Genomic DNA, 72,089 nt, shown 5'->3' with positions numbered 1-72,089 from the left:
CAACCAGAGTATTTCAGTGCCTATGTGAATTTCTAAATGTCTAGGTACGTGTAAGAACAGAAAGAATTGCACTTTTTTTGTGCAAACCAAATATTTCTCCAACAAGTAAAAGACATTGAAGCTCACTCTCATCTCATTCAATTCTGTTTTTGCATCAAATTTTACGCATTTTTTTTGGAATCAAGCTCAATATGTATATAGGACTTTTTTTACACTTATTTGAAATATTCGATAAAGATGGATAAAATAAAATGTACTGGATACATTATAAATAATAATAATAAAAATAATAATAATAAGTGGCAGAAGGACCCCAGAATACTTCCTGAAATACACAGTCACAGAGAATATATGATGTAGCCTCAAAGAAAGATTCCATCCATGTCAAATTACACAAGTGTAATTTGTGCTAAGGCACACATGTTGCTAATGAGCATTATTAAAATGTTTACACCATAAGTCTGCACCCCGCAATCAGGATAGGTAGTATATGCTTACAAGAAAATATTTTAGAAGTGGTTTAGATGGAATTAAAATATTTTATAGAGAAAATTTTTGGTCTGCCTCTGCCTGTAGAGCCAAGTTCTGTAACTAGTTTTCAGTCAAAATATAGGAGGTTTAGAAAGAATTATAGGACCCTCAAAAAGTACTAAGCTTAATTTATCTAGATACAAGTTTTTGCTTCCTGGAAAGTCTTAACATGGTTTTTGTTTGTTTGTTTGTTTTTGTTTGTTGTTTTTGTTTGTTTGTTTGTTTTAAGGGCTGCAAGCACATGATCAACCCCTCTTGGAAAATCTCTTTTATATGGGCACGAAATACTGGACATCCTCCATTAAGATGACAGATACTAAAATGACTACACCGTTGGATATGTGGAAAATACACAAGAAAGAAATGAAATTCCTTCTGTGTTTTGTGTTTTTTCTTGTAGGGGAGGGAGGGATGTAGAGTTGTACCATACAGACATTACTCACACCTGCAGGGAAGAGGAAATTTTAATAAGGGGAAGTCTTGAAGTTTTTTTGACAAGTCCTGAAGGAGATGGAGCTCTGGTTAGCAGGAATGTTAGATGATCAAAGGGACACATTAAGTTATTACTTAGGCTTTTTTTGAAATGTATTTTATCTGTGAAAGAGACATTGCAGGGTTACTTTTAGCATAGACAGACACCCCTAAACACATGCTGGCTGCCGTGAGCGCAGACCACGTGTGCCATACGCCACCCCCAGGAACTGTGGCAATGCAGCCACCTGCATTGTGTAGGGCACTGGAAGCCAGGTGGTGTCTAAGTGGCACGGGGCTGGGCTATGAGCATCCTGCCCATGGGCTCTGCCAGAAGCTCCTGCTTGCTTCTGTGGGTGTTCCTCCTTGGTGTCCTGCAAGTCCTGCCTGAAACAGGGAAGCTCTCCAGAGCTGGAGCCCGAGCCTCTTTAGGGCAGACCTCGGCACTACTGTAAAAAGATGTCAGTGAGTGGACGTGAGTTATGTACTCCTGCTTTCCAAGGCTTAATGTGTTCACTGGTTGCTTCTTTTCCTAAGACTCTCCAAAGATGGTTGGCCAAACTGCAGCCTAATGGGTTAAAAACTTGATTATTCTTTATCTGAGAAATAAACAAAGCTGTTCTGAAGACCCATGCATTCCTTGTACAGCAGGGTGGGCAGCACAGGGTGACGAGGCTAGCTTTCTGAAGCTGCAGGAAGGGACCTCAGCTCCCCTATACCCATGCTGCCACGTGGAGCCCCTCATGAGCCCCATTCTTGGTGTCCTTGGGAAGAGGATGTTCAGAGACCCTGTCCCCATTCTGCGTGGGACTGCTCCCCCTTTCTGCTCCTTCTTCTGGCTCAGTGCTTCGTAAAAGGGCACAAGCAATCAGGTTTTTGTAACCTACTCCTAAAGCAGAGCAAACTCAGTGATGCAGAATGCATAACTGCAAAACGTTTTTTAATGGTTTCCATGAAAAATTGAGGGGGAGAAAAAGGGATGAAAACATTTAAATCGTGTGTGTATAAAATACCCTTCTGGTTCCTATAAAGTTAGACTGATACTATTATTTCTACTCATTATATTTAAGAAATTTGAAAATTGAAATTCATTCTGACAAACTCATTTTCATTGAATTTTCCCTGTTATTTTAGATATATTCACATTTAAATACCCACTATTAATATTAATTCATGCTAAATATTAGTTTCATAAATAACATTAACCAGATTTAAACAGTCACAGGCACAAGCAGGAAAGTATCTTTTTGCAGAGCTGACAGTCTACAGGCAGATGTCCAGGGCACAGTTAGTGCCATGACCAACTATTTTTTGTGCAAGAAAACCTGAGGAAATTCTTAGCAGCCCCCTAAAACAGTGTGGTCCTTGGCTTCCAGGTTGCAGGAATTCATGTTATACATACATTAAATATTTGTCAGATCAATTTGGGGGTGAGAGGGGAGCAATTTTTTGAAAATTTCCTTGTTGTGGAATAACCACTGGTAATGTGCAGTAACCACTGGTAATGATTGTTGAATGACTGGCAACTCGATGGTGGCCCAAGCCAAAAGACAGTATGCTTATTTATGGCCCGCCACTGTGTTTACATAAAGACAAACAACTGAACTGCACTCAGCACAAGGAGTAAGCACAGTGGAACAAAAAAAAAAAAAAAAAAAAAAAAAAAAAAATTGGATGTAGCATACCTGTGCTGTCATTCAGCACGGCATCCACTTCACTCTGTACACACACACACACACACACACACAGCCCTCGTTAATGCACTAGCACCATCCTTACCCTTGTGTAAATCCACAGAAATAAGCCAACCTTATGTCAGAGTGGTGAGAACCTGATGCTGGCCCAAGTAATCAGTATTGGAGGTGGGATTTTTAGATAAAAATCTGAATTTCTTTCATCACAGCAGGGGAAAAGAAAGAAGTGATTTTGGCATGTGGTCGCCAAACGCAAATTCAATCCTAGTCCCAAACAAGAAAATTGATAAACTACATTACTCTCTTAAATAAATGTAGCCATAAGTGAGGATTTTGTCTGAAGGAGAAGGAAAGAGATAGAGAGAATAAGTTATTTCCTTTAGGAGATCAAAACATGATGTGGAAATCAAGAAAATAAACCTAAATGGTGTTGTAATCCCCAAAGAAAAACCTTTGGCAATACCGTGCCCGCAGTAGATAGCTGGCAAACACGTAAATCGTTCTATCTGGAAATAACTGAAGATTACCAGAAACTGATTTAAATAGCCTTATTCTAGCTGACACAGGCAGGGTGTTTCGAAAGACAGAGCCGTGGCAGGGTGGGGGCACATCCTGAAGGGAGCACCTGGGGGAGCAGTGAGAGGTGCTGCAGATGCACGTGCTTTTTTGGACCCTTTACTTTCTGGTGTTTAGGATTTGGACGCTGCAGATAATTTATAAAACCATCACGCCCGACCTCCCATGTTGTATTATCAGCAGGGTTATCAATTGAAGCACGGATCCAACCTGCAAGGGGCTGGTGTGCTCTGGAGGAGGGTGGCCTACAGCAGCGCACAAGGACCAGGGAGAAAGGAAGCCAGGAGAAGCCCATTGTTACCCATGTCTAATCCCGACCAGAATAAAGAAAATATACAAAATAACCCTAGAGGCTTCCCCAGAGAGCTTGCAGTTAAAAAAAAAAAAAAAAAAAAGCAAGCGCAGAGGTAAGATGAGTAAAAAATGAGCCATTACTGCTCCGTCTGATGGGTAGCGGGCATCGTGCCAAGGCCAAATGAAATCGTCTCGGGGAGCACCTACCCACAGAGTGTCCTTCTCAGATAATGAAGATGCAGGCCTAGGAAGCTCACTGCATGTATCTGCTTTCCACAGACTTTATTTTTTTTTTTTTCCCCAGACTATGCTTGGTGCGGTTCCTAAATTTTCTTCATCACAATAACACGAGTGGGCCTTTCTCTTCATTTTCAATTTTTTTTTTTAAAATCTGTTTCTGGCTAAGATGACTTTCAGATATTACTGGCAAAAAAAAAAATAAATAAATAAATAAAAAATGAAATCCCTTTGGGACAGAGTGATGAGATGCATAGTAATTGACACAGCTAAGTTCTGCAGCAATTTCTTTCTCGTAGGTTTCTGATGCTTCCCAGCTTAAAAAAGAGGTGGCCTGGAGTCCTATGAGCCTTCAGAAGGGGCTGAATTCCGGCTCAGCATCAGCCTCAGCAAAGGAAAAGCTGAGCAGCCTGCGCCACCAATTGCAGTGTAAACATTTAATAAATATTCCCTCTTTTCATCCTTTGCCCTTTTCAGAAATGAAAGGTTGTAATTTACACGTGTGATAATTCCTAATTACGTCCCCACAATACCTGCTTGGTTTATTTATTTTCTGCCTCCTTTTGCGGAGGGGTGGAGCGGATGAAGAGAGCAGCACTCCCGCAAAAGAAGTCACTAGCTCCCTCCCCATGACAAAATACGGAGCCGCAGCCAGGATTTCCCATGCACCCGCCAGTGGTCTCATGCAATGGTTCTATCGAGCATTTCTAATTACAGAATTCTAGTGTTAATTGCAGAGTAGTTAGCTGAAGCCATGTGTGTGCCTATATGCGCGCATGCCTGCGTCCTTGGAGCAAAACCAGAGTTTGTCTGCTTTTCTGCTTTATAAATATTCTAATATGGATGTGGTTGCAAGATGCACTCAGTTTGCTTTTTTTTTTTTTTTTTTTTCTTTTCCCAGCAAAGTGAGGCTGCAGGAATGGCTGTGCTTGGGCTCCATATGCAGGTTCCAGTCACATATTCAAGCTGGACAATAAAGCAGGGCAAAAACAGCTGATACACAAAGGGGACCGTCTAGACAGTGCCCCATCAGTCTGGCTAAATTTGGTGCTGGTATTCCCAATGGGACTGTAATATAATTGTTCTGGTGTCTGTGTTCATTCCCCCTGTCAAACACCATCCCAAATATGCATCCTTTTTTTCGATACAATAGGCCCAAACTGTACCATTAGGTAGAAGCAGCTTTGAGACAACAACCTGAGCAAATATCTCCTAGTGTGCAGAAAGCCTGTTCTTTAATTGCGGGATGGGGGGAAAAAAAAAAAGTCATAAATCTTTAATCAATATGGAATTAATTCGGTTTTCAAACAAAATGTAATTATTTTAATTAAGAAGGTAAAAATAATTGGGGAGGGGGGGAATCTGAAAGTATACTTTTTTATGGGTGCAAAGCAAAGATTTCTTCTGTACGTCTGTTAACCTCTCAGAAAAAAATTAGCAGAAACTCAGAGATGTGAAAGTATAATGATTGCTATGGATCATAAGTTGTACAGGAGGATAAAGTAAAAGAAAAAAAAGGGTAGGGGTGCTGGGGGGAAGCTGTTATTTTGACTTCAAAATATGTAAAGAAACCAGAGGTTACTTCCTGAATTTCTGTGAATTAACTGAGTTATTAGTTTGGAATTTTTGATTGTTCAAAAGAAATTTGATAAATACTAGAAGCACAAAGTTATATTGATTTAGACTTATGTTATAAGTTTGGAAAAATCTGTGAAAACTCTGGAATAACCTACAAACTCTAGAATAATCTACCAACTCTGAAATAATCTACAAAAAGATGATCAAGGCAACGAAGCGCAAATAACGGAGCTCCGAAGCGGAGCAAGGGGAGTTCAGTCTGTGTCACCCTGACTGTGTCACCGACGTCCTCAGACGCAGAAGTCAAAACCAAGCAGCATGCAGAGAAGCAAACTCCCTGCTTCAGGAAGGGGGCCTGCGGGAGGAGTTTCCTCGGAGGAAACTTTTGGTTCCTGCTTTTCTTTGCCTGTACTTTCCTGGAAAAAAATCGCCCTGAAGGTTGCCAAGGGGGACACAGGGCTGCTGCCCTCCGAGAGGCAGAGGGACGGGAGAAAATATATAAATACGACCAAAAAAAAAAATGGAAAAAAGTCCTCCCGAAATACAGGATTAATGTTGCGGTCAACATTATGAAGCAGCCCAGGAGGAAGAGGAGGAGAAAGGAGAAGGGGAGAGCGCAGCAGAGAGGTGCCCCCAGCCCGAGGTGCGGGGGGGTCGATTTTGGGGTGTAGGGGTCGGTTTTGGGGTGTAGGGGGGGGCTCTGCAGCTGCCCCGCTGAATAAAAGAGAAGTTTCCTTTCGGGAGGGGGCGAGGCCCGTGAATACCTTGCCCGAGATGAGGCATATTGAAAACTATATTAAATTACCCTGATTAACAATTTAGCCACGAACAGGGGAGCTTTGGGAGATCTCTATAGGCAGGGCTGGGGGCTATTCATGCCGGCAGCTCCGAGGTCGAAAGGTTTCTGAAGTTCACAGGCTCGGAGCCTTTGTTATGCTAACAGGCAACCTCGAATCAGCTGCCCGCTGGAGTGTGAAATATAAATGATTCCTTGAGAACTTCCAATAAGTTGTCACTCTTGTTCCCCGAATACCGGGACAGGCTAATTTCTAGCAGGGCCCTTTTTTTTCTTTTTTTTTTTTTTTCTTTTTCTTTTCCCTCTTTTCCGCGGCATCGCGAGTCCTAAATGAATGCCTTTGTAGTTCAAATAATCTTTTTGAGCGAGCTGCCCTACCGTAATAGCCCAAACGCGCCTTGATTCCCGCCCCCCCCCCCCCCCCCCCTTTCTTTTTTTTCTCTTCAAGGGCGAAAACGGGGATTTCTGCGGACTTGCCCTTCCCCGAGCTGTCCCCACGGGAACCCCCTCGCCGTGCCAAATCACACCTGGGTGTAGTGGGGGGTACCTGGGGGAGACCGCTGGGGGAAAGGGCTGTAGGTCCCGGGTCCGAAGCAGAAAGGGGGATGAACGTTAGGCCGCCGCTAATGGCATTAAGAGGGGAAGAATGAGTTAATTATCTTTACACGCAAAGACATCAATCTGGGGGAGGAGGCGGTCCGCTCCGATTCGGGGCGGAAGGGTTGCGGGGGAGGAGGAGCAACCCCCCCAAACCCCCAAAAGCTGGAGATGGGTCTGGGGTCGCAGCTGGGGGGAACACAGTACACGAGCTCTTCCCCTTGTACCCACAGCAGGTAACAGGACCGCCGGCCGCCCCCTGCCCCACAGCATCCCACCACGGAGCTGGCCGGGTGCTGCCCGCGGGGCTCCAAAAATTCCCCCGGGGGAGCGAGGAAGGAAAAAGTCGGGTTTGGGCTGCCTGCCAAGAGCACACGGGCAATATACATATATATATATATATATATATATATACACACATATATATATATTACGTATACACATATGTAATACATACGTATACATATATGTATATTACATATACACACACATATATGTGTATGTATTTTTTTATTATTTTTTTTGCGTGGAAACATGAGAGTCATGAACCGCCCGTGTCCTGGGAGGTATTAACAAGGCTTCCGACACCCTTTGAGTTCACAAGGAGCTCGAGAAACACGCACTAATTAGTGTTCCTCTTTTGTCTCGCCCTATCGAGATTTCTTTTTCAGCGTGAGGAACAGTATTCCGTTCTCCTGCAACTTTTCAAAGCAATAAAAAACTGCTATATTCTAGAACTATTGACAGATCGATAGTAAATTGCCAATAGTGGCGTAACCAATAACCTCTGCAACTGCTGATCCTGACCCAGACCGCCTGCATGCTACTGACGGTGTTGCTGACGGCATTAATTTCATTGACCAATAACTTCACACCCTTATTATCACCTTTTTTTTCTTTTTATTTTTTTTTGTGTGTGTGTGTGTGTCAGAGTTTTGAACTCTAGAATTTAGGCTACCTTCTTTAAAAAAGACAAAAAGACAGAGATTGCATAATGCTAGCTGGTGCAATTATTAAGTTACAGTAAACAGATTTTCGGGGAAATTTTCTTTTTGAGACGGTAGCTTTGAGGTATACTTAAAGTATTTTAGTTGAGGATGGCATTAAACGTTTGTGATCGACACATTCAGATAGAAACGACATCAACAGGAACCAAAGCTCTTAAGCCTTTCACAGAGATAATGCGAACGATTAAGACAGTAAATGGGTCTCTCAGTAAACATCAACAGCATTAGACAGAACGAATGTCGAAAAAGGGGCATCCAGGAGTTTTCCCTTTCTGTCATTCCCGAGCCGTGCACCTGAATTTTAGTTTGCAGAAAATTAATCTCCTTCGCGTGAATAATGTTTTGCTTACATATTTGCCTTTTGTAAATACATTTCAACAGAGAGGTATACAACACAAAAATATCTTTCATTTATATGTATGAGTAAATATAAAGGAAGATGTAGTTTGCTTGTAGCCAGTAGGCAGTGATAGCAACTCTGTAGTATATGGGAAGACGAAAATACATTTTTACACATCAAGAACTATCTTCGAGGATAATTACAGTGAATGGCAATAAGAGAGCATAAAGAAAGCCTGCGAGGGAAAGAAACAAGGAGAAAAACTGCAATATGACACCCACAAGATGGCTGCCTTTTCAATCTTTCTCTATGATTATGGTTCAATTTCAATAGGAAAATTAATGGAGAAATGTTCTTTAGCAAATCAAACAGCGGAACTACAGTGCGTTCCCCTAACCCGTATGCTGGCAGTAACACAATGCATTAAAAACGCTTCAACTTGTATAAATATAATAGTCCATTATGTGTTTGTCTGAAGCAATGCCTACTGCACCTCAGTCACCATGCTACTGGCCACAAGTTTGGGTCCGTGAGAAGGACAGGAAGGTACAGACGAATATGTAAGATAAAAGATCACTTCAATATCAAAAGCAGAATTGATGTAGATGTATGTTACAACTACATTGTTTCAGCAGATGAAAAAATATATATCTGTCTATTTAAAACATATTTTTAGGGAGCCTTCTCAGATTCGGGGAAAAAAAAAAAAAAAGAGTGAAAGCCTTTATACCGTCTTCTTAACTCCTCGTTTCTTGGCCAAAATCTACAACTATTAAAAATGATGGCAATAAAATAAAGTGGCGTTCAACGTTGGATCACTAGCTTAATCATAAACAAACAAAAGATATTACAAAACATTAGATTAAATCCACCGAGTTTAGATGAAAATAAGGCTTCGTATAAACTCTAAATAGTTTGGATTTTAGCCTATTCAGCAAAATTGTTAGGTTACGAGGTTACTATGTGGGCTGAGACTACAGACGAAGAACAAAGCAAATGGTTCAGTTTCAATAGGAAATATAATAAAAACCCCTTTATCTAAAAGCCATCAGGGACAAGCACTCAATACAAGTTAACAAGCAGGAACTGATAAGATAACATTTATATGAGGTCAGAAGTCAAATGCCAGTCAAAGGCTTTTAACCTCTTGGGTCATAAACAGGAATAGTTAAAACACATAGATAGTTATTTATCGGATTTTAAAGCTATCTGATCATTGTGGGTGAACAACGCGATGATTTAACTAATTGGGATTTATAGAACAGGAACTTCACAGTCGTTAACATGAAATGCCAAGCTTTTAGCCTATAATTCTCCGTGGTTTTTTTTTTTTTTTTTTTTTTTTTTTTAAATTCGCCTTTCTGCCTCTCTCGCAAATTTATAGACGAAAGCAGAGAGGTGACCAAAACAATAAACGTTGTCTTAAAACAGGCGCGTACGCAGTCAATACGTGGATTGATCTGTTCAACCTAAGCCTTGTCTAAGGATTCAAAAGGCTAAATATTTACAGTCAACATACATAAAAGAACAATAACCTCCCTCCCTCCCCATTGTGGTGTTAATGCCACTGGAGTTTTGTTTTGTTGCCTTTCTTCGAGTCCATTAAAGGAAAAAGAAACCTCATTCCAGGGTAAAAAATAAGGGATTTCCCCTCCTAAAAACAAGCAAGCAACAACAACAAAAACACAAACCCCCAGTAGTTTCTGACATTGAAAATCCCCGGTTTAAGTGCATAAGTATTGCAGGTGGATCTAGAAAAGATTTAATTACATTTCTAACCTAGCCAAGGAATAGCATTTTCTCCGCTAGGTAGTTTTTATTTTCTCTCGCAGATCTAGTCTGCGAATTCCATAACTCGCCTATATTTATGTCCAAACGTGCATTCTGAAGGTCATTCTAGAAAAAAAATATCGAATAAAATCTATCTACCCATCGTCCCAGAGAGAAACAGGGATCGACAGAAGGCCCTTCTAGGCCCACTGTTTCTTTAAACGGAATTCACAATACACCAGACTAACATTGTGGATTTAAAATGCTTTTAAATATTTATCAGAAGTATTTTATCAGCATATTCAAATGACACCTGGAGCGCACTCACCTTTATTGACAATCTCTGCTCTGGAAGTCCATTTGCTTCCTAAAGCCCCCCAAGCAGAACAACAAGGACTAACGGTTTTCATTCTGTTAATGTTTAGTAAAAAACCAAGCAACCTTAATCAGCATGCTGATTGCATCGTCAACTAACAAATAATTTACTACTCTGAGCATTGCATTCCATTAAAAGCTCATTAAATTTTCTGTTCTCCAATGGGAGCTTTAGCTTTTGAACTGCGTGCTTTTGCTCCAAATTATCACTTATTCCATTTTTTTAAGAAAATCTTTCCTTCTTTCCTTCCTTCTTTCCTTCTTTCTCTCCACAGATGACTTTCAACACTTATATACACAGAAGCCATGAGAAAATAGATATCAGATTTTGATTGCCATCACAAATTCAAAAACCTTTTGGGTCGCGGGGGTGCAGAGGGAAACTACTTTGCAAGATTCTCACTCGGGCAGTTTAACTTCGGTGAAACACCCCCATTACACGGGAGAGGAGCGGTGGGTGATTTGTGTGTGTGTGCTTCGAACATTTTTGGGGAGTTGGGGGGATGTATAACACAGCAACATTTTGTCTTGTATGTGAAGCGATCACAAATCAGAAAAGAAGAAGGTAAAAGAAAAAAATAATGAAAAGAAAAAAGAAATCCTAAGCCTTTCTTCTCCATCCGTGTAAATAAAGAACAAAGGAACAACAACAACAAAAACCTGCCCAGCACCATCCTCTGGACTCGCGTATGGAGTACAAAACTTCTTCCCTGTCCTAAATATCAGGGACTTCAGTTTTATGGGGCTATCATGGAGGAGTGAAAAGCTCATCTTTCTCAGCCTTGCACACTAAGCTGCGCGTAACCGCTATATTTACTAAATAAAACGCAAGGAAATGTCAGCCCCTAAATTAACATGCATGTTTGGATTGCTAATTGCGCTCATTGCAGATTTGGGTCATTTTGCATGAGTGACTCTAGTGTATGGCTGAGATTGCCACGCAGCGCGGTGGACTCCTGACTCCCCATGCTAATCCTGAGCCCGGTGATTGTGTCAGGTGCAGTTCTGCATGCCCCAGCAGCTGGTTCATCCTCATCAATGCAAATGAGGCAACTCCTACAATCACAGCTCTGATTGCTGAGGGCGGGCTGCGGCGCCCAAATCACAGCCACCGACGAGACGACTGCAACGTCCCTTCGGCTCAAAGCCAGCCCTTTGCTGAGCAAAGAGAGCGGCCACCAAAAATAAAATAGCACAGTAAAAAAATAAATAAAGTAATAATAAAGTAAAATAGTAAAATAATAAAATAAAGTAATACAATAAAGTAGTAAAATAATAAGATAATAAAATAATAAAACAAAATAAAAGGAATAAAATAAAATAAAATAAAATAAAATAAAATAAAATAAAATAAAGGAACAAGACCACGGAGACATCCGCCAGTTTTTGGGTGTTCCGTGTAGTGTCCCCTGGACTCGAGCATGACTCCGCAGCCGCAATAGTGCCATTAACGCGGTGCTTAGGTTCCTGCCAGGGGGATGCCGTCCCCTTGGCCAGGGACGTTTCCCAGGGCGGTGTCCGTCCGTCCGTCGGTCCGTCTGTCCACAGCCGGAGAACCCCTGGCCCCGGAGCCCTGCTCCCGGGCAGGGTCCCCCCGCGACCCTCGTCGCAAGAATACTTGATTTTTCAGTAACCTTTGTATAAACTGATCAGAATTGCTGAAAACAGCAGCAAAAATTTTTAAAAGGATATTTGCACTGAATTTTCCACCTGTTGTGTTGTACTCTGCTCTGGTATCAGTCTCCCTCCTGCTTTTAAAAGCCTTTCATTCATTTGCAACTGATAAGCTTTGAAGAGCTGGGGGCAGGGGGAGGTCCACTTGTTTCCAAAACAATACACTAACTCGGGAGACTTAAAAATACATATTAAAATACATATTAAAAATACATACATTCATAGTGAGCTGCCGGAGCCCCACAGTTGCCAGCTGTGAAGAACACAGCATAAAATCTTTTGTTGTGCCCAGACAGAAGGAACAATGCCATGTGCAAAGATCCTTCCAGTAAGAGAGTCACCAGCCCCTGGCAGCCTCCTAAATCCATTTGGCAAGGCACACAGGCAGCTCTTCCCTCCATCATCCAGAAGCTGGTGGGATAACAGATTTCTAGGACTGCTCAACAGATTATAAATTAGTTAGTCTTCTCCTCTATAGGGGAAAGAGTAGAAGTTACGCTATGCCCATTCCTACAAGACTCTTGGTGAACTTGCTCCTTGCAGCTTGAGCTAGCCTCCCATCGTCTTCCTGAACCGAGCAGAAACAGATAGCATTTCCTCCCTACACACCCCACACCCTCTCTCCTCTCCTCTCCCCTCCCCTCCCCTCCCCTCCCCTCCCCTCCCCTCCCCTCCTCTCCCCTCCCCTCCCCTCCTCTCCTCTCCTCTCCTCTCCTCTCCTCTCCTCTCCTCTCCTCTCCTCTCCTCTCCTCTCCTCTCCTCTCCTCTCCTCTCCTCTCCTCTCCTCTCCTCTCCTCTCCTCTCCTCTCCTCTCCTCTCCTCTCCTCTCCTCTCCTCTCCTCTCCTCTCCTCTCCTCTCCCCTCCCCTCCCCTCCCCTCCCCTCCCCTCCCCTCCCCTCCCCTCCCTTTTTCCCTTTTTCCCCTTTTCCCTTTTCCCTTTTCCTTCTCCCTCTCTTTTCCTCTCTATTTCCCTCTCCTACTCCTTTTCTCTTTTTCCTCTCTCCCTCTTTTTTTTAATGTCAGCTAAGGACCTCTGATAGGAAGGTCCCTCCATGTGAAGGACCATGTATTTGTTCTTCACTGAGGTAAAAAATTGTTGAGCGAGGTTCCATTATAAGTGCAGAGAAATACTTCAAGAGGCTGCTCCTGATCAGTGACCCCTTGAAAAGGAATTTGTGCTGCTCCTATAGGAATCATGCTTCTCTTAAAGCTAAATCTCTGTGGACAGAAACTGTACCAAACTTATTTCTCCTTGCAGGTTGAGCCCAGAGAAGGATATATACCGAAGTAGACATCAGAAAAGCTTGGCAAGCCGCAGGTTGCAAGACAGTAGGGAAAAGACAAGATGATCTGTGATAACAAAGCCCAGGCCAGGAACCTCCCAGCACTGCCGACAGGGATGGATGTGCAGAAGCCGGGGTAACACTCGGTGCCAATCACTGCCTAAAAGCCCATGTGTACCCATCCATCCTTTGCCTAGTCACAAAAAGTCAGTCCCATACAAGACAAGAGGGAATAAAGAGATGCCAGCACATCAGATCATTTTAGGTACATGCTGTAATCTTCAGCATCTATAGTTTTATCTTTCTTCTGAGTATCAGCCTTGTCTTGAGTGCACAGCCATGCGCTTACACTGTCACAGTCATTCACACGACCACCATGTTGTTCTAGGACAGGTTCTACAGAGTCTTTAGCTTTTGCTGTTTGTACACCAAATGCCTTAGTCAAAATTTATACAAGAGCTGGAAAATGATCGTAACATTTTTTAAAATGCCAACTCTGACCATTATGGCAATATCCAGGACACTGCTAATAAGCAAAGACAAATGATTCTCGCTATGAAGGAGCAGTGTGGCAAACCAGAGCTATCAAAGACATTTCATTTTCCATTATTTCCTGATTTTTTGCTCTTTCATTGCAGACAAATGGCTAGTACGAAAGCAACATGGGAGCTGGTTGTAGCATATTTACTCAAGTAAGTATTTGGGTGTAATAATGAGCTTATTTTAAAATATTAATATTATATAAACGTTAGTTGAAGTTGACAGTAAATATTGAATAGACATATCAAAAGGACAGCATGTCATCTTTACTTCTCCTACATGAAGCCTAACATTCAGGCTGCTGTTTGTTTTGTTTGTATCTATTTTCTTACAGAAAATTATTATTATTTTTTTAAACTAAAACAGAATGATGAATGTTTATGACAGAAGAAGAGAGAAGGAGGAAGCTTAAAGGTCTGGCTGCCCACAAGAGATTATGACCAAGTTCCCACAACTACTGTCTAATATGTTACAATAATTAATTATGAGGTCTCTTTTTCAAGACATTACAATGAAACATGGAGGAGCAAGGTCTAAAGTTTTTGTAACTTTTTCAGCACAATGCAAGCAGTTATGCTCCTAAAATTATGTTCCTAAAAAACAACAACAAAAACAGCAACATTTTCAACATTTTTCTCTAAGTGATGCACAACTGGTAAGAGTTACAGAAACTTACAGAAATTTACAGAAGTTTTACAAATATAGCAAATATCGAAATCATTCAGGAGGTGGGCAAAGGAAGAAAATAGGACTAAAAGTGGTGTAAGAGAATGCCCTCAGCTACATGTTCCCAGCCATGCCAGAGGCAAGATGTTCTAATTCCCTTCTGTGCACTGCAATACGGTTTCTAAATATATTACTTAACAAGAAAGCCAACACTTTACTTTTCTAAGCTATGGTCTGTTTCAAAAATCCTCCCACATCCAAGAGGCCTTTGTCTAAGTATCTGCAGCACTTTCTTAGGTTATGAAAGATGCAATATACATGTTTCTTCAATGGAATCTACTGGTCTCAGAACACTGCTTTGTATGATTTGAGGAGAGATTTAAAGAGGTAAGAGATAGCACAATCACTGTTTCCTCCCAATTTAATATTGACACAATTGTTCCTGGTACTAGCGTGTTGGCGGTGGTGGAGTTCATGTGTCTTCTGCAGTATTTCGGAATTTATACGGGTAGATTGTATTATGCACGTGTAAATGCATATGTATTCACAATTACATCTGCTTACTTTCATGACGAAAGTATTTTCTGTTTGTCTTCTGGGCTTATTAGCATTTCTGTATAACTGAAGTTGCTATTTGCAAACCACTTCTAAACTAATATCCCATTACGAATGCCTCCTTGTTAAGTAGTTAGGCTGAGTTCAAGTATTTTTGTAGGGAACTTTTTTTTTTTTTTTTTTTTTTCCCCCTTCCATAGACAACCAAAGCGAAATGCTTTGAAAAATTTATAAAAATTTTATAAAACACTCACAAAGGGGAAAAAGCCTCAAATTGGTGCAGATAACAGTGAAGCATTTTGAAACCCAAGGGGTATTTAAGCATTGTCTTAGTTTTTCTTTTTCTCCTCATAGTCAGCAAAGACTTTCTGCAGAAACACCCTATCAGAATCCTTCAGTGTTAAGACGCCATGTGCAGTTTTGTTAGAGAATTACTATTAACCTATTGTTTCCCAACAGATTTACTCCAAGAGAGGGCATAGGTGTATATACGTGCTGGGAAATCTAGACACATGAAAAATGAAGATATTTTTCTTGAGAGGCTTCTGCCACTAGCAGGTTCATGATTTTGAAGTCTCACAGACTCATTTTATTTTTCATTTGACATGTCTGGACATAGTCTTTGGGTTGTAACTGAGAAAACACACCTTTCTTCGGCAAGCACTCTCATGCCAAAGGCATGCTGGACTTCCCTCACCTTGTGTAGAGGTCCACTCCTCTATTTACGCGGAACTGAGGTGGTGAAAGGGGAGGAAACAAAAGCACTTGCTTGATATGGTCCTTTTGTCTGAGAATCAGTATTTGCGCAAGAGCTATAACGTGAACTTATTTGATAAAATTTTTTTGTCATCTAAGTGGTCTGGTTTTCAAAGATTCACTCTTGTCTAAGTACAAAGTCCTTAAATTTAGACACCTGTTCTCAAAAACTTAATTAAGAAGGCAGTGAGCGCATTCTGTCTAGTTTTATGTTAATATAATCAAATGCAGTAGAGACACACGCAAATATATATACATATTTTCACACACAGGTGTACACATTTCAGCTATCTGCCCATCTCTCTGTTTCTGAGTAACCGCAAGGTCAGTTGCAGACTTGCCTTCAATATTTGCAAAGAACTGTTAAAATACTATTGCATACAAGACATTGCATAAATTATAAGAAAGATTTTTATACAGGAAAGTTTATTTTCCAGGGCATTACTGAATGACAGACAGATTTACTTGATTACAAATATCACATCTGCAGCAGAGTGAATGCAGCCTGATCTCCTTTGTATTAGTGTCTTGTGCTCGGATTTGCTAATGCCTGAGTAAGATGAGCTGGCTTTAGATTTTCAGGGACCTTGCAGAAACTTACATTTTTCAGATAGGTTTGGGTGGAAACTGGCCAAGAAGCTGTAAAGTATGGGGTGAAATGACTATGAAACACTATCATGTGCATGCTCACACACAAACATTGGGTGATTAAGGACAATTTAATTTATCAGGAAAACAGGCTGAAATGTTTAAGACTGAGAAACGCGTTTGCTTCCAATATGCTTGTGTTTTCCCGTGCTCCATAATATTGCAGGCTGTTAGGGGATTGTTTCAGATGAGGCACCTCAATACCAGAAAGTATGCCAGCAGGACTATTTTTTTTTTTTTTGTAAACCTTTTTCAATTTTTATTTCCTTTTAATCTCAGAGAACTAAAAGGGCTTGGTTGAAAACATTCAGCTTTTTCAAACATGTCCCCAAATTCCAGGGTCCCGGTATTCGGAGCTGTGTATTCCCAGTTAACACTGAAACACCGACTGCTTTAGCATCATTTACTCGGAGCCAGACTACAAAACTCATTGATCTCCTCTTTGCATAGTGGAGAGCTAATGTTAACTCTGCCTCTGTGACGCTTGGTGTTACAGAAGGATGGCAGAGTTCTCCATGTTTGTACCTCGGGGATGCTTTGCAATCACAACAAGGCACACAAGGGCAGAGTTGAAAGCACTCAACAGATGTGTTGTTCTACTCCACTTTTTAATTTGAGCCTCATATCTTGACTACATTCATTTTCAGACAGTTTATTGACCCAGATTCATCTGTAGTGTAGCTGTACTGAAATAAATGGGTTTACATTGGGGATTAATTTGGCCCATTATACTAACATCTACATTTCTTCATAATCTCATAATTTCATAATTTATAATTTCATAAATATAAATTCAATTTATAATTTCATAAATATAAAGATGTTTTCAAGGTTTCTTTTATTTTAAACTGAGTACAAAATTGCTCCTATACATAACTATTGCTCCTATACATAACACGCTGATGGACTGAGAGAGAGAGGAGAGGGAGAAAAACACAGAGACAATAAGTGGAGGCAACAAAAATTCTTCAACAGCTTTTATTCTGTGATCACTGAACATCAGTTCCAGCTAATGGCTCTGAAGCAGCACAGGACTTTACTATTGGGTATAAACAACACATAATGAGCATCTGTGGGACACTGGACAACTCCCGCCTGTGAGGGAAGGTCTTTGTAACTCATGTGGTGTTTTGTTGTTTCATTTTATTAACTCCCACTCATTAGACGGTGATGGTGCTTTCAGCTAACTTCTTCAGCCCCCGTGGCGTAAAGCGCTTCCTGCTGCTGGCCTTCAAGAGGTTTTGCTGAAGGGAAGAACGCACATGTGGTTTGCATGGGTGTTCTCACAGAAAGGTAGCTGAGGCAGACAGAAAAAAAAAGCACAAAGAGCTGCTTGGTTTTCCATGTGCAGCCCTTGTTGTTCCCTGCATCGCTCACCAAGCCAGTCCTGCCTCCTTCTCAGGCAGACAGGGAAGTAGAAAATTCACCACTGACCTTGATCTCCTCTTCTGGCAGAGGGTCCGGGACGGGAGAAGACTTGTCTCCTGACCCTAGCCTTCCCTTTGACAGCTTGGGACTAGAACAAGAAAAAGTCATTGCCCGATCCCCACCCACTCACAGCCATTCATCCTGGGGCCCCTTTCATGGAATGAGCTCTACAAGTCATCGTTCTGGTGAGGAATGCAGGGGCATGCGCTCAGATTATAAATAGGGGGTGGAGGACTCCTAACCATTACAAACACCGCTTGTTCGGTCTGATTCATAAAAATAGAGGTTAAGAATATTATTGGAGTGTAAAATGTGGTGTTTTTTGTTGTTGGCTTTTATTTTATTTTTTGTTTTGTACAAAGAGTATCAGTTGAAAGCACATAGTAACACTTACAGGTGCTTGGAGTACCTTTCTGGATGCCCAAGGACCACAGACACCGAGTGGAGAGGCCTACGGCAATTTCCGAAAGCTTTTGAAGAATCCTGCTGCCAAGTTGTTTGCTTGCTCCCAAGCCTCTAAACATGCCAGAGTTACTTTGTTCATTACACTGCTTCCCTGTGAAGCAGCGGGTTGATTTAAACATTCTCCTTCTGACCCATAAGACCTTCAGTGGTCCGGTGCCTGCAAACCTGCACAAGATATTTTCTACCGAAGTTCCAAGTAACTTCAAATTATTATTTATTATTATTATTATTATTATTATTATTATTATTATTATTATTATTATTATTATTATTTTTACACTACACTTCTGGAACATTTTGCCAATTTGCAGTCCGCTCACTCACGTTATGATTTTTTTACACCCGGCTGCTGCTCTGGAAGGCTGCAACACGTACCGGCCCATTGCTGGTATAATTACATTCTGATTACTGCAGTTATAACAGTTTCAAACACTTTAGTGTGTCTTAGAAAAAAAAACAACAACAAAAAAACCCACAAATCCTTAACGTGGAGTGTAAAGAAAACACTCCCTGCTTTTTAAAAGGGAATACCACTGCCAGAAGGCATTTGCTGCTCACACTTGTTTAGCATGCGGTGGTTAAGTGGAGTCGCAGCACACCGCCAGCCCTACTGCGTCTGTCACGCTGCTCAGCAAGAATGCTCTCGCTGCTTAATGGCTTGGGTTTTTTGTAGGATAAAAAAGGAAGCGTGTGTTCACTATCATAAAGTGCATTTCAAGTTAGTTTAACAGACCAATGGATCAGTTACCACTTGAGAGGTGACACAGTGTAGACAAGATTAGGAGTACTTTATTTAAGTGCCAGACTTAGATCCTGCAGCTTGATGAGCCTGTTGTCTGCTGTCCCCTCATTTGGAGCAGCGTGTATTTCATATAACAGAAGTTTATATACCTACGTGTGTGTGGGTGTGTGAGTGCATATGTGTGTGTGGCACAGCTGTGGGGACCAATATATGAAAATTATTACTTTCATGTATAGGTAAAATAATTTGCTCATCATTTCAAAATATGATAGGTACGTTGGGGATTAAAATCCAGAAAACTCAAGGTTGTTGGTGTAAGATGGGCATCATCAGGAGTAGTCAGCATGGATTCACCACGGGGAAGTCATTCCAGACCGACATGATGAGCTTCCAAGACAACATGACCAGCCCAATGGCTGAGAGGGCAGTGGGCATTGTCTTTGTGACTACGTTAAGGCGTTTGTCCCACGTAAGATCCTCATGGAGTAGCTTTTGATGTAAGGCTGGACGAGCAGACAGTGAGATGGATCTAAAACTGGCTGAACGGCTGGACACGGAGGGTTGTGGTCAATGGTGCAAGGCCTGGTGGGAGGCCAGTAACAAGTGGAGTACCCCAGGAGCTGATACAGGGTCTGGTCCTGTTTAACAACTTCATTAACGATCTGGATGACAGGTAGATTGCACCCTCGATAAATTTGCAGATGACAGAGAACTGAGGCTGTGGCTGACCCACCAGAGGGCCGCGCTGCCATCCAGGTGGGCTCAGCAGGCCGGAGAGGTGGGCTGGCAGGAGCAAAGTATCTACAGCAGGCTGAGGAAGCTGATCCTTCTCCTCTGCTCAGCACTGGTGAGGCTGCACCTGGAGTAATGTGTCCAGCTCTGGGCTCCCCAGTACAAGGCAGACCCAAACATACTGGAAAGACTCCAACAGACAGCAAGTTGATCAAGGGATGAGAGCCCCTCTCCTGTGAGGAGAGGCTGAGAGAGCTGGGACTGCTCCACCTGGAGCAGGGGAGGCTCAAGGGGATCTCATCGGTGTCCTTCAATACCTGAAGGGAGGGTGCAAAGAGGACGGAGCCAGGCTCTTGTCAGTGGTGCCCAAGGACAGGGCAAGAGGCAGCAGGCACAAACTGGAGCACAAGAAGCTCCCTCTGACCACCAGGCAGCACTTCCATGCTGTGAGGGTCCCTGAGCGCTAGCACAGGCTGCCCAGAGGCTGTGGGGTCTCCTCACTGGGGATCTTCAAAACCCGCCTCGACACGGGCCTGGGCACCCTGCTCTGGAGCAGGGGTGGGACCAGATGAGCTCCTGAGGGCCCTGCCAGCCTCAACCATTCTGTGATTACGTGGTCACAAATGCCCCAACTGGGCAAACAGTTAAGGCAGAAACTTGCATTCTTAATCCGTCGATCATGAGATGAAAATCCACATAGCAGAAAAAAAAGGCTATTTTAAAAGTTAAAAATAAAGAGAACATATTGTAATGACATTTGTTCTCATTGTTCCCTTCACACAGTTCGTTACATTCTCTCTACATAGGCCCTAGGATTGCAGATTTTCCCATGTTTATTGGTATAAGAAATATCTCAATAATTTTCTCAGACAGGGTCTTCTGGGAAGCTAATTTATTCATTTATTCACAATTGCAATGCTGTGTGTCCTGTGAACAGGGGTGCACAGTAAAAGCATATCATTACCTTATATCCCCTATTACCCGATGTTTAATTCCTCCCCTTTCCTCACTGGCTGAGTACTACAGGCCCACAACCTACACTTGTAACTACGCCCTGTATATACATTTTTATTTGACTAAACTTTAATTCCTTTGTTGTTGTTTTTTGTTTGTTTGTTTTGGAAATGGAAGGGCCCAAGATTTTGTAGCTTCTTGTTCTTGCCAATTCTGCAAGTGTTTGTCTTGTTTTCCGTAGCCATTATTCTTATCCTGGGACAGTCTCGTTCTCTGGAGATAATCAAAACCCGCCCAGCTGCCATCCAGCACAATGCGATGTCTCCCCATGCTGAGGTCACCCAGCAATGGGCTCTGAGGTCACCCAGCAACGGGCTGTGACGTCACGGCCCTCGCTGCTCATATTGGGGCGCCGGCAGAGCCCGTCCCAGCCTGGCTCGTGCCTGGACTCCCGCTGAGCGTTTGTGCGAGGCTTGGAGAGGCGAGCAAGGATTTGGTGGAGCTGTGCTGTGGGGCCGCCGGCAGCTGCTCTCGGTGCCCATCCCCACAGCCAGTGCCCGTGTTTCCCCGGCCCTGCCTGGCTCAGGCAGCCGGGGCCCTGTGAGGCGCGCTCGCAGCAGCGCAGGTGAGCTGTGTGGGGACACGTGCCCCGGGGCGGCCCGCGGGGGGCATGAGACGGCCCAGCCGCGGGGCTGGGGCTGGGGCTGGGGCTGGGGGGTTTCCTGCTGAGGGGCCGGGGCACAGCCAGTGACCTTCTCTCTTCCTCGCAGCGCGTTCAATACCTGCTTCTGCAGTGTTGGTGCAGGGGAGCAGCTTGTCACCATCAGCTCTCCCCAGCCCAGCCTGAAGATCATGGCCACAGAGGAGGAGTGGACGTGTCCCGTCTGCCGGGAGGGCCGAAAGGACGTGGCCTATGCGACACCATGCAACCACCAGTTCTGCCTGGGCTGCATCCAGCGCTGGGCAAAACTGAAGGCGAGCTGCCCACTCTGCAGGACGGGCATGAGGACCATCAAGGTTTCCGTGCGGGGAGAGGAGGACTACTTGGAATGCATCGTCTCCCCTCCCTCAGTGCCCGTACCTGAGGGCTTCCAGGCAGGCAGCGCCACCACCTCCCACAGCCTTGCAGCGCCAGCTCTGTCCTCTGTGCCAGCCGAGGAGAGGGATGCGGAGCCCGGTACCCGAGCTGCTGTGGGTGACCTCCTGCCCGAGGACTGGGCCGTGCTGTTCAGGGAGCACCGGGACATCCTCAACCCTGTGCTGCCCTGGCTGCGCTGGGAGCTCTCAGCCATCTATGGGACACGCTGGTGGCAGGCGAGAGCTGCAGAGAGCTTCCTCCTGCACTCCCTGTGTGTGATGGGGCTGGACAGGGACGCCTTGATTCATCACACACAACCCGGCATGGGGCCCCACACCATGCCGCTCATCGACGGGCTTGTCAATGCCATCGTGGGTCTCTGTGGCGAGGAGGCATGGAGGCTGCTGGGCCTTGAGAGTGGCCGCATTGCCAGGGCGCAGGAGGACAGCCCTGCAGCTGCTTCTGGTCCCATTGCCTCCATGCAGGGAACCATCAGCACCAGCCCCACGCCCTCCAACAGCAACACAGGCCCTAACATGGAGGAGCTGCCCAGCACATCCAGCGCTTTCCAGCGTGGGGGTCCCGGTGAAGTCCCAGCTGCAGCCAACCCCCAGGAGCAGGAAGAGCCTCGTGAAGAGCTGGGGCAGGAGGCAGCAGCAGGTCCCTCTGCCCGGGGCTGCAGGCGCAACTCCTCCACTCCTGGCCACTCATCTCAGGAGTCCCGGCGCCCCAGGAAGCGCACCCGGGCAGGCAGTGCCCAGGACTCCCCCCAGCCCTGCAAGAGGCCGCCCCCCCGGCGCCTCTAGCAGGGCTCCTGGTGATCTTAAATCAAAGAACAACAAAATATATGACTATAGCACAGAAAAAGTCCGTGACTCAAAAGTGTGACTCAGAAGAGAGCTGGCACAGCCATGTGCATTCTGCTGCCTTCTCTCCCTTTTCCTGGTGCCATCCCCGCGTCCTGCTGGCCCCCACTGTCCCTCACACCCACGACGGCAAGAACGTCATACTTGCAATGGTAGAAGCAACCTTGGGATGACTGGAAACATATCCTTTGCCCCATGCCACTGCCAGGAACACAATCATGGGCTTTGAAAAACAAGTCCTATGGCGACATGGCACCCCAGAAAAAGAACTGAGTATCTCAAACAACCTCAGCGACACTCGGGCCAAAGAGCATGGTATTGAGTGGGTGCATCACAACCCCTGTCACGCACCAGCCTCCCGCTGTCCCTCAGAGACGTTACGGGTCGCAGCTGCCGCCTCACAGCGCCGCCAGCGGCCGTTAGAGGCCGTGCGCAGAGGGGGCGCGTGTGCCTTCAAGGCCACCGGCGCTGGGCGCATGCGCGTCTGTGCGCCGCGCCGGGCGGTGAGTAGTACGCATGCGTCAAGGCGCCGCACCGGCCCTCTCCGCACCGCCCTGCTCTCCTCACACGGCTCCGGCTGCCCTCCGCGCCTGTCGGGCCGTGCGTCCGGCTCGGTGCCCCCTGCGCGCACCGCCGAGCAGCTCGCCTCGCACCCCCTCGCTAAGCATCCAACGGGGCGACGCGCGGAGCGCTCGGATCGGCGCCGCCTGCCGTCTCCGCATCCTTTTCTGCTCAGGCATCGCGGCGGGCAGCCCTCAGCGGGGCGGGGTCCTGGCGGCGGAGGGGTCCTGCGGTGACCTCGGCGGTCGGCAGCCGGCGCGGGGCCTGGCGGGGCGGAGCGGGGCCGGGCCGGGCCGCGCCGGGCCCACGGGAGCCGAGCGGGGCCGATAGGAGCGGGGCGGATTTATGCGCTGCGAGCGGGGCCGGGCCGGGCGGCTGGAGCGGCGGCGGCGGCGGCGGGCGGGAGCAGCATGGTGAGCGGCTGGGGGGGGGTAGTTAATTGGCTAATTAATTAATTAGCGCGGTCCCGAGGGCGCGCAGAGCCCTCGGGAGGCTGTGCGGAGACCTTGAGCCCTGTGTGCGGGTCTGTAGGTAGATAGGGGGTAAAATCTACCTAAGTTAGAAAAAAAAAAAAAAGCTATTCAATTCTGCTAATATTCAGATATTTAATTAATACTACTTATATATGTTTCTTGATTATGTGCGTTATGTGAAAGGAAGGGTAGCTCTTCACCTCCTTACATGTTTTCTTCCTTTCTTTTTATTTCTTTCCTACAGGGATTAGAATACTGAATATCAAGGCATCGAAATAATTCCTGTTATTTGCAGTATTCCACCCATCTATCACTGCATTTCAAGATAATTTTGGAAACCTCTAAACAAATATCCCTTTTCCTTTCAGTGTAGGCCCTTATTTTAATAAATGGGGTGCTTTTTTCTGTTTTCCGATGGGCTTGAGAAGTCAGTTCCACTTTTCTTTGCTAGTTGCTGGCAGTGAGGACAAATGCTCCTTGGCCGTGGTTCCATGGCATACATGAAAAAACGTTTTTTCATAGTCCACTTGTAGGCTGTCTGTAAGCTGCATTCTCAAGCACCAAGTCAGTGGTAGAATGAAACGTGCAACAGTTTCTTTTGCATCAGTGGGCATGCAAATTAAGTCACTGAAACAACTGGAAAACACTGCTCCGAGTTGCGGCCACCCACACTCACCTTTGCAGCTGTAATGCCTCTAACACAGGCTCACAACTTTGAGTTCTGCACAAACATTTAAAATGTTTACATTTAACATTTAAATATAAAATTTACATAAACATTTAATACCATGAGGTCGTGGTGTTTGGAGTGCTCAGTATTAGAGTCTTTCAACTTTTTGTTTTTGGAATGATTCTTGTAATGGCAAAGCTTTCAATGCAAAAAAACGAATGTTTTGGGGAGAGATTTTCCGAGTTTCCAGCTTGTGTTTTGATTAGGGAAATATGGGTAAACTAGATTTTAAAAATCTGTTAGTTGCAATATGATTTAGCCTTGGATTTTTTTTTCCATTGTAGTAGATCAATTTTCAGTGTTCTGGCTAAGGGATGTTCTCTATCAGTTGCTGCAGTAATAATGATAATTTTATGACTTTAAAAGTTGCCTTGGTTCTGGTCATGAGATTTCTACAGCAGTAACTTGACTTGCCTGATGTTTGCTGGTTCTGTAATCATGATGCTTAGATGGTACTTGTGCTTCTTGTTCCACTGAGAACAAAACAGAATTGGTTGGTGGGAGAATACATCTTGATGCAAAGGCAGTCGTGCTGCTGTTGACTGCTTCCATCTGCCTGTTTGTGACTCTCCTTTGAACGCGGGGAAAGACACTGGTCAAGGCAGACTTTACCTCTTGGGTGGGAAAGACCCATGGAGGTGAGCGGTTTGGTGGTAGTCTGGAATTCCTCACGTCTTGTTTCACACTGTTTGATATTCTGTACCTTTCTGCTATGTTGCAAACAGCAGAAAGAGTAGGAAAATACAAATTCAGGAAATTTTGGTCGTAAAACAAAGAAAAAATCCAAATTTGAAGGAGACGTCTCAATGTAGATGTCTTTCCTAAAATCAGCTTTATGCGTTTTTGATATTTACAGATGGTAAGATATTCACTGTCTCAGATTACCACCTGTATAAAATATCAGTCTGGCTTACAGGCATTTTGTAAAAGTACTCTTTTTCATAGGAAGCATACATTTTAAGACTTTGCACAGTGAGCTCAGTTTTCTTTGACCATCCCATATAATATTTTATGATACTTAACAAGCAATCTTGAATTGCATTTGCATTTCTGCAAAGCACTGTTCTGCTTATACAAGCTTCAGCATGTATATGTACATAGAGAGAAAACTCTGCCTGTGGAAAAGTCTGATCTAACAGTAAGAGCCACAATGTGCCATTGATTAAATGGCATTTCGAATATATTGTATTCAGCTCTAAGGCGTCACAAATACCATCACGCTTTTGGAATTCTGTAAGAGAGGAGTATTGGCTATATCCTAGAAATCTTGCGGGTTGCTACTAGTATAAAAGCTTTTCCACATCTTGCCAAAAGGGTCATGAATTTTCAAGTACGTTTGTGTGCTGCCATGGAGAGAGTTTGCTATGCCCTGCATTAACATCTGTAGGATACTCCAGTGCACTCGTGCAAAAATCTTGCTCTTGCAAGACTTGCACTTCAAAAAGTAAGTGTCGACGCTGTGTTTCTGAACGTGAAGCTGTGGATTGGATGCTCCTGGCCGCGCTCTCGGGCGTGCAGTGGTGTTGCTGGTACACCGTTCTGAGCAGTCCCCATGCTGTGTGCAGCTCTTGGCTTCAGACCCAGGCCCCTGTGCAGGGCTGGAGTTGGATGTTGTTGCAGACAAGTAGTTTTAAAGTCCTGAGTAAAGCTGGGCGCTGAATTAGTAATATACTGCTGTGTGTGGTGAGACAAAACCTTGGAGGGCAGAAGATGAGGTAAAACCCTGACATGGTGCTACAAGAATAACCTTGGGCAAGGTCAAAATGAGGCTGAAGCCATGCCTTGGCATAAACCTCGGTTATCTTTGTTTTGCGTGTTCTGTAAATAAGTTCATGATGAATAGAAAAACGTCCTTTAGAAGTACTACTTTTATAAATGTTTTTTTGTTTCTTTTGGTACTATTACGAGAGAGTCATAGTTGTATTATAAGTACACATCTCTTGTAGATAAGAGTATTGTAACGTTATCATAATTACTTTTTCTTACCTTTTGTTCTCCTAGTTATCACCAACAACATCTCCACTTACATGGTGTTAGAGGTATAGACTGTGAAGGCCAAAGTCTAGGTTATACTTTATTCAAACTTGCCATATTGCCTTTTGGGCTTATCATCGTTTCTGAAGGCTTTAAGAGCCTGGCTATTTTACCTTCTAATGCAACTGTTAACACCTCTCTTGTAGACCACTTTGGCATTCTCTGTTATGTTTTATTAAAAATGTCTTGTAAAATGTGTGCTATGTTGCACAAGCAAAAGAAATAATTCCATACTTCTTTCAAGGTCCTGGAATTCAGTGCTTGAGAGTTTTAAAACACCTCTGACCAAAGATCTTCCTCTGAAACAGAATTTCAGCAACTCTAAAATTTATTAAACATTGTAGTCCCTGGTTGTTCTGTTTCAGTCTCATCTTTGACCCTGGGGTTGCTTGCCAGCCTCTATTTTGCAGAGAAACTGGACGGTCGTTCCTTTGGGCTGAGTGCTTCTCAGCCCAGTTCACATTGACAGAAACGCTTCTCTGATCAGCAAGATACTGATTTATACCTCCAGTGTCTTGAATTTGGCTTTCAAATTCCAAGCTGCAGAGCTGAATCATGGCAGGGACATGGATCTATGTGGAATCAGAGGATGCTGCAGTTGTAGGAGATGAGCTCAAATTCTTCCATTTTCCACAAGCTGTTCTGTAACTTTGTACAGTTTACTTAATCTGTGCAACAGTTCCTCATCTCTAAGATGCCTTTTATGAAAGACTTTTTCTTGTAAAATTGCTTTGTCCTTGAACAACATCTCCTTCAAATATTTGTCATATTCTGTTAAGTAGGGCTAGATTTCTTTTTTTTAAGTTGTGGATTTCTGGCAAAATGCTAAATTCTGTTTCCTCTAATTTAAAGTGTGTCAACAGAGAATAAGGTATTGGTTCCCACCAATACCTAATCTGCATTTATATTCCTGAAATGAGTGGCTGTGTATTTAAACTGATATTAGTGGTAATAAGAAGACTTAAAAGCATGTGTGAGATTTTTTCTAGACAGGGCCCAAATTGGAATGAACTCTCTATTTTGTGGTTTTCTGTGGGGAAAAAGTGCTGTGACCTCATGTTGCAATTTTGAGATGGTTTGGGATGGTGTGGGTTTTTCTAGAGACTACACGTGTACTAGTACACGTGTAAATAAGTAGTTTGTAAGTATGTGCAGGTAGAAGAGTTGGCACAATGTTGTGCTTCGCACGTGTTATTTTGAGTGGGCATAGTGCCCACTCACATTTTTTTAACTTCGTGTGACAGCTTCTCTCTGGTAACCTACTGCTTTTGGTTGATTACAAACATTCAGAAATCAAGAGAAGAGTGCACTGATTGCACGAGTGAGTGTATCCATTATTAACTGCTTGAAATGTAGAAAGATACCAGAAGGCAATACCTGTCTCAAAGTTTAACTTAAAATCGAAATTAGCAGTATTGTTGCTGCTGTTATGTGTTTTGGTTTTTTTTCATTCCTAAAAACCTGCTAGGTTGTTTCCAGTTGCGAGCTGAAATATTTTTGTAGGTGTTTCTGTTTTTAAGGAACACAGGAGCAACCTTCGTGGGAATGAGCATGGTGAATTCCTGCTGAAAGGGAGCGGGGAGGATGCAGAGAGGCATTCAGTTGCTTAAGACAGAATGATCCTAATGGGATCAGTTACAACTTGCAGCCTTCACTCGAGTAAAGAAATGGGTTTCTCTAGGGGCACTTCTAAATAGTCTGTTGAATTGTAAACATTTTAGCTCAGCTAGTGGACCTCCTACTTTTTTTTTTTTTTTAAACAACTGCCTTGATTTGCATCGTTTTCTTTCCTCTTAGTTGCCTTTAGTTGAAGACTTCAGCAAACAAGCTAGGTCAAGGGACAGTGGTGTTCCAGTCCCATTATTTGAATGTGAGAAATGGTTAGGCTTATCCTAAGATGGTCAGAATAAACACTTGGTTTTAGAAATGTATGGTTTTGTAGACAAGTTTACACAAGTATGTAAACATACGTGTATTGTAAACAAGTATGGTTTTGTAAACAGGTTTTTGTAAAAAGGGTATATAGTTGATGAGCAATATAGTAATTTAAACATATCAATTATATTATGCAGACGGCTTATTTTAATAGCATTTCCTTTCATTTTAGGTATACATCCCCTTAGGTAGGGAATGGTTTTGAGTTGTTTTAGTTGCGTGACTTCAAGACGCCAAGAATCCGTAATAAAAATGCAGAGTTTAAAATAATACATAGAGATTTCAGGACTAAGCTGGATCATAAGCAAAAGTAAGGTCTTCTGAAGTACGTCAGAGAGTTGATGAGAGTAATGTAAAGGAGCGGTTGAAACTTCAAGGGTGCAAGAGAGGCTTGAGTACTGAAGGAACTTTTGATAGCTGAGGAAAACCCAGACATCTTATTTCAAGTTACAGCAAAGTAGGAAATACTTCTAAGTGGTACTTGAAACCTCATTATGAAATGTTTGATAAAGTTTATTCTAAGTGATTGCAAATGGAAAAAGGTAGTTTATGCTATCTTGATCTTCTTCAGTCCTGTTTCATTAAAGATGATACTGGACATCGCCTATAACAACTGATCTATGATTTTCATAAAAGCAGAATTGACAACACAATTTGTGATTTATTTAAACAAAAATTATGTTAACCGCTAGTTGTGTAGCAGGTGTCTGTGGCAGGGACCTGACTTTCATGACCATGCTGAAGACTTTTATGACTCCTGTCTGAAGATTGAAGACCGTGAGGAGGGGACGGCATCCACCTGATCAACTGGGGGTAAAAAGCATCTCTGCTAACAGGATGGCGAACCGGGTGAGGAGAGCTTTAGATGAGCAGTGATGGAGGAAAGAGGTGGTGACTCACAAATCAAGAGGAGAAAGTGGTGGTCTGAAAGTCTTTGAAAACAACTGATCAGGGCAGAATGGGGCCCACTGATGTATAAACATAAATAAGGAAATACCTGTACACAAATAACGAGGTCAGCATTAAGGGGGAGAAGCTCTCATACCTCTTCTGGGCCATTAGCACAATTGGTGCATTTCTAATGTGACTGTACAGTAACGCCTGCAGCATGGGGAACAAAGGGGACATGGGGGGTTGGTGTGGCTGTGATTTCATTGGGATATGAGGGAGACTTACTGCTTGAGAGCAGCAGGGATGCATGGAGGTGTACCATGGGATGAGGAGTGAACTGTCTGAGAGCTTATGGGTGAGTTGTATTAGGGCTGAGCAGTATGCATGATGTAAGTGTCTGCTATACACAAACGTCTTATTCACAAAGGTGTAGAAGATAAGCCCGTCTGCAGACAGCTGGAAGAATCCTCATGTGACTGGCACTGGTTCTCACAGGGTACTTCAACCACACCAACATCTGCTGAAGAACACAGGAGGATACAAACAATCCAGGAGGTGTTAGCTGTGCGTTGATGGCAATTTCCTAACACAGGTGACTGAGAAGGTGATGAGGAAGGGTGCTCTGTTGGACCTCAGACTTGCAAACAAGGAAGAACTGGTCAGTGATGTGAACGCCGGTGCAGCCTTTGTTGCAGTAACCATCAGATGGTAGACTTGAGGATCCTGGGAGAAGGAAACAAGGCAAATAGCAGGTTCACAACTAGTCTTCAGGACAGCAGACTCTGGCTTGTTCAGGCCTCAGCTGGAAGAATCCTGTGGAGTATGGTCTTGGAGAGAACAGGGGTCTGTGAAAGCTGGTTGACTTTCAGGGATCACCTCTTTCAAGCTCAAGAACAATAGATGATGATATGCAGGACGTGATACATGCGGGTGAACATACAGCTCATTGCAAAACTCAAACATGGGAAGTATGCAAGAGGTGGAATTGGGGTCAGGTCATCTACAAAGCAGGTCTAACCAACCACCTGTATTAGGACCAGTATCACCAAAAAAATGCAAAGGGTTTTCATAACTGGAGATTACTTGCTCAGAGGCGCATCAGAGCCCATTTGCTGTCTGGACAATCTCTAGCGAGGTTTGCTGCCTGCTGTGGGCTCACATTTGTGATATCATGAAGAGGCTACCAAGCCTCGTGAGGACTACCACTCAATCCTACTCTTTCAAATGAGGCTGCAACAAGGAGACTCTGAAATATCAAAAGGGGCTTTATATATAATATTAAAAGAGCTGAGACCGTTCAGCCTGGTGAAAGCTAGGGAGGGATTTTGTCCTGGGGTATAAATACCCTGATGGGAGCTGGGGTGGGGAATTAGCAAGATGGAGCCAGGCTTTTTAAGAGTGGTGCTCCATGAAAGGACAAGAGGCAACGTGCACAATACAGAATATTCCATTTAAACATTAAAAGAAGAAAAAAAAAGATTAAAAAAAAAAGGTGAGCCCGTCTATGACTTCTTTGCCACTGGTTAATGGCATACTGCTTCTGTATATAGAAATATTTTTACCTCTTGACCTTCTATTACACATTACGTCAATACAGAGCTACTGAAGTGTAATTCCCAGCTTGTACAACTGCAGACAGAAATATTTTCTCTTCAAGGCATTGTTAGTAACTAGCAATATCCAAAACGTTATGTCTAAGAATGAATTTAAAGGTAAACATGTACATACCATTTCTTAAATGTAGTATTTTGTGTGCTAATTGAAAATGTACATATACTCCGTTTCACAGGAAAGTATTCCCCAAAATAGTTTGAAAGAGTGGGAATATCTAATTTGGCTGATCCTTTGTGTCTTTTCAGTGCCATGTTTTGGTGAACTTTCCTCATATTGGTTGGATAGTTTTTCTTCTTCTATTGCTTGTTATATGTTAAGTTTGAAAGTCTTGGAAATACGAGAAAATAAAATGTACATACTTCATGTTTTTAACATGGTATTAATTGATAGAATTTCATGTGCAGGATTAAAGTAATGTGATGCAATGTTGCTTTCATTGTTATTTAGCTTGAGAAGTTTAACGTTGCTTAATAAAGCAACAAGAAACAAGCAAGAGCTAACAGTCAGAATTAAAGCTTGCTGAATGATGAGGGGTGAGAGTACTGCTGGCCCTGCTCAAGTGCCAAATCTTGATCAAGATTTGGGCGATAAAGTGAAGTTACCTCCATTCCTGTGCACCCTCCCCTCCCTTCACCGTATGTTCCTTTATTTCAGTAAGGAGCAAATGCTCTGTACTAATAGAAGGTTGACATTTCGAGACATAGATGTTGTAAATTCTTAGCTCCAGTGGGTTTGTTTGGTGTCAGCGCTTAAATCATGCCAGAACTGAAATGACCACAAAAAGCAAGATTATAGTCATAGTCGGTGGTGTAACATTGAGGTGTGGCGTACCGTGGAGTGCCATGTCAAGATGTAGCTTCACAACCTGGTGAGCAGAGGCACTCTGGTGCAGGCAGCATCATCTGTCAGAGAGTTGCTGATGCTACTAGCCTTGAGATCCACCAACACCTCTTCTTTTAGGTGATACACGTAACTGATGATGGCAAGGTCCAGGTGATTTATTGAAAACTGATACAGCATATTTTTTTTTTCCTGTCTAGTTTAAAAAGAAATGAAAAAATGTTATCCCTGTGATATGAAGGTGCTTTCAATATGTAAAAACAAACAAAAAGGTTCATCAGCACTTTTTAGAAACACATACTGACTTGTTGTTTAACTTATTCCTCTACAGGGTGTGATAGGTGTACAGTTGGTGGTGACCATGGTAATGGCTAGTGTCATACAGAAGATCATACCTCATTATTCTCTTGCTCGTTGGCTTCTCTGCAGTGGCAGGTAAGATTAAAAAAAAAAACACACACAGTTGCTACACTGCTTGTGAATATGATAAAACAATTATGCATCAGAGTAGAAACAGTAGAACATACCAATTTAGTTTAATTACTTTCCAAGAAAGCAATCCACTGTTCTTGAACTTTATTTACACAGCACTGTGACACCTGACTTACAGGTTCAAGGTATAACAGCAGTGCTGCTGGAAATGGAGTCTTGTTTGTGCTATTAATTGTATCAGCCATAAAGTTAGCTGTTGTCCAGCTTCTACATTATTAAAGACAAAAGCTGCATACTTTAATATTGAAAAGCTAAACTATATACAGAGCTCTAAAGAATATATTCTTAACAATGCACCTGCTGATATACAGAGTGTGTAGGCATTTATTAAGAATCCTGTTTTTTTAATACTTCATAGGACAGGATTAGTATAAATTTCAGTATAAATTTCAGTATTAGTATAAATTTCAGTGTAGTACTTTCATAACAATAGATCAAACAGATATAATGAGTTGCAAGGGGAGCATTCCCTGTGTGTTTGTATCCATAATAACTAAAAGCAGCTGCTGTTTTGAATGTAAATCAGTATCTTAAATATTAAAAAATAAAAATGAAAAATAAAGTTTTTTTTTTTTCTTCTGGGAGGAAAAACACTTTGTATGATTAGAAGGTAGTATGCCATCTTTCATAATTGTTAAAATTTTGAGAACACAAAATCTCTGCTCTTTGAGTTCTGAAGGAATATCCTTGAATAATAATGTGCTCCACAGGATTCTTAACTGGTCTTGTGCAATTTTCCACTACCTTTTTACCTCTGCATCTTGGAATTAGCAGTGTTTTATTCTTTTCAATTTTTCTCTTTTCAACACTGAAATAATGGCCAATGAAAAATGACTCTTGTTTAAATGTTAATTAAGTATTACTTGTTAGTTGGAATGGAAAACAGATTTGTGGGCAGGCAGATGATACAAAGAGGAATCATACTCTTAATTGTTATGAGAAGTTTCATTGTTGAAGTATTACATTGTTAGTGAACTCTTGAAAATTTTTAGTAAATGTGAAACTGCAACCTTTGTTTTTTATGGTGTGGTACTACTCTAGTGTTTTTATCAATGATAATTCAAACAATATTTTCTACTTTAATGTAATATTTAAAACATTTGTTTACATTTTGATTTAAGAGGTTATATATTTGTCTTTTTTTTTTTTTTAAAGACTTGTTCAATATTAAGCCCTTGTTCTTCATTCTTCTGGAATTTTCAGTTTCTGGATCCTTGTTCTAAGGCATACCTTGTGCCAGTGAAAGGGAAAGGTTTGCTTTTCAAATATGTTTTGTCATCCTTTTCTCTTTCTTTGCACACCTACAGATTGATAAGTACATAAAGCAAGTTTTTTGTACTTGTGCTCCCACTGAAGTCAATGGGAGTATTGTTATTGCTTTTCATGCTAGTAACCTTGCAGATCTCATTGTTTCTTTTCAGTGCTCTATTTATCTGGTAACTATTTTAGTGCATTGTAGTTTCAGTCATTGTGAATAACCCTCGGAATACAAGAACTATGTGAAGAGACAGAAATACTTCTGTTTTCCAGAAATGAAAGCAAGCCAGAGGCTTTGCTGAAACAGGAATCTGAATTTAACTGTCAGAAAGAAAAATAGTTATTTTCTTACTTTAGCTGACAAGTTTATGTTAACATATTTTCCTTAGTGTTGCACATTTGCAAACAAGTGTTTTCTTTGACAGACCTGTGTTAGTGGGGCGGTGGAGAGTGTTATACACATGTATATGTACACCACACACGCTGCAGTCCAGCTTTCCTAGGAAATGTTACCACCTTTTCCTCCTTCCTCTTGTCAATATATTTCAGCTAATCTGTGGTTTAAGTTATTTGGCCGAAACGTTTTTCTTCCAAAGAGGTGGGAGGCTTTTCTAAGTGAAGTCATCAGAAATACCTACAAGAGAGAGCTCTCACCAAAGGGGAGGGAGGTTAAACACGTTACCAGTAAAGCCAGCATCTCTAAGTTGTCTAAGAAAAGTTGGTTTCAAGGTGCCTGCATGTGTGCATTCAAAGTCCATTAAAAGAAAGAAAGGCATTTCAAAATCTAAGAGTTCTTAGGGTGGATACAAGGTAATCTATTCAGTTGCAGAGTGAATAAGTATTGACTGTTGAAAAATCATTTACTTATATTTGAAAAGGAATGCAAACTTTTTCAAATGATGCTGCTTTCAGAGCTTCAACAGAATACGAATATTCACATTTATTAAGTAAATGAATTTGCGGCCCAAGTATCTCCATAGACCTTTGCATTTTTAACTAGTAAAACTGTCTCTACCAAAATGTTGCTTTTAGGTTGCTCAACCTCTTCTGTCCTTCTATTTCCAAGCCACTGTAGGAAGACAGGAGAAAAATGGTGTACTGTTCTGCATTTATTAATGACAGTATTCGAATTAACTAGGGCATATCTGTGCTGGTCTTGCTATTGAGATTAATTTGAATCTATCAAAGCTACAGGGTTGTCTCAGCTTTAAACATGCATAAGCTAAAGCAAATACAAACTAAATATTTTTTCAGCTCTACCTTTATGAAAATGTTTGAAATCTTTTGGTTTTAACATTTTAAATTGAAGGCTGTAAGGTTTATTTAGTAAAAGAACCCTCTTGTATCCTGTTAGTTGTAATTATGAATCACTTGGAACACAATTTTGTAGTGTAATTAAGACCAAGTTGTTGTTTAAGTATCCTTGATTTGTGTTAGTATACTAAACAGGTAAAGAATTTTGGCTATAATAATCTCACATTCACTGATATAGATTTGAGTGGTCCTACTCGATGAGCTTTTTTTAACCAGAGTAATAATGATGGTTATGGCTGTTTCTGATTATTACCCTGTGTTAACCTGTAACACAAAATAGTGGCTTTCTCCACAAAAGGACTTCCACATATATTTGGATAAATTTTCCAAGTCTGTTGCTGTTTGTTGTTGGGCTCCTCTGCCTTGGCATTTCAGCATGGAAATCAGAGTGACAGTCTTCCTAAATGTGAAGGGCAGCCCACTTTTGCCACATGGGAAAGACTTTATTTCAGCTACCGTGGTTCTTGCATAGGAAGAAGGATAAACCTTTGAGACTGAACCATTTCTCTTTTTTCGCTTCAGAACTCCCTTGTCACCACTTGCCTTTTAAATAAGTGGATAGTGCATTGACTCGTGCAAGGGGAGAATCTTACAGCTCAGCTACATGAAAATTAGTGATTTTTGTTTTTTTAAGTAACACTTAAGTGTGAATCCATAAATGAAATAATAGAACATGCAAATATCTTTCTAGGCTGCAGTTATATACTTTTAATTTATAAGTATCTGTGCTTTTGTAAGCCACGGTGTTCATTTCTTCCTTTTTCTAGTTAGATTAAAGTTATCAGAGGGGGGGTGTTGTTTAGGACAGAAATACAGGTGTTACGATCTGGTCTGTGTAAGAAGAAGGACTGATAATAGTTATTTGCTTTAAGAAGTGAAGGGCATGCTGTGAAGGATAATGGTAAAGCTTTCTAATGTTATGTAATTAGTGACTCATCCTGAAGAGTGCCGAAGTTTAGCTGTGGCTGTTTGGTTCAGACAGTGCTGATGCTTAAAAGGGTATTTTGCTTAGGTATTGCAAATGACTGTTGTTTCAATATGCATATAGATCTGTGTTGATACATAGTTTTTTTTTTTTTTAAATCACTAAATTGCTAATGCTGACACTGTGTTACATGAGATTTTCTTTTTCATTAGTTTACGATGGTATCAACATCCTACTGAAGAAGAGCTACGGATTCTTGCAGGGAAACAAAGAGGGAAGAGCAAAAAAGATAGGTAAATATTTGTCATACCCTTCCTCCCCCCCCCACCCCATTTTTTAATATCATCCATAAAACAACTTTGCTGTCAATCTTATGTCTTTGTGGCTCTAAAACTTCGTGTTGCATATGACTACAATGCTTACATTTCCACAGCTCTGTACTGAATTGTTTTTTCAGTTTAGAGGGAGTTGAACATGTCCAAATTGTGCAGGATTAGATAAATCTCAGTCCTTAAAAGTGGCTTGTGAAATTGCTAAGGACTTTTTTAATGAATCTATTCATTTCATGGAGACTGAGGAAAGCAAATCTTCTGTAGGATTGGAGCTCTTCATGCTGAAGCAAAAGAACGAAGATTTGAGTGTACTAGTTGAACACAGGATTATACTGAGCCACTACTCTTAGACAGCTATGAAAGAGGTAAATGCGCTCCTAGGATGTATTAGGTGAGGTATTTCTAGTAGAAGAGAGAGGGAAATAGTAATCCTCTTGCACAGGGCACTTTTATAGAACTTGACCGGGATTACTGTGAACAGTTCTAATCACTCATTTTCAAGAAAACTGAATTCAGACTTGAACAGGTGAACTGCAGGGTGGCGGGGATCATCCAGAAAACAGCCGGTCTACAAGAGGAGGCTAAAAGAGCTTGGCTTTTTTAAGCTAGGGATGACAGAGCTGTCCTTCAAATTCCGCTGGAAACAGGTTTCTCCTGTTCAGTCTTGGGGATCTGGAACACCTTCACCAAAAGTGCAACAGCAGCAAGAGCAGTTGGAGGAGGTGGAGCTTGGTGCGTTAGAGCTTGCTGTGGTGCAGAATTTCTGAATTGGCTATGTTTAAACCAAACAACAAAATACAAAAACATTCTGTCTTTCTTTTTGGTGATCCGCGAGGTTTTCTGTAGTCCTTTGTCTTTTATTCCAATATGATTTGCTCTCTTACTATTCCTAACACCTGTGTTAATCCACAAAGTTCACCTATAATCTATGAATTGTGCAATTTTTTTCGATTTCAAAGTTTTTAAGTTACATAGCTAGGAATTTTATTTGCTGTGTTTTGAGGTAAAGAACTAAGTTGTCACCTTAGTGTTAGGTAACTTTAATTTAAAACCTCGCTGTATCTATCCACTTTCTGTTAACAAGTTGAAGCAAAAAAAAAGTGAATAGAATTGTGAATAAAATCTATAATTGTCCATTTAGTCAGTGATACTTCCTAATTACATTTTTAAGTCCACGAATAGGAGCCTTAAACAAAAATCACATTACAAAATAATTTTACTTTGCTAATGTCTTTCCTCAGTGTTGCCAGTCTTCTTCCATGCAAAGCATGTGCGTGTGTTCTCACTTTCAACAGAGCAATTGCATGCTCTGCTGAGTGAAAGCATGACAAGTTCATGTAAGTTTAAACTTCATAATCTTTGGAAAATTTACTGTGAGACGTAATAGGAACCTGTATCATAAGCCACCTATACATACGTTAAGTCCTTTTTCAACTATTAAGCTGTTGCATATAATGTTTCAAATGTGATGTTATACCGTTGTGTCTAGGCAGTCAAATCTTGTTGGTGTCAATTACTATGATTGACATAATTATCTTACTACATTAATATGTAACCAAGAAAATACATTTGTAATAAATAGGTAAACATTATTAACAGGTGGATAGGAAACCTCAGAGGAACCAGGAGGGTAATACAGAGGCTTAAATGTTGCTTGTATTGCTTTGCCTTTATAAAATGAAAATATCCTTACTTTTCAGTCAATGGATATACCTCTGTTCCCTCTAAAGAAGCTGCTGCTGTTGGAGAACTACTGACCTACTGTTAAAGTAGGAACTATTCCTATTGAATTGGCTTGGATATTGGCTTCTTTAGGTTGCACCAACTGGAATGCAGTGCCCTTTTGAACCAAGGGGATGTGAAACAGAGCAGGAGAAATAACACATTTATTTGATTTTTTCCATGTCACTTCAGGTTAAAGAATGTTTTTCATCAAGCTTTTAGTCTTGTGAAATGTAGTGCCTGCTCCTTCAATAATTTTTCAGTTTGAAGTAATAAGAAAAAAATGGCGAAAGGAGATCCAAGGAACTTGTTTGAAAATTGGCCTTGGAAACAGCTGTTGTGTGAACTTGTATTTTACTAGTCTGTTTTACTCAATGCATATTACATTTCAGAATATTATGCTATAGGTTATCATAGCAGATGAATATTAGGTGGATTTTTTGTTTCAGAGTTGTGTTGTATTAAATTGTTAGGCTAATGAAAAGGTCCATAGCTACAATGAATTACTTAGAATTAAAGCTGTTAGACATCCTGGGTATGTCCTGTGTCTCTTAGATTATGGGTCCCTTGGGATGACTAAAGTGTAGGAATTTAGTTGGTCTGAAATGACTTCAGTTATCCAAATGCTTATCTTCATCATGATGATGGTACTCCTGGGGGCACGCAGCAGAACATGAGTATAATGGGGGACAGGGAAGCATGCAGAAGCTTGGGCACTCAAGCAGCTGGGCAGTGCTACAAGTTCTCGTTTAGACTTGTGTACAGGAAATTTTTGAGTAGTGGTTTGTATTTCCATCCTTATATTGCAGTTTGTCCATTAAAATTCTTGTGCTTTGGGTGATAGTAATATCAGTATCATCTGAAAAAATAGTATTTATTGATGCCTTCTGCTTGTATTCTCAGCTCACACGATAGCTGAGAGGATCTTATTCTTTAAAAGTATGTTCATGATTGATTTTTCTTTTTCTTGCTTATCCTAGTAGCTCTTCTTTTTATGGAAAATCCACCTCTCCTTTTTCTGGTTTCAGAGGTGCTGTTCTAAAGAATTCTAAATTCTAAATTCTGTTCTAAAGCATTCAAAGAATGCTGTTTTGTTCTAGCCATTGTGGTTTTTTTTTGAGGTCTGTGGTCTTTGTTGTTGTTGTTGTTTTTTTTTTTTTTAACCTGTGAAAATATTTTTGATCTGCTTCAATGATTTTTTTATATATAGTGATGAAGTAAATTTTACCTAGGTTAGTGATGATCTGTCAGCCCATTTTATGTAACTTAACTTGTTTCAAGCTCTTTTACAAGCATCCTCAATTTAAAGTGTAGTGGTATGGCTTATTTTAAAGCTTATGATGTTAATATAGTTTCAGAACTCCAGCTAAAAATGCACTTGGTGCTCTAAATATCTTTTCTGGTTTTTATTTGTCTATTGTCTTGGGGGGGGAGGGGCATGGGCGGGGAAGATTCTTTAAAACTGTTACTTCTAACTAGCAATTTGAGAAACAAAACATCATGTTATATATGACGTTTTTGATAATACTGTATTTGAAAGCTGATTCAGTGGAACTAGAAGAGGGGAATGATGATGTCTAAGTAAGCCTATAGTATTTCTGTACACAACCTTTTAGATTATAAAACTGTCTTATAGTTCACTTTGCTTGATGGCTGGTAAGATACATCTTTCAAGGATCTAGGTTAGCCCAGTTTAGGCAACAGTCTTGATATTATATTAGGCCCCAATGGGCCTAATACTATTTTGGGAAATTTGTTTTATTTATTTATTTTGGTGTGGAGAGGAACCTGGCCTGGACCTCAACTGTGGAGTCTTAATTTAGCTTTGGTTTTCATCAGGGTGTTTGTTTATCAGGATAAATATATTCTGCTCTGTAGATGTACTCAGATCACAAAACTGTTGAGACTGGCATAACTTCTTAGACAACTCTATAGCTCCCTGACGGTCTGAACAGCGAAAGCTTCCTTTAGAGAAAATTAGTCTGGAGTAATTGATGCTCACCAGGTCTTGTTCTAGGACATACTGAAGACCCCGCATATAGAAGCCACTGAGACCCATGAGTGTATGAGACAGTATATGACAGTAGTATGTCAGAGCGTTGAGAGATAAAGCTAGTAATTATTGACATGTGTTGCTGTTTCTTGAGATGTTTTCATATTTGAAGTTGAATTAATGCTTTTAGCTAGGTAGATAAAAATGTTTGCATTTAAAGGAAGAATGGTCTTCAGACTTAAATTTGAAATGCCATTATGTAAAAAAAAAAAAAAAGTTGATACTGTGTTATCTGTGTATATTTTATTTATCTATTTATTTATTGTTCTAGGAAATATAATGGTCATATTGAAAACAAACCTCTAACCATTCCAAAGGACATTGATCTTCATCTGGAAACAAAGTCTGTGACTGAAAGAGACACTATAGGTAAGAGCAAATAGATGCAGACAGAAATGCAGAGTTCTTTTAAAGCTTTTTTTTTTTTTAAAAAGAAAGTACTTGGAAGTTTCGGTTACTGTTTTTTGTTTGAAATGATGGCATTATGTATCTTGAGCAAACTGTGTTTTACTTTTTTTTTTTTTAAGAGAGTGAAGAAGTATGTATATATACATTAAGCAATTGCCAGTGAACGTTTAATCTTGAACATGAGAATCATAACCCTTACATAGAAACTCTAACTAAAATTAAGCGGAGAGCCATTTTCTGTTATGATGTTGAGATCTGAATTAGGTATGCTCTTTGAAATTATGAGGTTAATATATAAAGGCTGGGATGATAAAATTGTAAAAATCTTGTAGGCTTAGAAATAGCTGAATAGTAACCCAGTATCAATTAAGAGAGGTAAAGAGAGAGGCTCAGGTTAAGAGGAGAGATCGTTGAATGGAAAACGTGACTGTTGTTGATGCTCTTAACTTCGATAATGTGGATCTGTCTAGACCTCAATTACTTGAAAACAAACTTTAACCATCACTGTTTATGTCAATAAAATTAAAATTAAAAATATCACATTTTTATTACATTTGCAAATTTGTATTTTTCAGCATTGCATTACTTTCCTGAGTATCAGTGGCTGGTGGATTTTACTGTTGCAGCTACAGTTGTGTATGTGGTGACTGAAGCCTATTACAGTATTGTGAAGCCCTCACAGGAAATGAATATCAGTGTAGTGTGGTGTCTGCTTGTCTTGGCGTTTGCAGTGTATCCTTTTCTGTTTTCTTAAATCATTCTATCAGTTCCAAATAGCTTACATCGTTTTGCAATTCATAGAAAGCTCTGAACTATTGGTTTGCAGAATACATAAATATTTATCGTTTGGAAAAAAGGTTGTATAAGCTAGTGCTATCGTCTGGTAATGTATATGCTGTACATGCTCTCTGTACATGGTGGTATCAGCTGCTTGTAAACATTTATTCCAAACTGTTTATGGAAAAAATACATGTACATTAACATAAAAGTCATACTCTTAAGCAGTATGTGGCTGTTGTAAACCCAAGACATGTTAACAAATATATTGTTTTGCCTAGCCTTGCAATGCATTTCTGTACAAATAGTATTTATAATTTTTGAAGAAGCGTGTGATTTACTGCCCACTTTTCTGGTATGTTTAGTCTGATACTGCCTTAACTAAATAATGTATGTAGTCATTTAGTTTACAGTTTCATGCATGAATGCATAACTCTAGATTTTTATTTCTTAGATTCCATAGAAAATAGAACGTGTAGGCAGCTGTAGGAGCAGAGATGGTACTGTGTTTTCAGTGATCTGTGGAAAGCTACACTTGCTTCTGGAAATAAGGGAAACAAAAGCAGAGTATTTTAGGAAACAGGCAATATCAAGCCATAAAAGAAGCAACTGTTGCATTTGTTTTTACTGAATAAAGCAGTATCAGATGTGGATGCTTGTACAGTAAGTAACTGCTTTCCACAGAACAAGCCAGGCTTTGGGGAGGAAAGTTGCCTTTTAAAGATGAGAGAGATGATGAAGCAAAGAAATTGAGTAAGGTCCTGGAGGAGTGCAGGTCATGCGGAGACGAGTTAGAAAATGAATTTGTGCAACTTCTTTGTTCCCTCAACAGCTGACAAGTGGTTGAAGTATCAAGTTAGATACAACAGTTGAATATTCAAAATCGATCCTTCTGTGGAAATGTCTTTTCAACACAGAGCCTTACAGTGATTTCTTTGTTGTTTCTCGCTTTTTTTTTTCATATGTTAGCTGTAGCTGGTGGTGTTATTTATGTAAAACCTGAACTCTTGGTTATAACTCTCAGATATAACTTGGTTATATCTGGCTGACAGTTCTGGATATGCTTAATACTTTTCTCTTTTTGATATTTGTTAAAATAGATGCTGCCTTTACCATAAGGGCAGACATTCCTTTTCTGACTAACCTGAAGTATTAATGGTATGCAGAATTTTCCTTGTAATGAGTAAGAACTTCTTGGATGACAGAGTTGATACAAATTCTGGAAAGAAGTGACTTGGCAGTAGCTTGCGTCCAGACCAAGTATTTCTACATTGACTCTTATTTGTTAGTGGAAAGACCTATGGTACAAAAAGTGGTTTTCTGATCTGCTGGGTACTGACGAGAAGGTCTCTGCTGGCTCTTGTAAAACTTTTAATGACATATTAGCTATGTTATTAGGCAGTCTTTTTTCATTTGGTTGGATGAAGTCAGGAATTACAGTTTAGTCTCAGCAGACAGTCAGAGGGGGAGAGAGAGACAGAGGGAGACAGAGGCAGATGCTGCTTAAGAAATAATTAATGAAAGCCAACATCTCTGACTCCCATTTTGAGAATGAGGAGGAGGTTAATGAACTAATGGAAGACTTCAGGTACTAAAGACAAGCACTCTTAACTTTGTTGGTGGCAATGATCTATTTGCTTCGTCTTTCAAATCTTGGGTGTAACCAACTTAAATAATACTACAGTGATTGCAACTGTACGTGACATGCAGTTGTGAATTTTATATTGCCATGGATTATGTGTGAAAGTTGACTGCAACATTCATTCTTACGGTGGTGTTTCAATGCAGTCCTAAGCACTGCTTTCATTTAGTCATTCATTCAGAGAAAAAACAGTTGGAGAAAGTTATAAACGTTAAGTTGCATGGCAGCTTTCTGCTTCAGTAATATGAACATGCAAGTGGCTGTTGGGGTCTTTTTCTGATTGCTTCTTTCTGACCTGCTGTTTTCACGTAAATTGAGCCTACACCAACATTTTCAGGTTTGTCCTATTCTGTCCCAAGCATTTGAGATCTAATTGAGCATTTGGACCTGAAGGAGATTGTAACAGAGTGCGTGGTGGAAGCACATTACTTGTGTTTTCTCACTAGCCTTCGTACGTGACTGAAAGGGAAGTATGGCAGAGAGGAAGTAGCGCAATTTTTGTTAGAATTTAAGACAACTATCAAATAATCTGTGGTTTCTCTTTGAAACACTGGTATGAAGCATATTTCCGATTCTAAAAATCTTCCAGTAGATTGTCAAATCCCATAATTATATGTGGGATTTCAAATTTAAGGTCTGCTGTGGAAATGGACAGGTGATTTTTTGTCCATTGTCAGAAAGAAATCATTTTGCAGCATAAAAGGACAATTGTATTAGGTGAAAACTAAATTTAGTGTGTGTATTGGTGGCATGATGTATAGAAGTACTCAGACTTTTTTAATTGTAAGATCAGATAGAATAATACTAAAAGCAAAAGTTCATGTGCTAGAAGCTGAATTCTATTTAACAAACTGAACAGTTAACTTCATTTTTTAGTATTGTACCTGGGCGTGTATTAGCTAAGAAGCAATTTTTTTTTTTTTTTTTTTGCTAACAGTATACTTTGGAGAGAATTCTTAAGGAATTCTAGTAGTTTGTTGGGGTTAGAGAAAGGCTAGAGAAATTGAAGTTCAAAATTCATGTGGCACTTCTGAAAACATAGACAAATCAGGGAAAGCCTGGAGTAGAATGGCCTTGTATGTAGGACCAAGAGTACCAAAACAAATCCGTGGAAATCAGAAACTCGCATACAAGGCTACTCTTTTGTTTTGAATGCATTGTTCAAACAGTGGAGCCTGAATTGTAGAAATTTTAATTAATCACCTCAAAAAAAAAAAAAGTCTACCTTTTGGATAGTTTGTGAGCTGATGCAACAGAAGGTGTGATTTGTTATCCAGTGGTAGGTACGTGAACAGTTATTCATGAATTGTACAAAGGAAACAAATGGTTAGAACTAGTCTTCTAACACTGTGCAAATTTTATTTACTGTTTTTTTGTTTGTTTGTTTGCTTTCCTGTGACATAAAACAAACCTTGCTTTTATTGGAGGCTTCTTCACAGAGTAGGTAGTGGTGTAGAAATCCTTGTAAAGTCACTGCTTCCTAATACTAAAAGGGCTTGACTTAATTACCTGTGTGTTTCCTGGCTGATGGGATAAAGTATTGTGATCCTGTCCAGTCTGAGGGGTTAGTGGCAATGCAGAAGACTGCAGTACCAGGGAGCTCAGTCTAAACTTGTCTTTGTATTAGAGTTAACATCTCCATAAACATGTTGTTATAGCATATTATTGGCATTACAGCTTTTTGGTTGAAGGGGGTTGGTGCAAAGAGTGATAGACAGAGGTATTAATGAAACAGTCCATTGTGATCGCTGGAAGCTAGGTGAGTGAGAAGAGATTTCAGAAGACTGTTTCATTCTTGTTTTATTACATCAGGCCTCTGTTATGCTGAAAATCCTTTAAAACTTACATGACTATTTAGTTAGCAATTCAGTATGTTAGGACCAGAAGTGGTCCGTCATCATGTGGTAGCCCCCATACTTTCAAATGAGAGCAGTCAATGTGACGTCAGGAATTAATTCTAGAACAACTTCTATTTTTCTGAAATTTGTAGAGGTGGCTTTTGTCAGAAGAAATACTCAAAATTAGTGAACTGAATTATTGATCAGAACTGTTAATGCAGCAGAAGCAGCAAGCATACTTGCAGAGTGTTGGGTTTATGTTTCATTAGTGACAGAATGTGGGTGAGGGTAGAGTAAGACAGGATTGAGAGATGGTCCATCTTAATAATTCCATGTTTAAATTGCTGTACTTGTACAAGTGTTTAAAATTCATGGTTGAGAACAACTGACGATGTCAAATTATTCAGTTGTAAGACTTTAAATAGGTGTTGTACTCAACCCGTTCCCTTGAAAGGGCAACGTATTTAGGAGAATTTATATGGTATAGGATAAATGAGATACTTCTCAGCTGCAAAACTGCCTTTCATCTTAAAACATTTAAGTAACCCAATTTCATTTATAAATTAGGAAACCTGACTGGCTTCTTTTGGAAAATGTATCAGTGGCCGTATTAAAGGAAAGCAACAGCCTTTTTTTAACTTGACTCAAGGTTGATGTAGAGAAACTCAGTCATCAGACCTTGAAATAACCTCTGGAAACTATAATTTTTTTTCAGTATACATGCAGTTAGAAATAATATAGAAGTTTGTTTTTCTCCTGTGACTCCAACAATTTTATGAATTTTATTAGGAACTGGAGGTGGATCTTTTTCTCTACAGCCATGTGCATAAATACCAGTGGACTGTATCATTTGAAAATTCCAGAATTTTATCAACTTAAAAGATAAATTTATTTTTCTAAAAAATACATGCTTCAGTTCTACAAGCATGTTTTCTTTTGTGACCAAAATAAAGAAATTGGAGGGGGGGAAGGAATCTCTTAATTTAGCACAGTATTCTCCTGAATTACTGTTTCAGTAGGTCCTGAAGCATAGGGCAAGCACTGAAAGGAAGTCATAAATAGAACTCAGATTTCTGTTCTGTAGTTCTTTCATTTTCTCTGTTCCTAAAACAGCTGAATAATCACCTCTGTTGCCTAACAGAGCGTTTCAGTCACACTTAATTTGCGTAATCCTTAATTTTACGTACAGGGAACTGAATCTGCAGTAGAATGGGAATTTACTATCAGGATGCTTTTTTTTTTTCTTCCAGATACTTTAGGCAAAACCCATAGTTGAAAACATGAAATAGGGTGTTTTAAAATCTGCTTATAGGTGCGTACTCTTTATCACAAACTTTATGAAGTACTTTGGATAACTGTGAGATTTGAAATAAGTGTATTTTCAATTTATGCTGGATATCCCTACCTGTAAAAAGGCACTTGGTTTAAGAATTATTTTTGGTGAAATATATCAAAGTTGCATTTTGGAAAAAATGTTTACAAGGTTGTGAATTATCTTGGCCTAACTCTTATATTTAAAAATCGTCCTGACGCTCTTTTAATGGTCGCTGTTAGAAACACAGCTTTCTAAAACAGTCTGTGTAAGTTATTAAGCATCTCTTTTTACGATGAGGTCTTCCTTTAGACTTAGGTATTAGATACCATACCAGTAAAGTATAAAGGGAGCTTAAGTTAATTAATCTGAACTTAAGAGTTGTTAGATGTTGTGCTTAGGCCAACTTACTGTTTATATGAGCTTATTGCTGTATTTTATTATTTCATACTGCTGAGATATGCAGTATTGCATATTGAGATAATTAATGAAATAATGAAATACAACAGCATATATGCTAAATACGTGCTGTTTAATGAAGTGCAATATTGCATAATTACCTATTTTTTTGAGATACGACTGTTTAAATGTTTTATTGAATAGATAACTCTAAAATGTATTTTCATATAATCTACATCTTAAAGTACTTCCAGTATTTAAAGAAATGCAAATATAGATGATTGTTATTGTGTAGTGGAAAAAAAACAATATATGAAAAGACCGAAGTCTCTTTTTTTCTTTTCTTTTTTTTTTTTTTTTTTTTTTTCGTAAGGAGGTAATGTCTGGAGTGATCTCTCAGTAGTTTATTTAAGCATGAACTGGATAATACCTGTCACTTGGGGGAAGAAAAATTAAAATACAGTGGGCTTTAGCTTGTAGTAATAAGTGTTGGCAGTACACTACAGAAATTTTAGTTATCTTCTGTTCTGTTTTGGAGCTAATTATGTTTAGAAATGCATAGCTCAGTAAACACTAAAAACAGTTTGATAACAGAGCAGGTGGCTTAGATGTTAATATTTGTGACTCTGGGGTTACATGAAAAGACTAAATATATCATACCAGACTTGCTAGATTTTTTTTTCAAAACGAGAACGGCATAGTTTTTTCTTTTGTATGTAGTACTAAATATGCTGTTATTTTATTGTGTTTGATAGTTGAGAAATCTCACACGCATGTGGAAGTTGAGAAACACAAGTGTCATATTTTCATATTTTTTCTGCTTAGTAAAAGTCATCTCACAATATAAGCAGCAGTCCTGTGGCACTTGTCGTGATTTGTTGTAAGGCAGAAGACAAACACATACTTCTCGTGAGTAGAAATTCTCTCCTTTTAGAAATGAGAGAAATTTTATCCCATTGTTGGTAGAAGTGCTTGTTGGAGCATCCTGTTCCTTGCTGTTTGCATGTACACTGTAGAGTTGTGTGTCCTGGAAGAATATCTGTGGCTCATCTCTGGTTAAAAACATATTTATTCACTTCCGTGCGATTACAGTTGTTGCATTCAGAAGTAAGATTTTGATTTCTGAAATTGACATGTATTAAATCTTGAATTATGTAGTTAGGAATACTTTTCATTTGAGTTGATATTTTACGTTGATGATAACAATTGTTTTATTTTTGGTTTCTTAAATATGTTTTGGTTTCTAAAATTCTTAAATGTAGTTATTTTACAAACTTAATTTTCCTTGACGTTTTTCTTGTGTAGTAAGGTACTGTTTTCATTGACCACCCATTATTTCAAAGTGGAAGAAGGAGGTGAAAGATCAGTCTGCGTCACCTTTGGCTTTTTCTTCTTTGTGAAAGCAATGGCAATTTTGATTGTGACAGAAAACTATCTAGAGTTTGGGCTGGAATCAGGTAACTCCTTTCTTTAGTGTTTGTAATGGCCTTATTCATTGCATGACTGGAAAAATGATTTCAAGTCTCTTAGGAATTTTTGAGAAACACCTATGTTAATATTAACTCTATATGTGATGCACTTGCTTTGGAATACATACTCTTAAGGATATCCTGTATGTTTTTCCTGCTTTGTTTTAAATATTGTGATATTAATGGGTTGTTTGTTTATATTCACCTTCCAGGCAAGGTTGTTTCCTTATCTTTGCCTTATTTTTGACCTGTTTTGCCTCGCATAGTAAAGTGAAGATCTACTAAAAAAAAAAAAAAAGTACTTAGTTTGTCAATGTTGATTTTGATATTTGTACATTTCATGACCATGAATTAAAAGATGTTTTCAAAGACTGAAAGAATTATGATAGCATATGAGTACTTTTCAAAAGATGTTCTGTTATGTAGCGTTTTATTTCAAGGGGTTCTGTGTCTGTATTGTTATAAATTACATATAATGTATGTGTCTCTGCAGGATTCTCAAATTTCTCGGAAAGTGCTATGCAGTTTCTTGAAAAGCAGGGTTTGGAATCACAGTAAGTTTTTGGAGATACATTGATTTACATTATGTTTACATTTATAGCTGAACCACTTGGATTTTCTTAGCAAGCATTTGTCTCACATGCTTTGCTCTGGTACATGCTTACAGTCCCTCTAAAAATGTGAAGAGGTGAAAATTATTAGTGAAAGTTATCTCTTAGTATTCATAAGTATCTTGTTGCATTTTTGTTTTCTCTTTTTAATTTGGACATAGTTTCTACACTGATACTTTGTAAGGAAAAAAAATGAAAACTGTAAACATTTTTTTCAAGGTAACTCTTAGACAGTCCTTCCAGTTTTGCAAAGATTGGTTAAAACAGAAGATAAACATCTTTTTGCTGTTCCTCTGGTATGCAAGAGAGTAAGCGTGCAAAAGCTTCAGATGGAGCTTGCAGTAAGGCTGGCATTAGGAGTAAAGTTTGTCTTTCAGTCACATTTTCAAGTTATAATAGTGTTTTCCTCTTACACCAATACATCTGCTTGCTATAGGACATCCAAGTTTTGTTTAGACTGTCACAGAAAGGTGTTGTTGCTTGTGATGTTGCTTCTATATACAGTTGCTGTTACAGGCAGCTATTGTGTATTGTAAAATGGACTTCTGCTACAACACAGTTCTTGCACAACAGCTCTAACTCCAAGCTCCATGCATTTATGGGGTATGTCACTACTGTGGGAGCTCAGCTTTGAATTTCTTGCTTGGAAGTTCTCAAGTACAATGCCAGAACTATGGGGTTTCTTTATTTCTGAAGAACAGAAGTCTCAAATTTTGCCTACTTAGAAAAGGTAGCATTTCTAGATACGAATAATCTAATGAAAAACCCTTAACTGAATCCTGTGTGTTTCATAACCTTTCTTCACTCTGGTTTTCCTAAGCTATTGCAAGTTTTCTAACTTCTGTATTAATTTTCCTGTTACTGTTCATTTATTTTTTAAACTTCTTGCAGTGCTTTGGCTGTTTACAGCAGTGATTGAGTTCACGATGGTGTCTCTTGGTAGTTTAAGTGATGTAGGCTAACTACCAATCTAAAACTCACATGGATAAGTAGAATTGGTTTTGTTTCTCTTTAATGCATTTATATGTCACTTGTTTTTTGTGTATAATCTAGTGTTTATTAATTCCATAATTCATTTCATCCTGGGTACTTTTTTCTGTACTTGCTACTTAATGCATAATTCATTAAAACAAACAGTATTAGTCACTTGGAAGAGACACGTTAATTGGACGCATGTATGTTTTTTATAAATTCGTGGAAAACTGCAGCAATAATTTTGACAGAGCTTTTTAATGGATAAAAGCAGAATGCAGGTAGTATATCATAAACGTATTCATTTTGTTTTTGATCATTTAAACCTGTAATATATATGTTCCTCTGTTAGAAAAATAACCACTGAATTCATTCCAGTAGCTTACACAGTTTGTTGTTAATTACAATATAAAATTACTCTTTTTTGTTTTGCTCTACTAACAGATTTAACATCTTGTAGGAAGTGGCTTAGGTTTGCTATTCACTTTAGTAGTTAAACAGGTGACTTGCTTGTTTTTGATTTTAGTTCCTGAATGGTTGTAGTGATTCTAGAGTAAAACTGTAGAATACTTTTTGATTAAATATTAGTTACTGTTGAGTTGAAAGTAATCTCTGATACCCCGCCCATCAACTTCCTCCCCAAGAAAATGCTTATTTCCTTTCTTTTCTTTTAGGGGTCCTGTGTCTAAACTAACCTTCAAATTGTTCCTGGCTGTTCTGTGTTCACTTATTGGTGCTTTTTTGACATTCCCTGGCTTGCGACTGGCTCAAATGCATCTGGATGCTCTGAATTTAGCAACAGAAAAAATAACACAGTAAGAGAAAATATATGCACATAGGTATATGCTACTCAGTCTTAAATCTTTAATGTCTGAAAATAAACATTCCACACTATTCCAACAAGAAGGTAGGGACTAGGATTTCTGCTGCTGCCTGCTTCTTGTATCTCCAGCAGACTTGCCACCTGCCTCTTTCTGGTCAACCTGTGCTGTGCCAGTCTTAACTTCTTTGCCTCGTAACTAGAGTCCCAGTTACAGAATCATTCCTCTCCTTTCCTTCTGTGAGAGCTCCACCAGGAATGTTTGTTTACTGATGCCTTTCCCCCATCATGTCTCTTTGGAAGTTCAGATAAATGTCTGGAAGAAGGGATGCAGCTGTAGACTTTCTTCATTCACACCCCTCCCCAGCTAGAATGGCACCATGCTTTTGTTAATAAATTTAGGAAAGATCTGAGGCAAAACAAACACACAAGCCCCCAAAACCTGAAAGAAAAAATAGCTTCAGAAAGGGAGTAAAGTGGAAAAATGTTTAAAGAGAATCTAAATCTCAATGAAAACTCTGTTAATAAATTTTGAAATTACAATAGCATACAGAAATTTGTTGAAATTTTTATAACTTTAAATGAAAGTAAAATTTATTTTTTCCAGTATTTCTGTGCTTCTTACATTATGATGACCCAGATATTTAATAAGGGTCAGACTTTAATACCAGTTTAAAGGAATATTTTAATTTTCAACTGCTCTTGAGTTTGGTAATGAAGTGTTTTCTCAGACTTAACTATCTTTTTAGCATTCTCCGGTTGAGTGAAAAACTCCAAATGCCTTTCACAGATCTTGACCTTTGATATCTAATAGATGTTAATGACATGGATGGAAGCTGTGGCATAGGCCATTGTGATTATTTAGTCTGGCCACTGCTAAGAGAACGATTATATTTTCTGAAATGAAAATTATTTATGCATAAACTTAGATCTTTTTTTTTCCAACAAATTCCCAGCTTAAGAAATTAATCCGTGTTTAAAGTGGGTCCTCCTCTCTTGGTGAATTGTTAACTGAGTACCCTGTGATATATTTGAGCTTATTGTAGTTTGAATACGTCCAGTTAGAACTGCAGGCTGTTGGCTTCTGTTTTATCTGCTGTTAAGTTTCTGTCTATGTGTAGGCTGTGACCAAGTCAGCTCTTAATCTATTCTTTTCGGCTAAATAAACTGCTTAGTTTTTCATTTTTACATGTATAAATATTTTAAAATTTCTTGTGCCTTTTCTATGACTGTGCTATAATTTTCCAAAGTCTTCCTTGATCTGTGGACGTGAGATTCTAGGCAGAAATATCTGAAACAGGACATCATTAATCAACAATTAAAAGGTTAATTGATAATCACTAGTATGGGGTCATGAAAAATAAATCTTGTCTAACAAGACAGGATTATATTCAACTGATTGTTGAAGATAACATTGTGCAGCACCAAGCACATTATTTTCAAAAGTCTAGCAATACTTTGTCTGTTCAAGTGGAACAATATAAAACAAACAAACAAACCACTCCACTGGATGGATTAAAACTTGGTCAGACATCAGTGTAATTAGGTAATGCAATTAGAAACAAAGAAGCATCACTGAGAGAGAGCTTCGAATGGGCCTGAAGAGCTCAGTATTTGCCGTTAGCAATGTGTTTTTAGCAGTGGGTAGATCGTTATTGACTGTTTGCAGTTGTTTGACAGTGACTAAAGGGGAATAGTAAATGAGGATGACATGTCATTGATACAGAGCTCTCTAATTTAGGTGCAGGAAAACAGTGCATTTTTCTGCAGTAAAATAGAAGCTTATACTTCTGTAAAAGAAGACATAGGGGACAAGCTGTAATTACAGAATGTGAAACTTAGAGAAAACAGTTACTCCAATCCGCCAAAAATGTAAATGGTGAACTGCTACTTCAACAGCATGGTCAAAAAGATTAAGATGATTCTTCTGTATGTACGGAAGGAGTAAATGTTGGGGAAGAACGGAAGAAAAATAATCCGATGTCACTTTTAATTTCAGTAGTTTGATTTTAGTTTAGCAGCAGTATGCTTCCCTGTATATATTTTGGAATTGTCCTAATCAGTTTGTACCATTTTCCTACACATTCACTCATTTTCCAGAGCCTACTTTGAGAGTCCTTCAGCTTTTCTCCCTCAGATAAACAGATGAGGGTTCATGCCACCATTTGGCATGTTCCAATCCATTAACCCAGTGGGATGCCTTAAGTAACTAGAAGCTCAGGTGAAATCCTTTCACAAGTTACTGAAATGCTTTGGACTCTTATTTGGTGCTGTTGAGTTCCCTAGCAACACTGGATAACTCTCAGTGCTTATTTCTTCATCTGAAACTAATGGTTTAAATGCTGAGGTGACAGCTTCTGAAACACACAAACATTTTAATGGGTTTAGGAAATTTGATTGTCTGAAATCAATAGTCTTGTGTTTTCAGAATAACTTTGGATTATCTCATACTTTCTGTAGTATAGAACTGTCCTTGGAGATGGCTCTACAGACAAGCCAATTCTGTTAGTGAGGAAGCATTGCGTTAACAAAAACACCAGATTTACAGCACTGTAAACAGTTTCATAACCGTTTTTGTTTTATTTGGGTAACACAAACTGATCGGTATAGTGGGGTACAGACTGTTCCTAGGGGTGGAATGAAGGAAGGTGGTTAATTTCAGGAAAAACTCCAGAAAAAATCTTCACTTTCACCTTTTAAATTCTATTGTCTCTCTTGTACTCAAAGAACTCCTTTTACATTAAGTGTGGTTTCATGCAGAGCTGCTAAAATGGAGTAGCTTTTTTTTTTTCTTGTAAGAGTATCTTTAATTGAATGTAAATACCAAGTTTCATTTAGTCAAGGTTCCTAAGAAAATTCTTCATTAAGCTGGGTATTCTGACCTCTGAGAACTTTTTCCCCTGGTCTGCATAGATAATGGAAATTAATCTGAGTGCCTTTTTAATAAAGCAAAAAAAAAATCTTAATATAGCAGCATATTTTCATAATTATCCATCTGAGATGTTGGCTGTCTAGATTAAAACTAATAGCTACTGCAGTTTGGCGTTATGCTATTGTATGGAAATTTTCAACAACTTTTACTATAGTGTGGTATAATAAAATGCATGTAGTTCTTTTGATTAGATTGTTAGAATATCTAAAATGTATTCCAAAGAGAACTTTTAAAATCACAGTCAGTGTGATTTCACAGTATGTAATATTACTGTTTTTTTGAAGTGTAAGTCATACTTCTAAATATACAGAAGTGATTTTATTAGTTATCTTTTTCCATCTATATTAAAGTTTGGATTAATCCTTGTGAATCTGTATCACAGGTTTCAACAGTATGGTAATTGTTTGCATTTAATAACATCCCCCACTTTTTTTTTTTCTTCTTTCAGAACGTTGCTACATATAAACTTCTTGGCACCTCTAGTTATGGTTCTTCTGTGGGTAAAACCAATCACTAAGGACTACATTATGAACCCGCCTTTGGGCAAAGAGAGCATACCTTTGTAAGACTCCCTTTAAAAATTCTTTCTGGGGTTTTGAGGACAAAGCCATAAGTCTAAGTAGTGCCCTGTGAAAGTTTTAGCAACGTGAAAGACTAAAAATTGAATAGCATCCTTCATTAAAGGTATTGTGGAAGTTACAGCTGAGCTCTAAAAGGCTTCTGTTGTATTAGAAGAATGAGTCACGGTGTTGAATGCTAAGGTGGTGGTTCTGAAAGAGCTGCCATCTTCTCACATCCCTTTAGTAGAGTAAGGGGTTGTTCTTTATAGGGCTGAAATACCACCTGGGGTTGTACTCTGACAAGGTATCTAAGGCATCTGAAGTACACACTTGCTGTATAGAACTGTGCATCTCAAAGCCTGCAGTTACCTGAAAGAGTTGCTTTTAGCATCCTGTCTTCATACTCAAATTCAAGCACTTAAGAGCTGTTACTGTTTACAAACAGATGGATAATAATTTGGATGTAATGCTGTAAAAGGGCTACTAAGAAGTGACAGTAAAGAGATAATCAGGGGTGGGAGTGAATATTACTTGCACACGATCTTCATAACTGTGGACTCTGCATTAAGGATTTTTGACAATATGTTTGAAGCTTTCTTTATGGAAGATACGAGCAAATAACTCTGCAGCAGTAGGCGACCTTTGGAAAACAGCGTTACCCTTTTTTTAATCTACAGAATGTCAGAAGATACATTTGACACCATGAGGTTGTGGATTATAATCCTGTTGTGTGCTCTGCGGTTGGCTATGATGCGCAGTCATTTGCAGGCCTATCTGAATCTAGCCCAGAAAAGCGTGGATCAGATGAAAAAGGAAGCTGGCAGAATAAGTACAGTTGATTTACAAAAAATGGTAAGTATAGTGGGACTACGGTTACATATTTGGAGAGATTGCTCTGATCAGATTCTGTTTTTCCCTGTTTGTTGTGTTGTCCTTGGAATTTTCATTCAGCTTTAGGTCTGGTGCCTACACTATATTTCCTATCAGAAAAACACTGTTACTGAGAAATTCTGTAAACCAAAATATGGAGAGATGTGTAATCTATTTTATGCAAACACGTTGTCTTTACCTATTCATCCGTTGTTGGAAGATACCTCTTCATGAAGTGTTCTTTACAATACTGTGGCAAGCATTTTGCTTCTCTGTGTATTCCTGTTCAGCATGAGAATTAACTGGGGAGTGAGTGCACAGAGTGTGTGGCGATTTGTTGCTACAATATAAGGGGAGGAAGATGGGGACAGTCAGGTTTAGATAGAAGGGCAAAATACTGTTACCTAGTTCAAACTGTGCTTTTTAAATTGCAGCAAAATTTAAGATAGGATAGTTATATTTCAGGATTAAATAAGACACATTCAGTTCTGTAAGGCCACCCTGAAATGTACTAGCCTAGCTACAAAACTGCTTGTCTTGATACTGTTGCAAGTAATAGGAAAGATTGGATTTTTTAAAGAAAAATAATAAAATAAACCATCAATGAATTAAGAAGGTAGAATTTGTAAGCTGTTGCATGCTGCTTGCAAAGTAAACTTTAGATTTCTAGTGTTGCGTGATAATGCTGCCTGATGATCTTGCTGAATTGGGGTTTTATTCCAGGAGGAATATGTCATAAGACAAAGACTGTTTTTTTAGGGTTGTCACTGTTACCTATAATCCTGTCCTTTTCTCTACCAAATATCCTACGGTCATAAGAAGACGGAATTTTTCAGATTTTTAGTTACAAACAAAGTGACCAGTATTTGCCTTCAGAGGAAAGGTTAGGAAATAGAGGTAGTAACAACTGGTTATGACAGACCTGTATGACAGAAGGCTGTCATGAATGCACAGCTTTAGTTTTGGGAGCTTTAGTCCTATCCACAAAACAATAATGTCTTCTGTACATGGTGTTTCTTAAGTCTGTTTATCCAATACGTCTGTGTCTTCTCTTTATGAAGCCCATGGCTACTAAATAAAGTTCTGTCTTGTTTTATTAGCCATGTTTGCTTTCTCTTCTTCTGTAATTCTTGCCAGTAGTCTTTTCTACGTGTCTTACAGTACTGATCGTTACTTTTTTTTATCATATTCCATCAGATATCTTACAATATTTCTCATGATTCTTCTGTCAGTGTTTTACTGTATTTTCTTCTCATGTTAGTTTTTTGATGCTTGCTCATCTCAGAGCCCTTTGAGGTTTTGATGTGTTTCCAAAAATGTAAGGTCTACCTTCATCTTTTTTGCCACCCTGTATTCTATTCTTTTCTAAAATCCAGTTAGCTTTATTTCATTGATTGCTTGTTATTGATTTTATGACTTTTTCCCTTCTTTATTTGATCTAGTCTTTTAGGTCAATAGCTTATATAAAATATGCAATGCAACAATCTAAAGAAATAAGGAGCAGGGTGTAGGAATAACCTCAGTGGGTTTCAAAGAGCCATAATGTATATCTGAAAGAAATTCCATTTAAATGCTTTGTTATTGATCATCTACTAATGACAAGTCCTCTTGTCATTGTTTTTAAAACTAGAAGAACTTGCTTTTGAAAAGGAACTGCAATGATAACCAAATTTTCATTTACTTTTGATGAAGCCTTGGACTGTGACTACTACTTCATTCGTATAGCAGGATTTAGTCTGTAAATCACTAGGGACTTTAAAAATTAACCATATATTTAGTTTTGATTGTTGTATATTGAAATAGGAGTCTTTGAACAGTAATATGCAGTGCTCATAGGCAAAATTGTTTCTGTTAGTTTTAACAGAACATACGCTTTTAATTATTTCCTTTCATTGTGCCCTCTCAGGATTTGATGTATCCTGAAACTGGAGTTCATCAGCTAGGGATTTCTTTGTTAGGTCTTTTGAAGATAAGATGTCACATACTGAAATAAGCTAGAAAACTTTTATGACAGCATTTATGCATAAGCGTTGTTTTTTAATAAATTGCTTGTTTTTCCTCAATGTGTTCATAAAGGGTTGGTCTGATCACTGAGAACTCACCAATAACTTTTATTTTCCCAGGTGGCTCGGGTATTCTATTATCTTTGTGTAATTGCACTGCAGTATGTTGCACCATTGGTGATGCTCCTTCACACAACTCTGCTTCTGAAAACACTAGGTAGGCAAAATTTGATGAACAAAAGTGTGTTCTGTCCTCTACAGGGCTTTTGTATTTTCAATTTACTGTGGAGAGTTAGATCATTTGGGTACTTGTCATCCAGAAATAGGTTGTGGTTTACAGCCATTTAAAATTTTCTGATATGTGGCTGTTAAGCTGTCCTCTTCTCTTCCAGCTTTTGACATCTGTCAATGATATGCTAATTTGTTTATTTCTGAAAAAAATGTGTAATACAACAAAGTATGCTGTTTATTTCCATTGAGATATTCATCTTTTTCAAAGTATTTTGAATGAACTATAAAAAGCACTGTTGATTTTAATTTTATGAATATCTGTTAAAGGCTTTTTTTCCAGTACTATAATCATCAGCAATTTTTTTGAAAAGAAAATGTGAGATATAGAGTTCATTTTATTTCTGGGATATCTGATGTCACTGTGTTTCTTACGAGGGATATCTTTCACAGCTTGCAATGCAATCACGGCAATCTTTTCGCAAAATGTCAACAGAGATAGACTTTATTAGGCTGCAGTTCATCCCATCTTGAAGCAGACATCTACATATAGTAGGATTAATGATACCCAGCACTGACAGGGGTTCCAAGGCAACTGTTTCAGATGTAGATGTTAGGATGTGAAAATGTAGGATGAATCCTACCCTAATAGCTTACTAGTATGGAAGTAATAGCTTACTAGATCAGGAAGTCATGTGGATGAATACAGTTAGTATTTATTTAATTATAATTATTTTGTTTGTGTAGAAACATATTTAAGATGATGTATAGAGTGATACAATTAGAGCAGAACTTAAATGTAATTCTACAAAAATCCGTTACTCACTTCTTTTTAACAGGTAATTATTCTTGGGGCATCTACCCGGAACTGAATTCTGACACTCCAGTAGAAAACAATCTGCTTCCCAATTCAGTTTATTCTGAATCTCCACCTGCTGATGGAAAGATGAAAGTAACTGTAGTACAAATAACAATGGCTTTGGGAAGCCTAAAGAATATTTTCACTCCTCTCCTGTTCCGGGGACTCCTGTCTTTCCTTACCTGGTGGGTTGCTGCTTGTCTCTTTTCTACAAGCCTTTTTGGGCTTTTCTATCACCAGTACCTGACTGTGGCATGAACAGATCAACTGATAAGTACAACGTCAAATTCTAGATACAAACCCAGGTACCCAAGAGGAGATGAAGATAAAAGAAGAAAGCTATATATGAAGAGAAAACATATCAGATTTTTTTAAAAAAACTCTTCCTCTGTGTTCTCAGGGTGAATATTCTTAAAATGTTTAAAATTACAACTGGGTTTGTTATTTTTGTTACCGAGATGGTAGGTAACTAATTCAATTATAGTAACAAGACTGACATTATTGTGTGGCAGGTGTTGGTGGCATGTTGAAAAGATACAACCTCTTTGTATCTTGGTTTCCATTGAGAAGATGTCACCCTCAACACTTTGTGTTTTAAGAATCAGCTGTCAGTGACTGAACTGTGTAAGTAGGCACTGGTTATGCTGATGATGGCTGCCTATTCAGTTAAACCTTGAAACTGAGCCATACAATGGAATATGAAAGGGGATTTTAAAAAGTTCTGTTGGATAGCTGTTGATCACTTTTCTCCATGAAAAATGAAACAATCCAACAGGACAACAGAGATACTGTATATTACAGTAAGAAAAGTTGTATAAAATTTAAATTTAACATAAGATAAACGAGTGGACCTGGCAGGTATTGCTGCCTAAATATTATGCAGAAATGCTTGCACAGTGAGAGGGGAATTATTAAAAAAAAAAAAATAAATATATATATATATATATATATAATACAGTCCCTGCAGTCATTTTGAAGTAATGGCCATCTGTATTGGTGCTAATATTGATCCACAGATTCCATTTGGATCTTTTAAATTTCTTCTTTTTAGGTAATAGTTAAATTCCATTGAATTCACAAAATAATAGACGTAGATTAGTGACAGCATTTAAACATTTCAAAACAGTTTAATCCTGCTGACTAAGAGTGTATGTATCTGTAATGTACATATAAATATATATTATATATCAAATATATAATATATATGAAGTTACAAAATACGGAATCTTTATTTTAAATTGCTGAATGTATATTACAAGGCCATGGGAGAGGTATACATGTGTATCTAGTTAATTCAAGATCCCATTTGAAATGAAAATTAAATTTGTTGAAAGTTCAGTTGAAAGGGCTATTTGATTTTTGTGCCTCTACAAAGGTACTTAGCTATACTAAAGAACTTAAGCTATTTTGCAAGAAGAGATCAACTTCAACTGTTAATGTTGAAATACCAGCTCTGTCGGATTGTCTCCTTTAGCCAGTGTAATCTGTGTTAACTTGGCCGTATGGTAACAAATAATATCTCTCAGAAATAATATTTTTCTGCGTAATAAACAGTTATTGTAAGGAGGAGCAAAGCATTAACTTTAAAAGCTTTGCTTCAGTGGAGGGTTAGACCCTACATATCAAACTGTTGTGAAACAATGAATTACAATGTTTTAGATGTTTTGTGTAGTTGGAGAACAAAAATGGGGATTCATATGTAGTAGCTTTTTTAAAATGTTAATATTACACTGCAGAGTTCAGTGCTTTATTTTTTTTTGACTAATACTGGCTACTTTTCTGTTACTGTTCTTTTTCTCTTGAATTTGTGCTTTGGCATATAAGCATTTATAAATGGAAAAGCTTAAATATTTAATATGTTGCAAACCTGCCATATGGGAAAGCAGACTGTCCATGAATGCAGAAAATTCAGAATTTAGACTGGTGATAAATTGTCTTGCTATGTTGAATGCCTTTTAAGTTATTTATTAGTTTATTAAGTTGCATTTGCTGATACTAGGAGAAGATTTATGTACATCAGCTAGTACCTACTGCATGCATTTGGGATGTCTTGAAACACCTTGCATGATTCAAACGGTTTCATTGCAGTGTAGTATTTCAGTGCTATTGGTGCTGTAAGCTTTGTTTTTTCACACCGACCTTTCATAGTTAACAGGGACAAAGACTCAACTGTGAATTAACCTAAAAAATATTTGACTTCGTAGGTTCAGGTTTTGAAACACTCCTAGGAAATGTCATTCAGATGAATAGAATAACAAATTATAGCACTGAAGGAAGTATTGTATCTGTTAGTTCAAGATATATCATTAATATGAAAATTAGAAAGGTCAGCTTTTTAATTTATAGGTAGGCATCCAATATTGATGTTTTATTCTGGAGAATACTAAAACAATACAGTGCAGTTTGATTCTGATTGTGAACTTGGTCCAAAAAGCTCACTACGTGGATGAGATGTATCCTATTGCTGCAATCTGAAGGACAGGAATGAACTTCCAATACTGGAGGAGACTTAAAAATAACGTTAGATAACAGTTTCCTTTGGCATAGCTACATATTTTGAAAGCTTGTAGTTTGTAAAAGTGAACTGTAGTTACATCAGCAGAGCTTTTGATGAGGAAGCACACTGTCTTACTCTTCAGGTGTCGCACAGATCACATGGAAAATATGCACTTGGATGTTGCTAGCATTAAAATCAGCAATTCTGTCCGTTTTTCCACATTTTGTTGTTCCACAGAACAGGATGGACGACCTTCTGGTCAGCAATTAATCTGAATGGGAGGTGGTCTTTCTTTGGTTTCACTTAATCATTACATAGGTCTAGGAGGTTTACTAAAAACTAACATACAGCAATAAACATCTTTGAAATGTGACAGTGAAGCTAGAGGGAGTATATTGCCATAGTTGTGAGCAGTGCATTTTACAACTACCTGATATGCTCAAAAATGGCTTTTAAAGTAAAACAGCAGCCTTGATAGTCCTTACTTCCATGAATATTATTTGAGCCTCCAAGAAGTATCTGCTCACTTGTTCAGGAAGCTCTTTTAAATCAGCAACTGGCAAATGCTTCCTCCAGTCCCTACACCCCCTCCCTGGAGAGCTTTATCAGCAGCTTGGGGTGAAAAAAGCAGCTTATAGAAATGGAAAAGCAGGTAAAACCTGTCAGAGAGGTTAGTAGTTTTTATTCAGGATTCTTAAATACTTGTTTTTCCTCACTGCCTACTACATTTCTGAGAGATTTTAGAAGGAAAGATTCTTTTGACAAAGAGTCAAAGTGTTTTTTTTTTTCTTCCTTTTTCCTGAATTCAGAACTCCTTTTATCACTCCAGTACTGTGACTTGTTGGCCTGACACTTCTTTCCTTCGGTCCACAGCTTTTTCCTACATTACCTACACAGAAATGACATAGCTAGATTAGTCAATGTTGCTTGTATTTTGATTTTTTATTCTTTTGGTTTGGTTTTAAGTTTACTTATCATTGCAGCATAAGTCCCTTTAAATAGTTTAAATAACTCCAAAGTCCAGCTGAAATACAAACTTGCCACCAGTTGGTTAAACACTGCACTTCTGTAATGGAAATCCCTTTAGACAAAGTTGGGATAGTGCTAAATCCAGGTCTTCCAGCAAGATTCAGGGAAACCCAAGTGTAACGCTTGCTCTATTTCTGAGATTAGAGAAATTGATTAGGAATGAGAGAGGACTGTAACAAGCCTGTTCTTCCACTTTGCAGGTGGTGTTCTCAGGCAGCACTTGTCCTCCTTTGATACCTTCTCAAGCTTTAGGATTTTCCAGGTGTTGAAGGACCTGTAGCAAACTAGCTGTTTTTTTTTTCCTCTTCCTTCATGTTGATTCTCTTGCAAGAGAATCAACAGCTAAAGTAATAATGGAGAAACAGGTATTATCAACACAAGAGAAATCCTTGTACAGACTGATGTGTTTTAGAAAATTAATTTCTATGGCAATTGATCTTTCCCTTCTGTTAGTTGCAAATACTGGAAGACAAATGAATAGAGATGTATCCTTACCTGGATTGTAAAGTCAAATTCACCAACAAACAAAAGTGTCATCAGGATATATCAGCACAGCAATTAGGTAGCATAATTTCAACGTATAGAATGGGTCGTGAGTACAGAGGTTTCAAGTAACTTCAATGAAATAATTACAAGTTTGTTTACTGTGTTGTAGCTAACTACAGCTAAATGGCAACAGAGGTCTTGGATTTAATGCATGAAAAATTTAAACTATCTTAAAACCTATAGAAATCTTACAGAAGGCCCTACAAGATTAAATGCCTTGTACATTTTTATTCTTAAAAAAACTATTGTTTTGAGCACTAGTTTGTTTTTCATGAGAGATTTTGGATGGTTTTGAAAAGTTATACTTTCAGTTTTGCCATTTGACACAATTTGTGTATGTTAGCCACAAAAAAAGTCATCCCACAGATAATTTTGTCCCTACAAAGTAACTAGAATGTTCTGGCTGTGACTGAAGAATTAAGTGCACAGTAAAAATGGGAAATCATGAAGGGAAGTAAGGCCAGAGAAAATAGGATTTCTCTTGGAGAAATCTTTCTTTTATGGCTAAGCAAAATCTTAACAGTGGAGGGCAAAAGCAGGTTGTTTGGATTTTAAGTGAAATACTAAAGGTAAATGTTTACCGTTGTGAGTAAATAAGACTTTTTTCGAGTACCTGCAGCCCAAGTCCTAAATCCCAAATGATGATTTAAGAACAATGTTTTGACCTCGCTGTTAGTTGCTCCAAAGAGCATCTAGACAACAGGTATTGAAACCAAATACCTGATCTAGTTGAGCAAGCTGATGCAGAGTAGTCAGTCTGTGCTGCAGAGTGATTTCTTGAAAGGTCTGCCATGCTTTGTGTCTTTGGCAGTGCACGTACTAAAATCGACGGTGTATCTAGTCTTCATTCTCAATACTAGGCAGAAGAGTTTTCACTCTGTGGAAGAGATAGTGAGACCAACATGTTATTTAAAGGCTGCTGTTACTGAAGTCTGTATATGCTGCACTTTTTCAGGTTTCTCGCTGTGGATTGCCTGGAAGGTTATGCTGTGCTGCACACTGTTTTGCATGCCAGTGTATTTGTGTTGTTATTACTTTGGTTTCAGTGGCATTTTTAATGGAAATTATTTTTAATCCTGTTACCATGGAACATCTTTTCATTTGTCATTAATACCAGCGCCTGCAACTAGAAGTCAAATACTTCTACACTCAATTTTTTTTTTTTAAACTTGGTGTCCAGGCTGGAGTGCTAACACGTACACAGTTTTATATCGATTTGTGGAATCCACCTGTAAATACCAAACTTTTTTCACATCATCACAACATCAATCCAGAATAAGGGAGGAAGTCCAGGTTTGCAGTATTTCAACATACTGTGACTCTGCTATTAAAACAAACAAACAAAAAACAACTAGGTTTTACAAGTAGCTTTTTACAAACTCCTTAGTAGTAGGCCATTTTTATTTAATTTATTATGCTGATGAGTTTTTTTTAAGCCTGGCTTAAAATATCTTCTGGTAAAGTCAGCCTTTGTTCTCTTTTCCTTTGTTCACTTTCTCTGTTCACAAATCAAATTTTGCTTCCCATGTATATTTTAATTTTCAAGAATGCATATTTAAAGTATTTTTGATAAAAAGCCAGGACAACAATAAACACTCCAAAAATTTTACTTCATAAAGTACAGTTCACACCCATGTCATGACATAACAAATGTTTTTAGTTTTCCCTGTCTTCAGTCATTCCTTTGTCCTGTTGTTAACACTCTACATGTTCTTAGTATGTAAGGTTTTCTAGGAAGAATACATGGAGCAAGATTTTGTAATAGTGATCTTAGGAAACTTTGTCTGATGTTTCAGTCATTCCATTTATGTGAGCCAATATTAATGTAAACATGCTATCAAATAATCTAAGCCTAAAAATTCTCATAGATAAACTTGTTACAGATTGCACAAGGAGCATCCTCCAAGTTGTAAATACTTTAAATTAATGTCTCTGTTGCTGGGACCAGACATAGATTCAGTGCTGTTGCTTTGTTAAGAGTCTTTAAGAAAAAAGCACCTAATACTGCCTACACTACAACAAACCTCAGAGTAGAGGACTCCCCATCCTTCATTTCAGTATTTGCCAAATGGACAAGGCTCTGATATTATTTATGTATGTTTTAGCTTCCTACTTCTGCTAAATTACTGATACAAGGTGATTTTTATAGTTAGAGCTTTGTAAGTATTATGATTGGCATGCTTCACACTGAAGGTGGTATTAGATGACAGTTGCATTACATAGACCTCCTGACCAGTGTTGCATCACCTGCGTCAAAACAAATTATTGCGTTTGCTCTGTGCATTAGGGGTTCGTTGGGACTTATGGACAGGAGAGTGCAGCACAAGCTGGAAAAGCTGAAGAGTATTTGAGGTTTTGTTGGCTTTTTTCTTCCTTTCCTTTCCTTTTTTTTTGTTTAAAGTCAGTGTGGATAATACCTAGGTGCAATTACTACAAATAATAAACAGTGTACAGAAACATTGCATTCTTTTTGTGCACCATAGACTGAAGTGCCTAAACATGGGTGGTCTGTAAAAGGCATGCTTAAAATTTGTTGCATCTACTTTTCTGGTTATTTTGCTAAATAATAGAAGGTCAGCTTTTGGAAAGAAAATGCAAGGACTGCTAGTCCTAAAAAAGGGGATATACTATAAAATTATTTCCATAAAGCTTTTGTTATGTAGAATGTCTACGTGTTTGTAAACGTTATTAAACACTGGAGGCAAATAAGATTTTGTAGAAATCTTTTCCGTTTGCATTACTTCAGTGATATTCTAACAGCTTTGCCTACTACCTGATGGGTAATGTAACACCCCACTGCCACATATACATTATTTTCTTCCTTTTTTATGATTGAAGGAAGGGATGTGTGCGCAACTTTGAAACAGTATAACCAAGTTTTTTAGTGACACCCTTGATATTACTTACGCCCCAATTCTGCAGCAAACTTTGGCCAGGTAAGTAGTTCTGCCTGAGTTCAGAAAGACTGCACTGAGGTTTGTCACATCCTTGTGGATTTGGGGTACAGGGAGTACAAGAGAAGCTGCATTGTAACGTGGCTGTCTGGGACCGAGCAAAGAAAATGCACAAGTTATGTGTACCAATTTCACAGAGTGCTTTCGGGGTATAGAATAGCAAAGTCATCCTTACCTGTAAGCTACTTCCCTGCCTCTGAGCATGGTTGAGCACTGAAGGTGAAACAAGACTAGTCATATTCAGCAGGCGGACGGGGGAAAGTGAAGGAACAGTAGGTGCCTACCCCTGAGTTAATTATGCACTCTAAATGTGAAGTGCGTGTAAACTGAAACGGTGTTACTGGTTTAAATCTACCAAAGGAAGCCTTCCTCCAAGGAAGCCTTATGAAACCATTTTGAGCTTTTAGCTCTAAAAAGTGGCTTTAGCAACCTATACTGTATGTAGTACACTGTTTGGGAACGCTTCCTCCAGTAAGTGTGCTAAATGCTTCCTTACACTGTGTGTAAGAAATTGTTGCTTATTATTTGACTGTGGAGCATTTACAAATCTGTCTTTACAAAGTCTTGTTTGGTAAGTCTTAGTATGTATGTGGCAGCATTTTATTAATGTCGAAATAGTAAGAATTGGTTTGTCATCTAAAAACCTAAATCCTTTAACATCAGTAAATGCTGCTAAGTGAAAAAAGATTATACTTTCTTGTTCCCCTAGTCATTCTGGAGAGATCCTATATATATATTTTTTTAGTAATGCACACATTCATAAATTTGTATTTATGAGGTACTAGTGATAATACCACAGCAAATCTAAGAAGAACTGTGATACCTGCTGTATATCAACTGCCCCATCAACTTGCTTGCATTTGTAAAGCATTGATCCATATGAGACATTTATTGTCTACTACAGTGATGCTGATATAGTATTTTAGTATCCCTACGTGTACTCTGCATGTCTTGCATTTGTGGACTGTAGAAGGATAAATTGTTTTACAGTACTTACTCTAGATTTAAAAACCAAATCCATTATTTTATATAGTATTTCCCACATCCAAAATAGGACAATTTCTAAAGCCAAAGATCAATAAATGTTTATTGTCTTATCAGTGTGTTTTTTTCCTGTTTTGATTAATACATCCCATTTGTTATGAACTCGTACAAAATCTCCAGGTTTGATGAGAAACATGGTAACCAAACTTTATCCACTCAGTTTCTGTGCTAGCCTATATTATCTTTTTTAGAAATACTTGTGTTGATTGTTTCCCCCTCCTTGCTTGGGGTGCAGCACAACAATCACTTTTTTCCAGTATAAATGCAGACTGGGGGTAAATTGCTATTCATATGATTAAGACAAAGAACCACTTACAGATTTTCTAAAACTATTATGGTCTTTTCTATTCGTGCCATCCTAATAGCGCTAAGAAGCAATAGGCCTAAAAAACTGTTTAGTAACTTTTTTTTTTTTTTACATGATTTTTGGAATATTGATTTTGGTTATGCATGGCTTTTCTTTCTGGGCACGCACACATTGCTACACAGTAGATGGATGAAGCAAAAACTGCTCAGGTAGTTCAGCAGCACCAAACATCCTTGAGAAAACACTCTTCTTTAATCTACAAGCAAAACTGTATTTAAAAAACAAACGAACAAAACCACTTTGATTATAAAGGAAAGTCTGGCTGCAGAGAAAGGAAGGTGCTGCACAGTCCCAAGGGCGAGCGATAACCTTTCCTATTGAGCAAGGATATTTTTGTACTTTACAAGCATCAAAATACACTGCAGACCGTGAAAGCTTCTATCAGTTTCCCAAAGCCACATGTCTTATTAGCAATTTTGTAATATTGTCATATATTATGGCCAGCAGCTTTGGAAAAGAGAAAAATTGGAACACCATCTTAATTTTGGGTTGGGAGTGGGGATTGAAAGTGTGTAAGATAACTGAGCTGTGGGACCTCCTCCTGAAAGTGATCAACCCATTACAGATAGTAGGGTGAGTTAAAATCACAGTTAGGAGGAAGGTAATGAGCTGTGGTGGGATTTGTTTGTTTGGTTTGGTTTTATTTGCACAAGCTGAGAACAGCACTCTCAGCCATTTGCTTTCTCCGTGCAGCCTGAAGCTGTCTGCCTTGAGACTCTGCAGTCCCTTAAGCTTTGCAGTAGAATGGATGTTTAGTCTGGCATGTATAAACTCAACAGTTCTTATAGTCTGTGATTCTATTTCAGACAGTGTATTGATTCTACTTTGCTACTTCAAAGTTCAAGTTAATTAGCAGGTGTCAATGAAGGGTATGTGATTCTCAAGGTTTATTCCAGGCTAGGTTTCAGTACCCTATGAAGTTTGTTGTATTTAACCTTCAAAAGGACTTTGGCATGAGCAAAATCAGATTATTTGAGCTGCTAGCTCTACAGCATCTAATCTGTGTGTGCTATGACCACAATAAGTGCTCAAGTGCTGTATAGCTCAGGCAGCCAAGCAGTTGTCTGGAAAGTCCTTCCATTCATCGGCTAGACACAGCTATGGGTCTCGTGAAGGCATGTGCTCTGCTCTTCTAGCTCCTCATCTGCTCGGCAGTAAGAAGCTCTCCCAAGTCTTGGCAGCACGTTCCTGCAGCAGGAGGGAACCTGTGGTTTCAAGCATTTGGTGAAGTCCTGCTTTTGAACCCAGAAGGTCTGCAATCTATCTGAAACCAAAGTGATCCAAAGGCCCTTCAGCGAGCAAAGTGGGCGAAGCTGACTACTGCTGTAAAGTGCAAGCATGCATCATGGACTGGTCATCATGGAACAGCTGGGGGACTACACAACTCTATGAACTGTGCTGCAAGAGTTGTGTGGTGGAGGAAGGCCTGGAAGCATACACCAGCAGAGAGGGCAAAACTTCCAGTACCTGGCTGCTGCCAGCTGTTCTGGGCAGGATGGAGAAAGCAGTGAGGGAAGACCGTTCTGTTTCAAGTCAGATGCATGAAGAATTTGCAAAGAAGATGTAATACAATTACTGTTGCTTTCCTGGTATGGCAGGCTGTTGCCTGATGGACTGCGTAAGGGACACAGCAGAGGCTGGGAGGAATGTGCTATGTAGACAAAGGGCAATGGCCACAGCAAGTATGTCACTAATTGAAATGCTGCAGTCGTGTACAGCAGTTGTTTTCTGGATGTTATCTTGACGAGTGGTTGCTAAAGCACTGTTTCTAAGACATTGTTACCACGTCACCTTCCCAGAGAAGGAGAGGGCCCTTTCCTTTCCCTGAGCCTCATTTATGGGCTATTAACCTATGTCTCATGTTAGAAAGTAATGTATTGTCCTTGCTCTGGAAGTGAGTGAACTCTTCAATATTTTGTGCCACTCATAGGAACAAAGTGTTTGAAGACATCTCTAAAGCACGGTTTGCTGAGGATTAGTGTTTTTACTTCCTAGCTGTGCAGCATTGGTGGGGAAAGTCTGGGGAACAGGCTTCTTCTCCATTCTTGAAAAGTGGGGCCACAGTCCAGTTCTGTCTCTCTTGATGGCTGAAAGGAAGATTAAAACGCCCTTCCTGAATTACAAAATTCACGTCACTCTGGATAACTAACACATGCCCAGTATTTCTTCATATCTGTCAACTTTGAGCACACTTTTTTCAATGATGGCACAACTCATGTGGTTTACATTTTTATGGGTGCGTATGGTATGAATAGTCCTACACTTGTCAGAAATTAAAAAGAGGTAGGCTCTTAGTTGGGGTTAGATGTAGCTGATCTAGGAGCACAGGTGTCCAGTTACTTCCTGTTCACTTGGGAAACGCAGGGAGGAGGAGATAACTGCAAGCTTTGGCCCTGAAATCCTTCGCTCTTCCTTGTCTCACACATGCTGTTCCACCCACAAGATGGTGGTGGCTGCGCCAGCTGCGGCCTGCACAAAGATGGAGGTGGGGCCTGGATGTGAAGCACAGCTTTCAGACAGGAGAGAGCTCTCTGCGGCATGTAGGAGGAGACCAAGGGGTTAAAACACTTCTCTGTGGAATAAAAACGCTTTCATCCTAGGGGAAGGATGGGAGCCAGAGACTGGAACCTGATGGTAGATAAATTATAACAGTAAACAGTGCTGTTTTAACAGCATCACTAATTACATCACGACCGGCAGAGGTCAATTCTCCACTGGGTTGTCTTCAGACAACCTCTATGAGCTGCTGTGGGTGGGCAAGTTATTGCTTTCCATGCAGAGATAGCCAACAAAAGGTAAAGGAGATGGAGGACAGACAGTTAAAACGATGTTTGGTTTTCTTCTATAGATTGGGATTGCCACAGTGCATTGGCACTGCTATAGTGGGATTGCCACAGGGCTGAGAGGGGACATGTGGATTTAGCGTTTCTTTAACACATCTGAAACACAGAATATGTGCAGCCATATGTGTATTGCATGCTGCCTCTCTAGTAGGATACTGGTATCTGAGAATAGAAAATGATTCTTTCTGTAAAAGGTGCTGAATCTTCCTGCATGCCAAGAGTGGAGGCAGAACATCACCCTTACAACATTAGAAGTGTAAGCCTTCAACTCTTGGTTCTGAGGTTCAAATCTTACCACCTGAAATTCTCAGGTAAAAGTAGAGCAGGTGAGTTTCTGAGATAGGTGATACATGAGTGCCCAAGGACTGGCACTTAGATTCCAGCTGGATTTTTCTGGGGCTTTCCACATGGCAGACCTCATTAGCAGGAGAGGTATTGCTGTTGTGGTCACCGACCTCAAGTCTGAGCTGGTGACTTAGGTTCCACTTCTCTTAAGTGGAAGTGAGAAATCTGGAGGTGAGAAACATTTTTGTTCTTTTCCCCCTGCTTTCATTGTTGCTCTTATTAATAATAATTTATTTAATTACTGTACGGATTATTTGCCTTTTGATGGCTATATTACTGAGACAGTTGTTCCACTGTCAAGAGACTCCACTTTGGAGCTGTGCCCTCAACTCTCTCCCTGCAGCCCCATCTTTTCATCAGAACCTTGCTTGAGAAACTCAAATATAATGGCTTATATCTGTATGTGTATTAGTCATATATGTGCATACATGTACATGTGCGTGTGCGCCTATGTATTTATGCACATAAACGTGTATGTATATGGGTATGTACTTTTACATATAGACACCATCCCCATTCTAGACTCCATGTCTTAATAGCAAAATGTTCACAGTAGTCCTTTTGAAACATTTACTTGCTTCATGCTCTTAATCCATATGTTCTATTTTCCTTCAGAAAATCTCATACTGGATTATCTCAGAGACCTTAAAGGCAAGAAAGGTTGCATCTCTTGCTTTCCTCTTCCCTACCAGGCCAGTTATGTCAAGGAAGGACATGAGGCTGGTTTGATATGATCTGCCCTTGGCAAAGCCGTGCTAGCTCCCTTGCGGCTGAATCCTCTCTGGTTGACAATCCACCTGGCTCTTTGTGTGTCACCCCACACCTGAAAGTTGTTGCTGTATTTCCCTGCCTTCAGCCCTATGGAGCTGCTGAGCCTCCATGAGCTTTCTGAGGAGGCTCTATTAGGTGATGCTGTGAGCACACAGGGGAGCTTTTTTGGACCCTCCTGGCTGCAACCTGCATGTAACACCTGGTGTCCCGTAGTCTTTGTTCTGTGCTCTGGCCTGCCACTATGAAGAATAAACAAAAATGATAAGGAGCAGCCCAGTAGCTTGTTTAATTTCCCTATGAAGCAATATCTACTCTTTCTCCTTCTGATTTTCCATGTCCTGGGGATACCCTTAGCTCTCTCAGTTCTATCCCAGCCTACCTGTTGTAGCTCTTCATGTTTCCTCATTGCCACATGCTGCTACATGGCTGTGTCTGTTCCAAGCCTGGCAATGAAAGAATTCCAGCTTTGTGGCTTTCTCTGATTCCTTTTTTTCTTCCATGGTGCTGTTATTTATCCTCTCTTTACTCCTGCTAGAGAAGGCACTTTTCTTACACACATGAGAGAAGAGAGCTGCTGCAAGATTCAAAACGTCCTGAAGTCAGCTTGCAACACAGATTTATCCTTTTGAGAAAGTGTGAAGTCATGTTGCTGCCTTTTGTAAAACCCTTCAGTCTGTCCATGCCAAAAGTTCCTGATTTTGTCTATGCAAACACAGAGCTATTCTAAACTATAGAAGAAAAAAAGATAAGTTGTCTTATGACAGAAATAATAGTTGCCTTCAGCGATGTTCTTTATTTTTACAAGATTTTGATGAATACAATGTTTTCAATGTGTTCTCCAAACTAGATGGCACCACAAAAAGTTGTAGGTATTTTTCTCTCCATTGCAGACCTGGAGCAGAGAAGGAAGTAGCCTCTTGTGGAAGGCCACATACATATTTGTTTCTTTGTGTCCTGCATTAAACAGGACAGCTCTTCAGCAGGTCAGAAACTGCCCTGGCAATTGGCGTATTTGCTTAAGTAATTCAGTAGCATTTCTGCTTTGTAACGAACAAAGTATGTTACGTTAAAATTCCTCCAAAATACTGAGAAATAAGTTTTGAACTGGTCAGGGCATGTGCTACCTACATGAAATATCCTTCTGTTTTATTCACTCTATAATTCTGTTTTTACTTCCACCTGCTATTTCTTTTGATTCAACCGCATAAAAGTGTAAAAGGTTTATTGTTATTATTTTGTAAGCTCTTTGCTGTGAGAGGACTATTATGTCTGAGAAAATGACTACAGTAAGCTTTTCTCGTACAAATGTTTCGTATACTTAATACTAAAAAAATAAAAATGTCAAAATGTTGAAAGAAATTTTGTCTGCTAGTGCTTATGTGTTTCAAAGCATGTTCTGCTGTAGATGAAAGTGCAACTGGTAGAGACTGAACATATTTATTTACTGGTGGTTTCATCATTCTGCATTCAGATACAAGTGGCATGTGGCAGCACCAGCATGAAAATACGGGATTTTAGAAGCAGCACCAAGGAAGCATATTTTGATTGCTGTAAGTGAAACATAAGAAAATCGAAGCCTAGAGAATACAAATTAATTGAGGAAAGGGTAAATTGCTGATGGGGTGAAGAGGATGAGAATAGTGGGCTGAAATCTGGCCACATGCTGGAGCATCTCCCTGGGGCAAAGACAGCTCCTCACCCGTTGCCTGCAGCTACAACCTCAGTGTCATGTTTTTTTTGCTGCAAATCCTTGGTGGTGTGAGCAATGGTCAAAACACCTCCTCTCAGGAGGCAGCCCCCAGGGCTGACATCACACTGTAGCAAGACATGCAGCTTGCTTCGTGGGCTTGGGATCACAAAGAAAGGCCTCTGGAAACGTAATACAGAAATTACAAGAGTTAATATCCTGGTTTAATTTTGTGTCTATAAGTGACCTCCTGTCTCAGAGGAGTTTCCTAGCTGGGCATGTGTAATAACTTACATCTATGTACGTATGTATTTTCACCACCGTTTCATCTCTGGGACTAGCGATGAGGGAAAGAATTTGACACTTAACAGTGTAGAGGTCACCTACAGCAGGAAGCAAGGGAGCACGGAGGCAAGTTTAACCTCATGCAGTTCAACAAGGAGAAGGGCAGAGTTCTGTGTTTGGTTACGAACAACCCCA

General features: G+C 39.5%; 1 protein-coding gene and 1 long non-coding RNA gene across 3 annotated transcripts in view; both read left to right on the top strand.

Moving 5' to 3' along the window:
• The window catches only part of LOC121062222, a 2,035-nt gene extending 2,022 nt beyond the window's left edge, over positions 1 to 13 (top strand). The window contains exon 3 of the long non-coding RNA XR_005815474.1: positions 1 to 13. This exon is cut by the window's left edge and continues 733 nt beyond it. This is a non-coding gene — a long non-coding RNA (uncharacterized LOC121062222).
• A 23,503-nt stretch (positions 14 to 23,516) lies between these two features.
• On the top strand, positions 23,517 to 71,269 carry TMEM161B (transmembrane protein 161B). Of its 2 annotated transcripts, XM_040541097.1 has the most exons (12): positions 23,517 to 23,627; positions 32,063 to 32,166; positions 35,932 to 36,012; positions 40,098 to 40,195; positions 40,810 to 40,966; positions 47,508 to 47,659; positions 48,165 to 48,225; positions 49,929 to 50,069; positions 53,455 to 53,568; positions 54,244 to 54,418; positions 56,560 to 56,656; positions 57,507 to 71,269. In XM_040541097.1, exons 1-12 carry the CDS (start codon positions 23,625 to 23,627, stop codon positions 57,782 to 57,784), a joined length of 1,461 nt encoding a protein of 486 aa, XP_040397031.1. In that variant the 5' UTR covers positions 23,517 to 23,624; the 3' UTR covers positions 57,785 to 71,269. The 2 variants fall into 2 exon arrangements, with proteins under 2 accessions (XP_040397031.1, XP_040397032.1); XM_040541098.1 differs by lacking the exon at positions 49,929 to 50,069.
• Positions 71,270 to 72,089: the final 820 nt, after the last annotated feature.

This window comes from Cygnus olor, chromosome Z (genome assembly GCF_009769625.2).
Source record: "Cygnus olor isolate bCygOlo1 chromosome Z, bCygOlo1.pri.v2, whole genome shotgun sequence".
NCBI classification, from domain to species: Eukaryota; Metazoa; Chordata; class Aves; order Anseriformes; family Anatidae; genus Cygnus; species Cygnus olor.
Note: the sequence above shows the minus strand (reverse complement) of the source record. Positions and strands in the feature narration are given on the sequence as shown.

Bases quoted from the DNA above. Each gene is read 5' to 3' on its own strand.
- TMEM161B (XM_040541097.1), top strand. The intron at 36,013-40,097 runs GTAAATATTTGT...TTATTGTTCTAG, and splicing joins GGGAAGAGCAAAAAAGATAG to GAAATATAATGGTCATATTG. The intron at 47,660-48,164 runs GTAACTCCTTTC...GTGTCTCTGCAG, and splicing joins AGAGTTTGGGCTGGAATCAG to GATTCTCAAATTTCTCGGAA.